Consider the following 72,089-nt stretch of genomic DNA (forward strand, 5'->3'; position numbering starts at 1 on the left):
TTAGATTCAAATATAATACAAAAAACTTACAACAGACCTACGATGATGTCATTATTGCCAGAGCAGACCCAAGAAACTTAAGAAACACGACAGGGTGCCTCATCTGGTAGTGGCCCTCACTAGCCACACAAACACCTATCTATTGCGCTGACAACGGTACGACGCAAGTGGCAGATTCATCGCCCGAGTGATGGATGCCACAACGACGACCATTCTCATGCGCAATGACGATCATTCTGCATATCGCGTATGTAATGACACTTTTAAGGTATGCTGCCTTAAAAATGTCACTACATACGCGATACTATGGTCGCAAGAGCTGTACTCAGGATCGTGAAGATCGATGTAATAATAAAAAAAAAACAATCGTGAGTGATACAGGTATCGGATCATGTCTTAGCTTTTCTAGGCAGTCTAAGGACTGCAGGCATGAAGTTCTAATGTAATGAATAATAATATGTTGTAAAATAAAAACAAAATAATAAAAATAAAACATAAAAAACTTGCCGCAGTTTTGTGACTTACATGTTTAATCACAATCATTGTAGCAAAAATTCTATTTACAATCACTCGGGCTTGTAATATTACGATTCAGCCTTTTATATCCCACTGCTGGGCATAGAACCCTTTCTCCGTGTAGAAGAAGGGTCAACGCTAAATCCTCCATGTTACTCCAATGTGGATTGGCGGATATGTATATTCCCTATATAAGTAGCGATCGTTATCAGGTGTCTGGGGTCGACTGCTTAACGTGCTCTCCGCGGCACGGTGGGGAAACCCACAAAGACGAAGAAAATTTGCATTGTTTTTCTGCGTAACTTTTAAAGATAAAGTTGTTTGGGGTTTATTATACAACTACATCACTTACCCAATTTCGATAATAAGATTCCTTTTTAAATCTGGGTTGTTTCGAAGAAATGGCTAATTAGCCGTCTTGTCTAACTAGACCGGAAAGAAATATTGCACATACATCTGTATGTTTTTATGTCTGTATATATGGATATCTATCCATTCTAAATGGCAATCGAACCTGCAATCGCCGGCGTGTGAGCGCATGCATATTGCACGCACCACTAACCAAAGCGACGTCACGAACAGCTTGTATATATTTATAATATATTAATAATAATAAATATAATTTTACATTAATTTTACTCTTTAATTGTAAAATAGGTTTAGAAACAGTAAAGATATAAAAAAAAAAAACTTAACATTTTAGTAATTAAGTAGGTTGTTTCTTGAATTTGTAAATGTTATACTAAATTTATCCGACTTTTGGATGTTGTTCTTTCTTTATTATAGAAAGTTTTCACTGAGAAAACAATCAACTAAATTGTATTCAAATTAAAATATAATTTACTTAGCTTCAATAAAGTTAAATGAGGTCGCGACTAAAACAAGCTGTATCTAAAATTTCAACTCACTTTGTTATTTCGAAATATCAATTTGTTGAAAAGCAATTAAAGATAACAAAGCTCCTAATAAATCTACAATAGTAGTAAAATGTAAGCTACATACAAGCTAGAAAAAAATCCAGTTAAACGCATATTTTCGACAATAATACATAACTAGCGACCCGCTCCGGCTTCGCATGATTGCAATGCTAAATATAAAATATAAAATAAATTTGGCAATGTAAGCGCAAAAAATAAGTTTATTTACGACATCACATAAGAAATCTCTAAAACTATCAGTGTTCCTCTTCTATATTATGCATGAATGCTATTTTACTTAAGAAAACCCCATTAAAATCCGTTGCGTAGTTTTAAAGATTTTAGCATACAGACAGCGGGAAGCGACTTTGTTTTATACTATGTAATGATGAACATCACATATAAACTTTTGACGTTTATAGTAAAACTATAAATTTTTACCTAAAAATGAAAAATATTACGAAATGTAAACTTCTGCATGAACAGACCGCATTTATTGATAAAAACTATAACCGTTCTAGCAAAAACTTCTAAGTATCTATAATAAGTACTATATATGTGAAGACGAGTTGGTGCTATGATTACAGCAGCTTACTGGCGTTGCACCTTAGCGTCCGTGGTTCCCAATTGTGTTAAATTGTACGAGATGTACAAAGTTTATGTTTGTGTGATGTTACTTTCCTGATTCTTGACCCAGGATTATATTCTACCACTACTACTACTTTAGCCTATCGCGGTCAGTAAAAAAAAAATATTCTGGTGAATAGAAAAGTGGATTACTTAAAAAAAAACAATAGACGTTGCTATGAATTCTAAATGGAATACTACTAATATTTATTTATATACTCGTAGTAATAATAATTAAATAAGTAGCACTGTAGCTATATATTTTCCATTTGTAGTGAATCTAGTGTTCAGTAATTATTGAGCAGGTAAGCAAGTTGCAACTCTAGCTTGATAGTTAAGCTAGAACTTCGTTTCGGATAATTTATCGTAGCGTTACTCTCAAGCTTGGATGTTGAGTTACAAATTAAGACACACAAAATATTGCTCAAAATACATACATGTAACATATTTATGTAATTTGAAGTATTTAATTATTACTTAGCTTATTATTTGTTTGTTGAACTGGCAGTGGGCTAGTCACCTGTGTCGTAGGACATTTCATTCAACAAACGTCTATATCACATCATCATATCATCACATCAGCCTTTCGCAGTCCACTACTGGACTTCGGCCTCCAAAAGTTCACGCCAAAAATGGGGTGAACTCGTGTTTTGCCCATAGTCACCACGCTGAGCTGGTGGGTTGGTGACCGCAGGGCTGGCTTTGTCGCACCGAAAACGCTGCTGCCCGTCTTTGGCCTGTGTATTTCAAAGCTAGCAGTTGAATGGTTATCCCGACATCGGTCGGCTTTTTAAGTTCCAAGGTAGTAGGGGAACTGTGTTAACCCTTAGTCGCCTCTTACGACATCTGTGGGAAGAGAGGGGGTGGCTATATTCTTTAGTGCCGTAACCACACAGCACAACAAATGTATATAAGTAACTGTCAATCCAGCCTATTATCGGTCTAAAAAAGTTGATCACATTTGAAAATATACGTAAATATTTAAAATGTTTTTACTTCAATATTTATCATTAAAAAAAAATAATTACCCTAAGACATTTTAATGAAAAATATATGATAGATGTGTTTTATTAAAAAAAAAAACACGGAAGGTGTCATTCGGGAAAATTTTATTAAATTAGAGCATTCCATAGCTGAAATGGATTAAACTATATATAAAACAACCCAAGGTACAATTTGATGTAGTGCTATCAAGAACTACATACACAAGACAATGTACCAGACAACACACTCGCTTTATAACGAAGCATACTCGAGAATATTGCATAGCCGACTATCGCACAGGCTTTTAGCTATCCATTAAGAAAGATATGAATAATAATATTTTGCTATTCAGATAAAAGAGAACTTTAAACGTATATCTGAGTCAACAACAACTTTTTTTTACTTTAGTATTTTAATTACTTATAAAATAAGATTAGTAAAGTTCTTTAGGATTCTGGTGAGGTGTGTAGAAAATTAAAACCAACCGATTTATTACAATATTTTAAATCCACATTGTATTTGGTGATGAAAACATTTTAAAAATAAGTAGATAGTTCTAACAAAAATCAAATATTTGTTCATTGAACACTTACAGTGAAGCGCAGGCCTAAACCTATAAAGATATAGGTATAAAGATGTTTTCATAATGTAGACATCAGGGCTGCGGGTTCCAAGTAGTTTTAATATTATAATTAAATTTTCCTGTTTCATATATGCAAGATAGACAAAATAGCATTAGAATATATATAGCAAAGTATACAGTCTAAAACATAAAATAATACCAAATTCTAAATTTGTTGATTATAATAATAAAATTTCAAATATTTAGTAAAATTTCATTCGCATAAAGTCTGAAATGACGACGAGAATTTGCATGGCTGATTGCCGTCCGTTGCTCAATCAAGGATATTTAACAAAATTAACTAATTGAGTGAACGTTCCACCGTCCTCCGCTAACTTGCCAGCGGTAAATTGACTCAACAACAGAGGTACGTGTATTGGCGAAATCTAATAAGCTATAATAAGGTAATTTCGTGGGGTCGCTCGTTTTAATTTACTTTGTTTAGACGTAAATTATAAAGATAAATAAAAACTTTGGGTCCGATAAGAATATTAATTGTGCTTGACTTTTGGGGTTAAACATAAGACTAAATATTGAGTCGAAAAAGTTTTTACAGTTCATTTTCATTTATAGCTATATATTCCTCTTCCCTATCCTTTAGTCCCCTTGATCTTGTGGAAGCCTATGTCCAGCAGTGGACTGCAATAGGCTGAAATGATGATGATGATGATGATGAATATCGTACAGTAGCTTTTGCAATATCACTAGCGTATTTGACTTTCTAAAAAAATTAGTGAATTAGTTACTTTAAAATGTTATGTAATTGTTTCGTCAATTTCGCTTTTATTAAAGCCTTTTTTTTATTTAAACGCCTTGAAGTAGACTTTGTAACCTCAATAGCTTATTATTTTTTCTAGGATATTTTTTTTTCGAATTGTGAAAATAAATAAGTATGTAGAAAAAAAATGATTGGAAATCGTTTCTTTAGTTTGAAAATGTATAGTGCTCATAATACCGCGTTAATAATATGATTGGTTCTAATTGAATTCTACTTCCAGACAATTTTTTACTTTTAATATGATTAATTTATTAGTAATTAATATTTATAATGAGATATGACATAAGATCTCAACATATTTTATAAACAACGTTTTCGTGTGGTAAATAATATTATGAATTCCACAGCAATTGTTTTATATCACAAAGAGGATTTATGTAATTTCATTACCATATGTAATTATCCGATAAATGAAAATCATATTAGAGGATCTATATTAATTAGCTTTTAATAATACCATAATAACAATAGAATTATATAATGGAAGGAAAGGAATTTGTAACGTGATCGCTTAATTAGCAACTCCAAATCTTAGGGTAAAGAAACTCATATTTTATTTTATTTCATTCGGTATTTTATACATAAAGCCCCAAAATTTTAAAAATATTTTGATAAATGATGAATATTTATATACAAAATTATCAAAATTAATCATTAAATAGTAAATTCGTGTAAAAATAGGTCATATAGTCACATAAAATGTTTGAAAAAATAGCCAAACGTAACTCACATCTATAATTATCCTGGATTCCTTATCATGGTACCACGCTTAGGATATCTCCTTTCTAACAAAATAATAATTATCAAAATCGGTTCATAAACGACGAAGTTATTCCCGAACATACATAAATATATATACGGTCGAATTGAGTAACCTCCTCCTTTTTTGGAGTCGGTTAAATGATAATCGGTGACTTTATTAATATTTTATATTATATAATATATCTTATCTTATACTATTAAACGAGCAATTCTTGTATATATATATATATATATAGAATCTGGATCTCGGAAACGGCTCCAACGATTTTCATAAAATTTAGTATATAGGGGGTTTTGGGGGAGATAAATCTATCTAGCTAGGATTCATTTTCAGAAAATGTCGTTTTATCCCTGTTTTTAGGGAGTGAAAAAAATATCGTTAGAATGCGAAAGTAAATTTCACATTTGTCAAGTTAGTTGCAATAGCTCGGTGGGAAATCGGTCGGTCGGGACCAACCGAGAAGATCATGGTTCAAATCCCCATGTCCCTGGTCAATTATTTTTTCTTTTTCTTTTTCTAATTGCACTGGTTATTTTTTATTTAAATAGGCTGTTCCTACTTTTTTATTTATTATGTCGGTAAAATCGAAAAATATTATTCATATTTTATTAATATGTAATTCGTATTTATACTTTATGATTTCCAAAAAACACGATTTACTAAAAATACCGAGCTTAGCTCGGTCACCCGGGTACTAATATTTTATACAGGATTTATTAATATTTATTAGCATTTAGGTGTATAATTTAATTTATTATATATGATAGCGTAGGGATACGATGGGTTTGACATGCCAGATGGTAAAAAAAAACCTTAAAAATAAATATTAAAAATGTAATATAATAAAAACTTTAATTGAAATTAATTAAAGATAAATACGAAGTAAAATAGTGTACAATTTAGAATTTCAAATAAATTTAATTAACTGCGCAGTGAAAGTGTTGAACCGGTGTAATTCTGTTGCAACGTAAAATCCTTTGAGACCTGAATAAAACGTCGTTTCGCAAATACAAACATGAACCCCTATTTACTTAACACTGTTCGAAAAAGAATAAACAATTTTATTATTAATAAAGAGTCCATATTTTTATAAAAGATTTTTACATTATTAGAATTGAAATTGTTAAAAAAACGCATTTCATTAATCAGTATGAATAGAATTAAATTCATCACCATCATCATCATCATCATTCCAGTCTATTGCAGTCCACTGCTGGACATAGGCCTCCACAAGTTCGCGTCAAAAATGCGTGAACTCATGTGTGTTGCCCATAGTCACCACGCTGGGCAGGCGGGTTGGTGACCGCAAGGCTGGCTTTGTCGCACCTAAGACGCTGCTGCCCGTCTTCGGCCTGTGTGTTTCAAAGCTAGCGGTTAGATGGTTATCCCGCCATCGGTCGGCTTCTTAAGTTCCAAGGTGGTAGTGGAACCTTGTTATCCCTTAGTCGCCTCTTACGACACTCACGGGAAGAGAGGGGGTGGCTATATTCTTTGGTGCCGTAGCCACACAGCACTAAAATTGCCAAAATATATTGCGCGCAAAAACGATTTAAAAAATTGAATAGTCGTTTATTTTCACGTATATTGACAAGTTTTGTGTAAAAAAATAATACATACGACATTACATTAAAAATTAGTTTCTAAATGAATCTTTAGCTATACCAAGTGGCTAAATAAAAACACAACGTTCCATTCCAGAGAAAATTATTAAAAATTTACTTAATCTGTCCACACAATACTATTAAGTCCTAATGATAACGAGAGTGGCCGTAACAAGGCAATTTGCAGATCTTGACCTATCGTTCTAAGAACGAACAAAATTTTAGAAATGTCTTCAATTGCGGTAAATATTTTACAAAAAATATTTTTATGACAAATGTTATATACCTACCTACAAATAAAATGCTACACTTTATGAAGACGAGTAAGTTCTCCAATAATTCTATTTGATTTTTTTTTTCTGAAGTAAAACTTCTTTACGCACGCTTGACTCAGGGAGTAAGGTAGTGAATGCGTGTCGAGAGAGTTACGAAAAGTTTGATCGAGCGAGGCGGACGGGAGGAGATATAAGTTAGCGAAGATAGAAAGAGTGAGAGTTACGTTTCGTATATTGCTGTAGGGGCAAGAGAGAGAGAGGTGATCACACATTTTCTTTGTCTTTCTCTCATATATACATACATATAGGTAGAACTAAAGAAGGTTTACATCTGTCGTATGGTTTAAAGCACACTCAGATTTTTTCTCTTTTTATGATTTTTACCTGGTATATCTAAAAGCTATCACGTATAAAAGAAATATTACATTCATAGTATACAACCCTATACGTTTATTTAAAAAAATAAACTAATAGGTACATCTTTCGAAATTTCTTTTCGCAGTATTAAATGTTGCTAAATATTTATAAACATTAACCGAGAAAAATAAAAAATAACATTTGAATGAATTAATGAAGTTTGCCTATATATCGACCTAGGCGGCGACTTTAAATCTCTTCTAAAATTTAAATAGTATACCAATTTCTTATTAAAAAAAAATATTATTTTCAATTAAATCACAGCTCGAACTTACTAATTGTGAATATATTTCCAGTATAACACTTGCCATTTCTGCTTCCTTTTTGATCTGAACTATCCCGAGTATGTCAGACCGTTATTGATAGAGCCTTGATGACAGCCTCTTTTTGTAGCCCCACTTGACCCTTTGCACAAAAAGAAGAACCCCAACTCGACCTTTGTGGATACTAAAGATTTATTTCCCTGATGACCTCTATGTTTGAGATAAATATATTGAATTCATTGTGTGTTACACATAGCCAGTAGATCGCTGCATCAGCGTGCTTGCCTATTGCACACAGCACCTACGACCTACATAGGCTCCACGTTTTACAAGCGCAGCAACTACAAGCAGCATTGACGTCAATGATTGACGTCAATCGAAGATTTCCTTTCAAGCCTGAAATGTAGAAGCGACACTCTTGGTACAAACATCGACCAATTGTCAGTAATTTAATTTAGTCATAGTTTCTTTTTGTAGAAACAGTTAATAAACTAATTTTAAATTTAATTTGCATTTTTTTGGATCCTCCGGCTGCACCCAACGTAATTTGTGTCAAAATAAAATCATTGTTTTTGTTATTTAATTTTATTCTATTTGTTATATTTTTATTGTATTTTAATTTTAGTATAATTTTTCCAAGTTAGTTAAATCCTATTATAAATCAATATTACATTATGATTGAACAATATTTGTTAATTCAGTTATTAGTTAGCTTGTTATATTTCTATAGAAGCTGACGCGTAAATTGAAAGGACAAATTTAAATACAAAATATATTTTGATATTTATTTATATAAAAAATTTCTGGTTTCAATTAATGAATCTCTCTAATATTTGAGAAATTAAATTAATTAATGGGAGTACTTCAAAGAAATGCCAGTTATTACGCAGTAGTCGACTAAGTATTGTTGACACGAGCTTTGAATCCGGCCGAAATTAGGCGCGTAATTATGAACCACTAAGCTCTACAAACCTCTAACGACTTCCATTTCATTTCAACTATTAACACAAATTTTGGGTATAAATGAGTTTCTACTTCCAAGAAAATTAAACAATTATATGTTATGTAATTTATTCTGAAGAGATGGTGCTGTAAATAATAATGTTCATTAACAATAATATACACCATATAAGAACACCCAAAGCTTTGCTTATAGCTCAAGCTCATACTGCGGAATTTTCATGAAGTAAAACTGTCTTGATTTTTGAAAAACGATCGGATGAAGTTCATAACAGACACAAAATACTTTAGATGAATTTAATAGGCTTCAAGCCTCTTCTACCATTGAAGATTGATGTCAATCTCATGTGCTATGAGGCCGACATTATTTACTGATCATACTTTACTGCAGCCATTATATCTACTATGGCTATAGCCGTGACTAAAGAATGGTCGGGTTAATCAAACAATTTGACTTACCGTATTTTTTTATACATAACTAGGTCGTCAAACAAGCGTATGGCTCACCTGATGGTAACCAATTATCGTAGCTTATAGACGCCTGCAACACTAGAAGCATCGCAAGCGCGTTTACAGTCTTATCCCCAATTCCCCCAGGATCTCTGGTAACCTTACTCACCAGCAGAAACAGAACACTGCTTGAAAACAATATTATTTAGCTGTGATCTTCTATAAGGTCGAGGTATTACCCCAGTTGGGCTGCTCCATATTTTGAGCAGGAAATTTCCTGCTGTGCCCTACCTCAGTAATTGTTTCAAGTTGGATTTTGTTAATACTTTATAGCTATTGCCCGTGGTTTTAATAATATGTATATACATCCGATAATAAATACATGAGAAAAATATTTACATTTTTTCTTTACAACTACTATGAATTTAATTGAACTAAATCGGTCTGTAAACATCTTACTGCCTATAGGCCTCTTCTGCGTATTAAAGAAGCTTAATCTAGCCACGCTGCTTCGCTGTTGGCTAGCGGATAACTACTTCTCTACCATAACAAACTATCGCTATTAAATGATTGTGATAACACCTAGGACCAATGTCTTTACGTAATTTCCGAGAAAGCAGACCTAAAAAACAATATTTATATAAACAAAATATTTCTTAAAAGCGGGAGATATTTAGGAAAACGAATAACATGCGTCTTTGTGATAGAATAAGTATTTTTGGTTCATTATTTCAAAGTTTTACAGTTTTGGTAATGTAACTTAAAAACAGTTCTTAGGTTAGGTTTAATAGAGAATGGAGTTATTACTCTTGCAGAAATCGTAGTGAAGTCGTAATGAAATAATTTTGTAAATCATTATAATAATGTTTTCTCTTATATCAAGTGGTATTGTCCTTATATAGAATATAGAAGTCGCCGCGACGATAGTGACGCCGCGTTGGCGCAACGGTCACAGCCATGGATTGTGCATGTTGCGCTGGCGGTTTCGGGTTCGATTCCCGCACATGACAAACATTTTTATTGGCCATACAGGTGTTTGCCGTGGTCTGGGTGTTTGTACAGTCCTTGTGGGTCTCCCCACCGTGCCTCGGAGAGCACGTTAAGCCGTTGGTCCCGGTTGTTATCATGTACACCTGATAGCGATCGTAACTCATAGTAAGGAATATATCCGCCAACCCGCATTGGAGCAGCGTGGTGGATTAAGCTCTGATCCTTCTCCTAAATGGGGAAAGAGGCCTATGCCCAACAGTGGGATGTTACAGGCTAAAGCATAGCATTAAAATATAGAAGTCAAATAAATTTTAAAAATATTTGCCTACTACATCAAACTATAACCAAACACGAATTCAACAAAACTTAGTGCGTTCATTCGTACATTGTATGTAGATTAAATCTAATCTAAAATAAACTAATTCAATGTTCCACACGTCTGAAGTCGCAGGCACAAGCTAGTTTTTTTATGAAAAAATATAAAATATAAAATTAACTCATCAATATAAAAATTCCTTCAATTTCTCGAAGTTCTAGACATTTCATTTTTGAAAATTATTTACTCCTGTATAGTTTCATTCAATATTAGAGAAGGGAAGAAAGTTTTATTATATTATACTGGCCATTGATTATTAATTAGTACAATAAAAAAATTAATTATCATGCTACTTACCTCTATAAAATCTGATGCAGCACGACTGGGGAAGTACCTCGACCTTACGAAAGATTATTGCTAAATATTAATATTATTATTATGTTGTCTTCGTGTCATATGTTAGATGACCAGAGCTCCAGATGGGATTAGATTTAGGGGTCGGCGATGCTTCTGATGTTGCAGTCTACAGTAATCGCTTACCATCAGGTGAGCTGTACGCTTCTTTACTGACTTGTGACTGTTACTTTGTAGTTGTATAAAATAACATAATAAAGTCGTATATATAGTAGTATATAACACTAATAAAATAGTATAAGCAAAATTAATATACTAGTATTATAAGTTAAGACTTAATTAATTACCCTTATATCTATAAGAAATCCATTGTGTGCTTAAATAAACTCTATAGGACTTAAACATTCACGAACGGATGTGGTTTATCTTGTTCCACTAAACAATTTGCCAAACTACAAACAAATCGACTCTCGAAACGCCTTTTAAAAGATCGATAGTGCTGTATCCAATAGTTCGCAAATTATCTCAGCCACGCTGCCTGGAATCTCAATAAAAGCATTGACTGACGTCCTGTTGTGTACTTATTTTACACGTTTGTAATGTCCCTGCAATTGGTTAGTTCAGTATTCTGGTACATCCACAATGATCTCAACAATAAAAAAGCAACAGTACCAAGTGTACAAAGAGAATAGAGTTATGATAAAAATTTATAATATCAAAGAAAGATAATTCAGACCGAGTTTTTTTGTAAACGTTTTAATTTACCATTGTATGTCGGTAACATATCACCATCACAATTATGTTTTCGTATGTATGACATATTTTTACTTTTGTTTTTTAGGTTTGCTAGCGAGTTTACATAGAGAACATACATATTTCATTAATAGTTCTTAATAGAATATGATACTATGAAAAATATTTTAAAAGCAAACACCAAACAAACATATTAGTTACATTTAAGAATGTAACTGAATTTAATTCCTTTGAATTCATTATAAACATTGAAGTAGGTTTCTATTTTAATTATTCTTAATATACAATTACGAATTTATTTATGTAACATGTTTAATTTATTTCATTATATTTAATTTAAAAGTTAATTAAATATAATGAAATAAATGATAATTTTATAAACTGTCCACATTGTAGACAACCGTTATTCCGGAAACCGTTTTATTTGCTCTACTAAGCATTTGATGACATATTTTCTGTTCGTTTTAATGTGTTTCTCATTCGAAAGCATTCCAATCATAGCAATATTCGATAGAAGTTCGATTCATTCAATAAAATCGTTTTCTATAATTCCATTTCGCTTGCTTAAATATAACGAAGTGAAAGGCAATTTACATACGTTAATATTCTGATTGATATTTCGTATTTATCCCACTTTATGATAAGCACGAAAATGATGATATTGTTATAATTAACGAAGTAATTATATTGTTATGTTCATAAACTTTGTAATAAGACTGGAATATAAAGTGACTATTTAATAACAAATTTACTTTTTCATCAAATTACGTTCTCTTAAAATTAATTAATGAAGCTAATAACTGTACATTAATTTATTTAAGTATTGCAATGTAAAATTATTATTTAAGCGCTTACATTAACTAAATAAAAATGTATAAAGTGAATAATAATGTAAAGTGGTATGCTATTGTGTAAAAATTCCCATTTATCATTTGAATGACGTTTCATGTTAAAATCTATATAAATAAAAATTAATGTTGCTAAGCGCATAACTCGAGAATGGCTCGACCAATTCGGCTAATTTATTTTTTTCTGTGCCTTAAGGCCCAAGGAAGGCTTTGAAAAAAATTAAAAACATAAATTGCTTTATTTAACTTTTACTATTAACTTTTGACAGAACTAAATCTGTCCGGGCAGCTTGTATGAAAATAAAGCTGACGAGATTATATTTCTTTCGTTTTCTGGCAACAAAAGCATGCAAGTCTAAATGTAATTTATAATAAATACACAAGGAACACTAATTAAGATCGCGACATTAACAGCGCGAAACAAAGCACATGACGCAAACCGTAATAAGCGCTTAAGTTATATAATTTAAGCGCTTACTAAGTTCTTCAAAGCAAATGTACTGAATAGGAATAATGTAGAATACTCAACGGGCCATACCCTTGGAAATGAGTGCTTATTTCTGTTTTTATATTTCATTATTGGCCCTCTCGACTCATATTGCACTCCATTCGGATTCATAGAGGCCGCCATAAAAGATTGAAACGTGAGAGGGCATTTCAATAGAGTAATTGCAAGTGCACTTTTTTTTAATTCAATTCCTGTCGGCTTTGGTAAAGCCGGAATGCACTTCATTGATATCGCTATAAAGTAATGAGTTTTTTTTTTTCAATTGTGTGCAACTTATAATATTAGTTCATTTTTCTTTGCATCGTAATTCTATGGAGGAGAATGTTACTATTTTGTCTAGCAACATTTCCCTGTAAAGCTTTATTGGTTAGCCTGCACTGGTTCTGCTTTTAAATTTTAAGCAGTTTATATAGTCTGCTTGTTTTATTTTTTCGTTTACATTCAATAATTTATCTGTTTTAAACTTTTTTCGTGTCTACTTTAGAATATATTATAAAATTGTATCATACAATAAAGTAAAACAAATTCTTGTTAATTAACTTATTATTTTTAACGTTAAGAACTTCTCTGTAAAAAATGTATTTGACACAACAAGATAGCTTAAAAATTACGTTACGAACTAAAATAAAAAAATATATAAAAATATTGTGAATACAATGGCATTTTTTTAAATAAATATAGGGAATTTCATTAAATTTATAAGCATATTTAGTCTAAGCTAATTTACTAAGATAAAAACTAAAGCAAAACTTTTACATTTAGCGAAGTATAATGTCTGACTATAAAATCTGAATACTTCTTGTACACTGTTAGGTTGTAGTTTGTTTTTTTTTTTTAGGAGATGGGGAGGAAAATGAGCAATTACACGCCGGCGGTAGCTCGACTCTGACTAATGAAATTTAGATTATAGCTAATGGAAACTGAAATGACTAGAGACATCCATTTTAATTAGTTTAATAAAAATAAAGTTAAAATACATTATTTCTTATAAGAATAATTTTATCCTAAGGTTAGATATCTCATTAAAAACTTTACTAAAATAATTTACATTGTTTAAATTAGTTTCACAAGAATCGTTTAATTTTAATGTTATTTTATTTTAACTGAAACATATTTTTTTTCTTTTTTATTTCATTTAAGAAGAGAAATAGAGAAAATATAAGTATACTTCTAACATAATTTCTATAAATATGAGAAAACATTCATCGGTGGATTGCAAGTCATAAATTTAAATTGTAGCCATTCTACGATTTTTCACAACGCCACATCTCCGTCCCGTCAACTGTGTCTAGGATTCAGACACTCGGAAAATTATTCTCGAATACAATTAAAGTCTATATCTATTTATTTTAATTTCTACGCCAGTCTCTGGCGGTGTAATTAGATCTCTAGTTACTACGTTTAGTAAATTTAACTTAAAACTAACTTGCTCTTGTAGATTTATTTTATTTAATGTAAAATAAAATATAATAATGTAAGCTATGCAAAAAGTACTTTATTCCTACATATCGGTATATTTTTAAACTGTGATTGAATGTTAAAAACAAATAAAATTTATAGTTAAAAATGCAAAGGTTTTATTGAAATTCAATGCAGTATTTTTCATTTTTCTCTATAAAGCGGGCAGATTGTCCCAGACTAAAATAATTCACAATAGCTATGAAATTAGATGCAATCACGAAATTTTATTTCAAACGTTTATGCGTTTGATTGTAATTAAAATAAATAAAAAATCAATTTCAGGTCGATTATCGGTTTGATAAACTACTACGAATTGACAAAGTAATAAATTGACACCGTCATTGAATTAAGCAGACCATAATTTTCAATTTAAACTTAACTGTGGTCCTTTCAAAATTAATGAATATCTCAATACTCGCACACAAATATTAAATGACGAATTGGCTCAAATGAATTTAGCGACCCTCACAGTTGTGGCGATCAATCATCTGCCTCGCAGTTAACACATCTATCGTATAGTTTTGAGTAACTTAAGCTACAGATTAAATAAATTTTAAACAATAATCTAATATACTGGGTATACAGAGTTACTTTTTAAAAACATGTAAGATAGTCTGTGGCTGATGACGATTCGTTTCAGTACGACATCCAACCCAGTCACAATTTGAAACAATCTGCAAGAGATGAAGGGTTATAATTAATTATTTCCTACCTTTAATAACACATCAAGCTTAGCTCACTAATGTCAGTCCAAAACTGCTTTACATGTAATAAAGTTTTCTACAATAAAAAATATTTGTAACAGCTACTTTGTATTGTGTCACTTAAAGAGAACAGCATTATTTCGAAGAACTAAAAACTGTAAAATACTAAGTTGTAACTGATAGCAGTACTTTAATAAACAAAATAACTATACGCTTCGTTTTAAGTTATATAGTTATTGTAGTAAATAAATGCCCTTCGTTTCACACTAATGCCTTATACTGTGTCAGCATAAAAAATTACCAACATTACCGTTTAGAAATGTTTACTATTATAGTGCATTTACAAAAACACGACCAATTATAATATTGAGAGACTGATGTATTCAATTAGATGAGAGATTTCATACATAACTTAGCCAGGTCAACGGCGACCGACGACGAATTAAGGGATGTCGTTATTAATATTTAAGCTAACAACAAATTAAGAAATTGCGGGTTAACATCGCAGGGAAAATAGGCTTATAATGCGGCGTTACCCAGCAAGAATTTCATTACGATGACAATGTTGGGAACTTCAATTTTCTTGTGAGATAACGAACGTGGCTGAGATTGTTTCAAGATCCCGTCTTGAGGCCACTTTGACCCGCGGCCCGTAAACAACGCAAACATTCTCATTAAAGTCCGTCCAGAAAACGCTAATATTTATGGGCGTAATTGAATATATATAATATTATGACATAGTTTTCCATTGATATTAAAAATATTGAGATTTTCTTTATCTAAGTTACAATATTGATATATTTTCGCTTTTTTCTTCTCGTACTAGCTACCCGCACGTAAGTTTAGTAAATTTTTATTCAGCGACCGACATCCAATTTGATATAGCGGTACCTTAAAGAACGGCAATCTCGAATTCGATTCCCACTCGTTGCAGATATTTGTAATGAGACAAATATTTGTTTCTTGTCTTTGTGCACGTCCTTATGAGTCTTCCCATCTTGCCCCGGAAAGAGCTGAAAGCCTTTGGTGTTGGTTGTGAAACTAATGAAATCGGAATAAAATGACTTTTTTTGAATAAAACGTGGGTTTGTTAAAAATGATATGTAACTTTCTTAATATTTTCTCAATTTGTTGGGCAGAAATGTCTTATGATTTAATGGTGACATTGGACTCTGCGGTAACCTTATACGTAATAAACCATTTCCTAATTAATAATTCAGTCATTGTTATCCATTCCAGTATCAGGACGCGTTAAACCGTGGTCTACAAATTGACTTAAAAGCGCAATCGTTGAAAATTGAACTGTGCATAGTAATGCGAATTATGTTGGTGCCTATGAATTGTCCAGAAGACCAATATTGGAAAAGCACTCGACTATGCGCTAACGAGATGCGGGTCTAATGAACTTGAAATCCTGCGCTTCCATTTTGTATAATGGATAATAACGTGGAACGATGAAAAACTTTATGACTTCTACGATCTCGTATAAAATATTTGACAAAAACTACTACCAAACTTCATATTGAACTTACAGTAATTATTTGAACAATGAGTCATCATGACATTAATATGATAAAAAAAATCTAAAACAATACAACTGATCATTTGACAATACGTGACAATTGCTTACTAAAGTACAACAACAGTATCTAATACTGTAAACGACCAAAATATATGAGAAATTACTATGTCACGCGTTGGCGCAACGGTTACAGCCATGGATTGTACCTATTGCGCTGGCGGTTGCGGGTTCGATCCCCGCACATGACAAACATTTGTATTGGCCATACAGGTGTTTGCCGTGGTCTGGGTGTTTGTGCAGTCCTTGTGGGTCTCCCCACCGTACCTCGGGGAGCATGTTAAGCCGTCGGTCCCGGTTGTTATCATGTACACCTGATAGCGATCGTTACTCATAGTATCCGCTAACCCGCATTGGAGCAGCGTGGTGGGTTAAGCTCTGATCCTTCTCTTACATGGGGAAAGAGGCCTATGCCCAGTAGTGGTATATTACCACTACTGGGCATAGACCTTATATTTATTGTTGTTTTCTTTTTTGTCAACGATATCTCCACAATTTGTTAACTTTAGGGAAACCTGTTATTGGCTTGATTTTTTGTAATATGCTTTATGATATGAATAGTATATAAGAAGCTGTTGGTTTTCTGAATAAATAAATAAATAAATAAATAAATAAATAAATTACAGGCTGAAGCGTACTATTGCACTAAATAAAGGGCTCTTTATAATGAAAACTGATATAAACTCTATTTATACAGAAATTGCAACACAAATGTCAGACATTAATTTCCGAAGTAATTTCTCTATCCGTTCTTACTAATAATATGCGATGTGACACTAATTGTCATGTTACAATAAAAGTCATCATCCGAGACACTCCTTTTTTAACTACCGATTCAAAAATGAGTACTATTACAAGTTTTTCTAAAGAAGTGTTCGATTTTGATGCATTTTTTTATTTAAAAGCGAGTCTCTAGCAGCGGTGCTAACAATTAGCTTTATTTGATTAAAATCGATCCAACAATTTAAAGAATATCAGCTCTTTTTCAAAACGATGATAAGCTTTTCAGCGTAAAATTGAATTATTTTTAGATTATGGTTCACAATATTCACCATGTGCTGTTACAATTATTTAAATCATTAATATTTCATTTTGACCTGACTACGTATTAGACATTTTATACATTTATCTAAACATAATTTTTCACTTTTTATAAGTATTAGTAATTAAAAGCCGTATTATTTTTTTAATAGCTTCATGTTTCATCAATTGTGATGACGCAGAGTTGGTGTGCTTTTCGTAACAACATAATCCGTGTATGTATTTGTGGGTAACAGTAGGTATTTGTTAATCGGATTAAGTGGATAAATATCTGCCGCCGGCCGTTGACTTGTACGCCAATATTTTATGAGTTTGTCCGTTGGACAAAACTGAGTATGACATTTTCTATACATTGTGGACAGTTAAAATAATTTACTTAATTTAAAACATTTTACTTCGTATATTTTATATACGATACGAGTATATAAATAATAACAAATATCTACTATTAAAACTTAACTGTTCTTAATAAAAATAATTAACGTTGTAAATATTTAAGTATAATTGTCTAAAATTGACCGCAAAAGCTCAAATATATCCCTAATAAATTAGTCGTCCATTCATTTCCATTCAGAGTGTCATCTCGCTCAAGATTACGTGACGTTTTAATAGGTCACCATTAGCATATGAACGGTCGGGTCATGCTGAAGGATTACGTGTTAATGGTATCTAAGATGTTAATATCTCATGAAGAGTTAAGCCTATGTGTCAGTAATGGATTATTCAAGACGTGGAAGAGGTACAAATCGGTCTCGAGTCTCGGCACGTTCTAATTGAATTTTGATAGCTATGTAGGTTTAGTTACCGCTCGGCTATTTCAGCGCTCTTCGAAGTCGCCTCAATCATTGCGGTCTAATTATTTTGTATGGAGGGGAATAGGCTAAACGAAAAATATCAGGCGAACTAGTCAGTCTGTAGTGCTATGGAATATGATTTTTAGGCTATGTATTCAATTCAATTTTAAAATCGGACCACACTAAATTTCGTTTTACTTTCCAGCAAATTATAGATTTACTGAAACTAAAAGTAACTTAGAAATAAATTTCTTTATTTACTCCTTTAATTTAATTGTCTGTTCATCTTCTTATCATGAATTATCTAACGTTTTTATTTAATGTAGGTACTATTAATTTTTTTTTGTGTATTTTTTTTTGTTGTTTGTTTGTTTTATCTTTTTATCATTAAATTAGGTCGTACTTTCTTATTTAATACTCAAATTACGTCGTACACTTTTCAGGACAAAATACGATGATTGTAACGTAATATAATAATGTATCGACATGCGCACGTTAGCTACGAAATCATGTTTACTCATTCACACATCCATTCGTTGATTTATTCTTTCGTTCCTTTTACGTATTGGTGAATTAATTCACTACATACGGTAACATATACTCATAATTTCATTTCGACTGAATTGATGAGACTGATTGAAAGTGACTTCGAATTCGTCATTAATTTGTATTGATGTAGGGCACAGCAACAAAAACCTTGCTCAAAATTTGGAGCAGCCTGACTGGGGAGGTACCTCAACCTTACCGAAGATCACTGCTAAATAACACCGCTCTAAAGTAGTATTGTGTTTCTGTGGCGATCGGGGGAGGATCGAGGATTGGTTGGCAATCCGCTTGTAATGCTTCTAATGTTGCAGGGGTCCATAAGCTATGGTCATCCGCTTGCCGTCAGTCCGTTTACCACCTTCACAGTATAAAAAAATTAACATACTTTCACTCATATCTGTTTTCTATTCTATTGTGGTCAGATAAGTGAATTCAGGTTACAGATGATGCAGCATCAGACACAACTAAATGCCACAAATAAATGCCACATAAAACCAACCAGATCTGTAAATGGTGATCACATGCTTTGCCGCATAGCTGATTATCTTCAAATATTTGTACTAATGAATTTTTACCTTTCAAAAAACAAAAACCAAATGAAAATCCCATATTATGTTTTGACACTACGAAATAACAGACAGGTAATAATAATTTACTAGATTTTTTTTTTAATTTTCTTATGTATTCAAATGTAAACAAAATACTATTATGAATAACCACTGTTTTTATATATTTGTTATGAAAAAGCGTTTGGATGTTGCGAAAAGAACTTATTATTAATTCCAAGCGGTACCTATTTGGTATTGACACTGAAATTTGAAACTTCTATACATAAAATTAAACGTTATAGTCTAAAATAAGAACTAGACGTGGTCTTCACCAATCTGCTTCATAGATAAACATTAAATAATTATCTTCAGTATTTTAAAGATAAATCACGAAAAAGCTGGCTGGAGAATTCCTGGCCAGGCTATTTTATATTCGGCAACCGCCATTCAAACCATACTTTTAGCAGACAACCTTGTCATCATCGCGCTCATTTTGATGTAAGATTTATATAGGTATTACGCATGTGGTTAAAAGTAATTAGAATAATATATATTAACTAGCTGTGTCCGCGACTTCATCCGCGTGTAATTAAATAAAAATATTCTTCAGTTCACAAACTTACAAAATAAGCAGAGCTATAAAATAAATAAATTTCTAAAATTAAAGTAGCTTAAGTTACTCCTTATTACATCAGCTATTTGCTAGTTAAAGTCCTGTCATAATCGGTCCTGCCGTTTCAGAGATTAGCCGAAACAAACAGGCAGACAAACGGACAAAAATTGTAAATAATGTTATTTATGTATACGTACCGTGTACATATATATTATGCATTTAGTAAATAAAAAGCGCTTATGTTAATATTATAAAGAAACACTCCAATTTAATTATTTGTATAGATATACAATGTATGATGTGTGACTGTGTAGTGAGTCTGACACAAGTTAACTAGCCAAGAGCCCTCCAAAGAATGATGTTGCAACGTGTTCGGTGCGTTGCCGTCAACCTGAGGCCTGCTGCATGCATCGCCTGATAATCGCGTGATGTTGTGACGTAGAAAACATGTCGCAACATGCACAGGTACATGCCGATCGCTTCATCCCCTTCTAACTTGAAGGTTGAGTCACTTCTTCTAACACCTGTTTATACCTGCCATCCAGTAGTTATGCCAGGAAAATAATAGTCAACTCAACGCTTGCATTTTCTACATGTTTCGTACTTTCGGTAGGTATTAAATGGAGTGGAAAAGGTATTAATTAAATTCGTAGGTGCATTTTTAAATAAAAATATTGTTTTTAAATTTTTATTAAATATCTATAGCCTAGCAAGAAATTTTTCAACCAACGGGATCGGGATTCGGGTTCGGAGGTTTTTTTCCTAATATACGAAATTAATTTAAAATAAATTTTCATCCATTGAGTGAAGCTCGTCTGTAGTTCAGATATCCTACTATTACTCAATATCTACAATATACATCCACTTTAACCTGTAATATCCCACTGCTGGGCAAAGGCCTGCACAAACACCCAGACAACGGCAAACATCTGTATGGACAATAGAAATGTTTGCCAAGTGTGGGGATAGAACCCGCAACCACCAGCGCAACAGTCACAAACCAGTGCTGTGACCGTTGTGCCAACGCGTCCTCAAACAATATACATATTTAATTAAAAATAATTACCATATTAGTAAAATTATTCAAATTGATTAATAAATAAAATATAGTTCACTATACAGGCTTTGCTATTAAAAACGTTTCACCCCGAAGCTATGTAGGTATTAAATATATTCGGGCACTAAAGTCGCCCCTGGAAGGATTTCGATGACCCTTCAGTGCGACGAACTCCATCGCTCGTTCACTTTTACGACCTACAGGCTTGAATGCTGTCTGCACCGATACAACGGTTCAAACCGTATACTGTACAGTTTAAAAACTGATCGAACATTCTAGATATACTCATATTTATATAATCCTGTACGACAAGGCGTTGAAGAGCTCCTAATATAAATTACAATGAAAAGGTCGAACGACCAAAGGGTCTTCCGTTATTGGTAGAACGTACAGCAATTTTCATATTTTGCCTATGGAGCGGTTTTTCGCTTACAATGAAAATGGTTTTCCCATAGCGCTAGTAAACTAGAATAATTTGAGAGGTTATTTACCCAAGAAAATGTATATGCGATACGGTAGAATTGTTTTTCAGTTATCGTTAAATGTCTACATTATAGATAATCGCAAGGGTTCTTACTATTTTTGCGTAACTGTATTATTATAGTTATCTTAAGTTTCAAGATATATTAAATTTACCTTAATATACACAACCATTTTCTCGACAACCTCATAACAATATTGTAATATAGCATTCTCTTAGTTTCATTTATTTTTAGCGAGTTCAAATGAATACACAAACTGTTGAGATGGCCTTAGTCATCATGTGAGTAATTGAACTGTCTGAATTTGATACATTATTTAGAACTAATGAAAAGAACCCAAAATGAAAATTTTATTCAGAATTAAATAAAAAATAACATATATAAGTGTACCTTAACTAAATATCCTGTTATGTTCTATAAATTCTATAGTACTGATCTGGTCAATTTGAAAACGTTAGGTTAGACTCACTTCAGCCATTCGCAGTCCACTACCGGACATAGGCCTCCCCAAGTTCGCAAAAAACATCCCGGTTTTCCGCAATCCTCATCCAGCTACCACCGGTAATCTTACATAGATCGTTGATCCAGCGGGTTGGAAGGTGTCTCACACTGCGCATAGACTAGAATTCTTCAGTTTCAAACATTATTAGTTTTCTTCATTATTAATATTACTAATTTTACGTACAAGAAAGACTTGTCCCTTACGGAGAAATATTCTCTAATTGCTTCTGTTGTGCTTTGCCCCAAAATGAACATGTAATATAAAATGTTCTCGACTTTTTAAAGGGCTATTTTGAAGCTCTAAATGACTTTTCATTCAATGCCCAGTAGTAAGAGGCTGAATGGGTAAATCTCACGAAATGGTCCAAGTTAATTATTTAATCAAGGTTTCACGAACACAAAAAGTTATATAAATCTATAACAAAGCAAAATTTGTAGTTGAAATCTAAGTAAAATATACAATAAAATTAGACATATAATAAACGTTAAAATAAATTCATATAACAATATTGTTTTGATTTCATAAAAATATTTTATAAAAATAAATAAATTTATATAATATTTTATAAAAAAAGCTATCAATTTTCATAAAGTTTTTTAATCTTATGAATTGCACCAAATACTTAAATGTTAAGCTGTCGAAGTAGCCGCGGTCAGGCACTCGTGTTGAGACTCGAGAGCGGCATTATGAACCGTCTGCTCGACTCAACCCTTGTTCAAAGCCAAATTGAAATTTAAGAAACGCCCTATACCGAATTACTGTACATTTTCAGCCCTTAAATAGCTGTAAACCATTGTGTACAAAACATTTAGTCTTTGACTACATTCTGTCTCTTGCACTTGTCAGAACAGATTAGTGAAATAATGTGAAAACCACTTTTCGTTATATTTTGAACATTTCTGGAAATAAAAAGGCATCAAAGAGAAATAGATTTAATGGAGAAAATATATAATCAAAAGATTCATACAATTACATTACTATTTAAAAGATAATTATGTTGAACGATTTTGCAACTAAAATTCTAAAAAACGTAGCAATCTTCTTGAGTTAGACAAACTAAGACAGACTAGAGATATTTGTGGTTCCATCACAATATACTTTACAATAATATAATACGTCGAACATATTCTGTGAAGATTAGTTGTGTGTGTAGAAACGTATCTAAATTTGCTCCTGTAAAAATGAAAAATTTACATTAAAAACTCTTTACTGAAAAGTGTATACTCGTATTTCATTCTAAGATACGAAACAGAGATGAAACTGCATGGGATTGACACATCTTACTTTTCATAGGATAGCTAATCATACTTCTATTTAACGACATAATATTGAAAAATATTAAAAAGTACTCGTTACTTTTTAAAATCTTTCAATATTATGTTACTGAAAATATAACTGACAACAACAAGAAATTGAAGGTTAAAACATAAATGGTATAAATTATATTTTAGTCAAATTATAAGTATGTTGCACAGTACGTATAAAAATAACAATGAATCCAGTGTTTTATATTACGAAATGAATGAGCTTACAAAAGCTCATATACGTCGGCGCACGGAATATCGTTTACTCGACCATCGAAATGTTTAATTACGAAATATTCCGAATGTGAATAAATATTTACCTTAACACTATATGCACTTATAAATTTTAATTGTTCGCACAATTTAAAATTTTATAGCAGTTTAAAGTTTTAATTCATATCTTTACTTATTTTTGAGTTATCAAAACGTTTCCTCTCGCAAAATATTATATTTGTTGTATTAACTTCAATTTATTTGTATTCCTTAAGTTTTCGATCATTTAATTTAATATATTATATAATATTTAAAACGAGTACCTTATAGATAATACGTTTATAAATTCTATTAGATATGAGCGAAAACCACAACTTTTGAATATTGAATCTGTCTGTCTCGGTACAAATTATGTGGAAACCTCTATTTGGATTTTAATGAAACATGTCGTTGTGACTGCTTATATAAACGGTTAAATAGAACGGTTTTAGCCTCCTAACGTTTTCAATACGGTAACTGATTAAACACTAAATAGTATTTCAGAGGTTTTTTATCACTTAGGTAAAACGTAACCGCTAGCTTGTCGTATATTCTATTGAATTTAAATTGTTTTTCAATAAAAGTACAAAAAAAACTAATGTTTTTATTTGTGCAAGATGACAGTTCATTCGTTTTTTTTTTTTTTTTTCTAAGAATAATATAATCGTTACTAAACGTCAAATATGGATCATAATATTTAGAGGGCTACTCGAGTGTATTACGAGAAATAAAACATAAATTATTCAACAAAGGCGGCGAGCACACGTTTCATCTTCCACATTGAATAAATATTTGAAGGGAAATACTCGTTTAACCTCGTTTCGTAAATTAACAGCGTAGATTACCCCCGCAGAATATATTTAAAGAAAATAATACTTGTGAAATACTATTTTCATTTCTTTATTTATACGTAATTAATTTTATCGTTATTAACATGATATCTTTTGCACATTTTTTTTATAATATAGAACTCAAGATTGTTTGGAATATTACGTGGCTGAAGTAACATTAATATTTTATCAATTTATCTTCTAAATATTAAATATTACTTTACATATTTAAGCTTGAAAATTACTATAAATCATTTTTATCAAAAGATTAATTACGGTTTATAAATTTATTTTAACGATCACAAAATCGTAAAGTATTAAGATAATTAACGTTATTGATTTGAATTTAACTATTTTAGGATCATTATTTAGTCGTTAATCAAAAAAGTTCTGATTTAGTAATTAACTTTGCAATTCAAATTTTACAGCTAACGCTACAATTATAATATTTATTTAATTTAAAAACTGGTAATACAAAGTTTTAACTGGTAGATAGTTATACAAAAATATATTTAGATATTTATTTATATTGATGACACAACCCCTTAAAAACTACATTAGTTCTCTATTTGTCGTATCATGTAACTTCTCTCTGAAGCTGGCTTAATCTTTTTTTGGCAATCACGAATCCGAATATACAATCAAGTCTACATGTGATTGACGAATTGCGATTTCTTTTTAGACCAAAATAATTCATCAAAGTTCAAATCAATCACATCTCTTCAGCATACTTTCGCATATAGATTCGTATTTTCCAAGTCAAACAACATCTGTAAATATTATCCAGAACCAGATAGCTGTTGACATGACCAGAGTCCACGATGCTAAATCAATTTGATCTAACGAGATACATGGATTTTGTAGGAACGAATTTAAAATTCAGACAGCTATTGCTAAAATGCGATTCTTATACCGATATTTACTGTACTTTTAGACACAATAATTTGTGACAATGAACGTACGAAAGAATATTCACAACTTTTTCTTAACAAAACATATTTTTGTTCATAAAATATTTTATATCAATAAATCTAACAGATTATGAGGGAAGCTGATAGATAGTAAATATAATAGGCCTTAAGTCTAGTAGAGTAAAAAAATACAACATTTTTTTTACTAACGTAGGAAATAAGCTTCTTTACCAAATACTCTTGTGATCTCAATACCATAACCAGAATTTCCATCCTATTGAGCTAAATTACTGTATTTCTTACAGCAACGACCCCAGTAAGTTATATTATATGTATATGCATAAATAAATGAACCGCACTAACCATTAATAACACTAAAGCAACACTGTTTAGTTTAATCAAGACCCCGATTGCCTTTACCGACCTCGTCTGAATAAACTTTAGCACCAATTCAATTAATGCCAGAATATCAACAATAACAGTTTTGGGTAATTATGTTTACACTACGAACTCCACAACGAGCCTTGATCTAATTTACTTGTACTAACTACATAAAATTATATGTGCATAATTTTATTTAATTTATCTTTCTAATATTTAACTCGATTATTAATAACAATTTTTTCCGCAAAAGAAAATAGATCGAGAAATAAGTTTTTTATAAATTCGTATATTTATTTTTTATGTATATATTTTTATATGAAGAAATAAAGCATTTTCTCATGTAATAAATAGTTAATGTTTCTTGTATTGAAATACCAGCGTATTTCATTCGACTTTATTTGTAAATTTTTAATATTTTTAGTGGCTACTTTACTAAAATTCAATTGACTTAACACGACATGTTTTTGCATAAAATTGTCGTCTTAGATTTTATTTTTTATATAAAATTAAACTGAAAGTTTTCCTTGCACAATTTAGCTTTAGCAAAAGCTTTATTCATCGTTTGTGAAAGATTAATATTCAAGCTATTTAGTTTGCTTGTATAAGTTAGCTTGTACAGAGGAAATATCGATACACATTTACAGAACAAATGTAATTTTGAAACAAAACTGTAAAATATAATTTTTTTGGGGATCACCGAATATCGTAATTTTATAAAGAAAAATATTACTTTCATTATGAAACAACCACTCGAGCTAAGACCACGGGGTTCGATTCCCGCTCGGAATGGATATTTTTATTTGCACAAATATTTCTTTCCTGTTTGGATGGAGGTCTGTTCTTGTGGGTCTCCCTACCTAGCCACTGAGATCACGCTAAGTTATTAGTCTCGGTTTTTATCATACACGCCTGATAGCGATCGTTAGTTGTTACTCGTAGTAGAGATATTTTATTCGTAGTGGATCAGCGTGTTGAGTTAAGCTCCCATTTTTCTCCTACATGAAGAAAGAGGCCTATGCCTATCAGTAGGATATTACATACTGAATCGTGAATCGTAATTATGGATTTGATAAAATGGCTATCTAATATTTGTCGTGGAAATGAAATGTTTTAGAAACCTGTGAAAGGTCTGACTAATTTGAATATTTAAACGGAATTGTGGCTTTTATTATTTAAAAATAATCATTATAATATTTTTTTCCATTTGAAATGTAAATCATATTAAAGAAAATGCATTTTGACGTAATTTATTTTTAAAATTAAATGTAAATTTAAAACTTTAATAAAAAGTTCACCACTTTCATCTTCGCTGAAACATGGCTTAATTGGCCGAGCACCTTGGTCGCGTTGCTCGTTCGAGGTCTCTTGTATTGTTATATGTTTTGTTACCAAATTTCATTCATCAACTAGAACGCTATTTTTAAATGAAACTAAATATATTTTAGTGTTTATTCGCGTTATATTATCAAGTATTATACCATAATACTGTGTTCATATTATTATTTTTTATCCAACTATAGATAACATATAAAATTTCATATATTTTTATTACCAAAATATAAAGCCTAATTTATATCAGTTGCATGTATCCAAAAGTACGTAATATCACTTTGAATGTGGGTACAATTACCGGTGTATGATACTAAGTACTGGTATTGTCTGAAGGGTCGTCTGTCTCGGATCAAGTGTCATGTTTTTTATCGCTTATTCGTTTCGTCTCTTCGCATGCAGACTCTTTTACGTTGTATAAGAAAAAAATATAGAGATGGCTTTTGGGGTTGTAATACACTCTCATTCAAAACTTTATACGAAAATATTAATTAATTTATAAAAATGTATAAAAAATATGTCTATGAAAACTCTTATCTCGGTATCTAAGAGCAAAGATCCGTATGTTAATTGCTTGAAGTATTTAACTATATATCAATAATGATGACCATTTTATGTTAAATAATAGGCAATTATGGAGTGTAAAATGTAAATTCTTTTGTACTTGAAAATTACTTTAGTTCTGGTATCGACTAAGAATATTATTATTATGAACAATAAAACTACTAACACTTTCAATGGCGAGCGTTAATAAAAATGTACAAAATTCTTAGCAAGATTTTCTGGAAATAAAATACTTCGCAAAGATTAAAATACTTTACTTAATCTATAGTCTTAGATATCTGATTTTATAAATTATATTAAATTTATAATATAATAAGTATTAATAATAATTTTGTGAGCGTAATAATTGTGTTTGCTATCAAATAAAAAAACTACTTCAATTGACATCAACAAGTAATAAAACGGAAGGTCAATAAAAAATAAGTAATTAAATACGCATTACGTATTAGAGGTAACTCAAAAAGTAATCATTAACCTAATTCAAATCTAAATGGAATCACATGACAAGCACCAAGCCTTTAATTAAAAAAATCATCATCAAAATCGGTTTGTGCAATCACCAAAATGCAGTCGAATTGAAAACATTCTAATATTTTGAAGCTGGTTAAAAAAGTAATATCGGTGCAGATATGTAATGGAAAATTAAGTTTAATTTTCTTAAAAACATGGGGGATGAATATGCACGACAACCGCGGCCATGTTGATTTCAAAAAGTATTGTTTCGCCAGGGCGTTCCCGCCCTTTTCTAAAATATGGCGGCATAGATTAACAAGACAACTACAGTACATTTCTAATACACATACTTCGTTTTTAAACCAAAAGTAAAAAAATACTATTTTTTTTTTAAATTCCAATAGACTACTTACCAATACATTAAAGACAAACCATTTAATTTATTTTCATACGAATGTTAAACAATATTTGACTAAAAAATTTACAAAATTTATTTAAACTGTTTTCGTTTAAAACTTTCATAAATTAACTTACTCCTCCCTATTTTTTGGAATCAATATAAAATAAAAACAAAACTTTTAACGTTGATGAAAGCGAATGGACTGTACTGAATAAAAGTAAATAAAAAAAAACAAATTCCCGCCGGGTTTTCAGTTGTTAAAGTACTTGTTAAACATGTAATTATTCTTATGACTGAAATAGTAAAAGCTAGTTGGGTAATGTTCTCCCAACGGTAGTTCTAAAGTGTACTAGAGGAAGGCAAGTGTACTCTTAGCCAGTTACGCCTAGACGAGAGTTAGGGTGCGCATTCAACCAATGACGTCATTTTCATGCATTCGAAACGAGTTAGAAGGAAAGGACTTCATCGTCATTCAACTGTTAAATTATTACTTTTTTTACTATGCCTTATTTTCGGGGGTTAATTTTGAATGAGTACAAATAATTACTGTATGTAAAACAGCAAAAAAGGTTTTACTGAGACGTAAACTAGCTTAACTTAAAAACAATTTTACTAGAAAGAAGTATACACAGCAACTGTCAAAAAAAAGGTTGGTAATATTTTTTTGTTATTCCCAGTTACCACTAATTAATTACACAGCTAATATTAAAAAAAAACAAATTAATTGTATTAATTTATTATTTTTTCTTATCCAGCAACTTCACATATTATATTGAAAATAATATTTATGCTACTCTATAGATTTCGGACAGTAGAAAATAGGCGTAATTTATGCCTGGCACTGTTATTGTACGAACTGTATGCCAAACAAAATATATATTCGAAGGATAAATTTACTTCACAAAGTATATTACGAGAACGGTTGTTTTGTTTCATTTTGACTAATTTTTTGCTTTCGACTAAAAATTTTCTATCCTTCGTTTATTAATACTGGTTCTAGTTCTAACTTAACCTAACCTAACTTATAAAACCAATGAACTAATTATAATGATTTAGCTTTTAAATTAAAAAAAAAATGCCTTTTTTTGCCAAATAAATATTCAACAACACAAAAATTCAGGTATTGTATTTTGAATTATCATAAAAGTAATCATATTTCAAATTAAATTATAAAAAATAGCATATTAAAGTACCTTGCAACCATTTACTTTGCAATCAACAAGCTGTGGTAACTTTTTTAAGTAGATTCATGACAGAGTGTTTTTTCAAGTACAATCATGAAAAGCTATGCCCGTTTAGAATCAAGGCAAGTACGGAATCGATTAAAGACTATGTTTTCAAACAACCCGACATCCACGTGGATGCAAAATTATTTAAATATTTTAGATTAGAGAAGTTATATCGTACATCTTGACATAGTAGCGTTAGAATAAAAGCTCTTTACTTTTAATCGTATCTCTGCAGTAGTACTAGTTAAGTGAAGGCTTGAAATTATTTATCATTTTTAAATAATGAATGAAGCTTACTCTTTTATTTATTTTTTATCTATTACATTTTTTGATTATTACTACGATCATGGAAGTAATTGGATTATATATCTATGTAAAACAAATAGTACCAATATTGACGTAACTAAAACCGCATACTATAATAATTATATCTTTTACAACTAAATTTCGTTTATTTTTTCTGCCATTTACTTCTATTCATATTCATTATTACTTTGATGAGTATAGGGTTAAGACATTTGGTTACGAATTATGTATAAACTACTTCATAATTGTATTAGTATGTTAACGCAACTTTAATTACCTTAAGCAACTTTTACAACTTATATTTAATAATAATAATAATAAATAATAATAAATATTTACACAATACACACACGGTCGTCTGTCCCTAAAGTAAGCAACTTAATACTTGTGTTATAGGTTACAGCCGACTGGTATATAGCTACATATTTTTTTTTCGATAAACATACTTATAAATAATACATATATAAATATATAAATAAATATTTATATTACACCCAGACTCGGGGTGGGAATCGAACACACAACCCTCGGAGCAGAAAGCAGGGTCACTACAAACTGCGCCAACGGGCTAGTCAAAATAAATATTTGCCAAATATTTGCCAAAAACGTTAAGAAGTAAATGAAATTTTATTATTATATATAGATATTTTTTTTAGATCTGTAACTAACATTATTTTGACTTTCGTTAAGTGTGTATATCACCTTATGACGAAATAAATGTTTTCATTTCATTTAATCAGTATAGAAATAATAAAATATACAACACTATAAAATGGTTTAATTAAACTATATACTCAATCAGTCAGTTCAACCTATTGCAGTTCACTGCTGGACACAGGCTATAAAATGTATACTATTTAGTAAACATTAACCGTGTTATATACTATTAATGTCCTAAAATCTAGCACAAAAATGCTGTTTGACATTGTATTGAAATTTGAATGTATTTCTTATTTAGGTTAGGGACAATAACTAATATTTATTATCATGACCAGGTGTCGAAATCACTACTTAAGATAAAACCAGTTTCATCAAATAGTGAAACATACGCCAGTTTTTAAGTTAGACCTCCAGCAATATTACTGCGAAGACAGTATTTTATTTTTGTTAAAAATTATTATTTCATTCAGTAGTTTTTTTCCATAATGACTAGCCCGTTGGCGCAGTTTGTAGTGACCCTGCTTTCTGCTTCGGGGGTTGTGGGTTCGATTCCCACCCCGAGTCTGGGTGTAATATATATTTATTTATATATGTATTAATTATATGTAAGCTTATAAAAATAATAAATATAAAAATATGTAGCTATATACCAGTCGGCTGTTACCTATTATAACACAAGCATTAAGTTGCTTACATTAGGCACAGATGACTGTCTGTGTGTGTGTTGTAAATATTTATTTATTTATTTCTAATGAGCAGACCAAAACACAGACACAAAAATTCTAACAAAAATATTTTCGGCTTCTTTTGACTCAGTGTACAAACATAAACCATTTACAGTTTTATTGTAGATTAATATTCAAATTTTCTTTTTCTTTTTGGCACGTACACAATGTTTCTGTATTATATAATGTACTTTAACACCTCAAATTTTCAAAAGTATTTTCCTTTCTCTTGTTATGCAACATAAATATTATGTTTCAAAAATAATTACCAAACCGTTTTTCGTAAGTATTATGTTTACACGACGTTTTGTTTACCTAAGTTCATAGGTCTTTAGTCTATATATTTATTTCATATATAAGTAATTCCTATTTTACCTTATCTTTTCCTATTTACATATTTGATTTAAATTTAAAAACATGAAATGGGTTTAATACTGTGTCAATACAAAGCTGACTGAATCCAGTAACAATACCTCCAATTATAATTTTATCGTAAATGGTGTAGCGGTGTCAACATTCATTAGTTTATTTGCATATCAATTGATTCCAATTTGTACGTTTCCAACGACATTGTTATGTCCGTATCGAATTTTTCAACTCTTTCCACTGAAACAATTTTCATTTATATCCAGTTTCTGTAGAATATAATGGTACAGCCTCAATGTATTTGGTTGAATATTTCATCTCCCAATGTGCGCTTGAATACATAATGGTAAGTAACCGCTTGCTGCTTAAAATAATTAATATTTAGTTACAATCGGCTCAATAACTATTACTATTTTGTGTCATAGATACAAAGACCTAATACTATCCCTATATTTTTTTATTTCTGTAAAATATTTGAATATATAGTAAAATTTGAACAAAAAGTATTAAAAACTTTAATATATAAATGTCCTGGAAAATCTAGAGGTAATTAAGACTTTGATATCCAATTTTTTCAAATTATAGAATCGAAACGTTTAGCCCTATATACATACCATAGCGCGACCATGGACCAGTAACTACGCTTGAACTACGGCCAACTTTAGCTTCTTGGGGCTGAGGAATGGTCCCATTATGCTGTGACTGATTTGTTATTTATTAACCACTCGTGGCTTCTCGTGACTTCACATGTACTCCGTTGTTATATATCATGTAATCTTGAATATGTTTATTACGTGGACATACTGACACAAGTAACTAAACTAAATGTATTATCTTGTGTCTTGGTGAAGCAAATTGCGATACAAAGTACAAGATATAAGTGGATGAATATTGTTTGCAGTGTGTATTTGAATAACAGTTACGTATATCATTGATGAAACGAACGCGTCCTTTGCGTTTACTTCGCTCATAATTACACCAAAGCTTAGTTCTTAGTTAATATTGCGTTTACGAAGCTTTGTAAAATTTCTAGTTCTATGTAACTATTTCGTAGATGTGACAAGAAATTTACGAAAAATATACATGTTTGTATAGTGCTATCGCCAACAATAAACAAATTCGAGAATTCCTTTTTGTTTTTTAAAATCCCATAACAACATTGTTAAAAAAATTAAGAAAAATTTCGTCCGTAATTTTGTCATAAATTTCTATTTTCTTCCTCTTTTTTAACTAAATTTGCTTAATTTTAAGATGTGTTTTGCAGACATTTTTTTTATGACAATCCCTTCGGTTTTAGAACAAATTGTCTATCTGAATACCATCGATATACCAATACTTTGGTATAAAATCATTAAGTTCATTGGATTTAAATATTGATGTCAGCGATATAATAACTCTCCACCACTCAAAAGACTCAACTTAAAAAACAAAATTAAATATATAGTATAGAGAATAATGAATCAGTTGAGTTAAAAATCAAAGCCCGAGTTTAGTTCAAACACCACTGTACAGATTTTGATGCAACTGTGGCAAAATAATTTTTACATTAATTACTAATATTTCTCCAGAGCTCGCAAATAAGAGCATTAAAGTAGTAATTTGCATAGGAAGGGATATATCATAATTAATTTTGACGCAACAACCGTTCTTTCTCGAATTTAGCTAAAGGCAAGAGTGCAAAAGTCTATAACGAATTTTCCTCGCGTGGTCTTTGGACGCAGGTGTGACCGACCACAGTATTCTTGGTAAATATCAGGAAATGATAGGACGTACGACACACGTTGGCGCAACGGTTACAGCCATGGATTGTACCTGTTGCGCTGGCGGTTGCGGGCTCGATCCCCGCACATGACAAACATATGTATTGGCCATACAGGTGTTAGCCGTGGTCTGGGTGTTTGTGCAGTCCTTGTGGGTCTCCCCACCGTGCCTCGCAGAGCACGTTAAGCCGTCGGTCCCGGTTGTTATCATGTACACCTGATAGCGATCGTTACTCATAGTAGGGAATATATCCGCCAACCCGCATTGGAGCAGCGTGGTGGATTAAGCTCTGATCCTTCTCCTACATGGGGAAAGAGGCTTATGCCCAGTAGTGGGATATTACAGGCTGAAGCGTGCGATAGGACGTAAAGTGCTAATGATTTGCCACCACAATGGTTCGTAGCAAAATACTGCCTAGAATATGATAGAGGCGAGTTCAGCTTTGTAGAAAGAATGCCAAATCCTACGCTTCAACCATCGACTAACCTCGACCAGAACGTCCCTCTGCAAACATTTCTCTCAACTATAATCCACAGGAAGGAGTATTGTACGCATTTAAATGTATCGGTTAACACTAACATAGTATTTTAGTAAATCTGTTAAAGAAAAAAAATTAAAACAAAAATATTTCAACTTGTCAAGAATTTAAACTTGAGGTACATTATTTGTTTTGCAACTGTATCCCAAAGTGCTGAATAAATAGCCATCTAAGTTAATTCTCCCTATCAAATGAAGAAACGACTTTAAAAAAGTCGCATGAGTCGGTCAGTTCTGGCAACGTAGGACTGCTTTTATTGGAAAACCTTAAACTATGTTCTGCTATGGAGACTTTCCAGATGACGTTAATGATGCCGTTTTTTTTTACAATTCAAATGTGTTGTTATAAAGAGAACAATGCTATGTTTTCAATAAGGTAAAATAAAAAGCCTTTGTATTTAACCTGTGAAAATATTGAAGTCACAATACTTAAAAGATATTATCAAAATTTATACAATTCTCATAAAATGTTCCCGATATTTTCAATACTTTTACAAAGGCTGCTTAACGAATAGTTTTCATTGGCGATATTGCTTTTGTGCACTGACACGGACCGATTACCCATATTGTTCCCAGCTTAAATTCAAAAGTCATATACATTTCATCACATTTTCAGAAAAGGCAATCAAATTAATTTCGAAACGAATGCTGACATTTTATTATATTTTTTGTTTTATAAAAAACTCAGCAAAACACAACTGAGTTTCTCTAAGTTTAATAAATACTTTAAATAGCTTTGAGTAGTTATTCAAAGTTATTTAAATTATTTATAAGATGATTTACATTTTACATAACAACATTTCTATATTTGTCTTTTTTAATAAATAACCTATAATAAGCAGTTGTTGTGTATCATTATAAACGTTCGCATAAACATATTTTACATAACAATCAATTATTAAAAATAAAACAATTACATTTAATTGTTTCCAGTATGAAATTAATATTTTCAATTCAATAAAGAAAAATATATTCTAATCATACGAACGAATCCATTAAAACGCTTCAATGATTCTAGACCCTTTGCATATAATCCAAGTATAATCAAAATCTTAAGCCGATATAGTGTCTATTACACCTACCTAAACTCTAAAATAGCTCGCTTGGATTCTATTCAATATTACCTTTCGAAAGTGACCTAGCCGGATATTTGCATTATCTAGATTTGGACAGCTCGCTTTCATCTCACGTTTTGGATATTTCAAATACAATTTGCGAAGGAAGATTTTGTTGGATTTTTCTGTATGCGGTTTCGTTTGCATTACGTAAATTCACGATGAGATTTTCGGAGCGTGAATTCTGTTTCAATTTTTAATAACTATAAACCACTGCAACATGTTATTACGTTTTCCCAACAGAACGGGTAAAAAGATTTCTGAGATATGTGTATTACGTTCTTTAGACGTTAGAAAAATATTAACTTAATAAATATTAAAGAGATAAGGGACATTATTTAGGTTGTACATATATTTTTATACCGTACTTTAATAAACTGAACATTACGAAAATAATAACGTCTATTTTATTTATCACCATATTCGGGTAAAACAGATAAGAACATAAATTAAAATGATAGTTTTTCAAATAACTTAAAAGTTCTGTGTAATTTATAAAGTATAAATGAATAGAACATCGCCTAACTGTTTTTTGTGTAAAATAATTATTTTGTAGACGGTGATATTAAGTTTAAGCTTAAAAAAATAGCTTGAAAGCAATTCCATTTCTGAATTTGGCGTGTAAATACAGGTCTTAGAATTCCTTGGCTGCGCAGGTTTTTCTGTAAAATTTCCTTCATCCACGGACTATAAATTGTTAAGTAAGCTTTTGGCTAAGCCACATACCTAAAGAAAAGTACATTGAACAACAAAAGAAGCTTTCTTGTACTAATAAAATTTTATGAAGTTGTGTTAAAGCCAATGATGGTATAAAGAAAGAATTTTTATTAGATCTGAAAAAATATTCTCTAAAGAAAATTTCTACCTAAATTAGAGTATAGTAAATTTTCTTCTAATCGTGATTTCAAATAAGATCTCGAAGCCTGTTATGGTGACAAATACCTCACTTCATTATTAAGAGGCGTGACAGGACTGTGAAAAATGTTCTTTTGGCAGGCTTAGTGTTATAGCAGTTAATTGGGTTCTTGTTTAGTAGCCAATTAGTTTTGTTTTCGTTATATATAGTAGGGACTTCGAGAACTAACATAATAAAGTTTTCGACTGACGTCTTTGTGGACTTCCATACTCGTCCATATATATTATATAAGAAACGAGAGAGACCTTAACTTTCGCATTTCTATATTAATAGAAGATTTTATTCAAACGTTTTTTTTTTTTTTCTAAAATGAGCAGTGTTAATATCAAATGTCAGAATAAATATTATTTTAGTTACATCACGTGTATTATATCTGATATACTTAGGTATGTGTTTCATCGTTTACACAAAATATGTTTTTACTCAAAAAAATCTTTAAAAATCTATTCTTTATATTAAACGAGGGCAAAAATACACCTGATGCTCATACGAGCGTAAATTATTTAAAAGGTTGTTGATCCAGAGGATACCATTAATAACGCAGACTCTAGATCAGGACATTTTAATGTTTTGCACGGAACCGTACTACGTGTTAATGGTTTTTGAAAAAAAAATAGGTATTTATAGGTTAAAGATATTACACCATTATAAAAAGCTTGGAGCTTACTGTTAATATATTACTCCTACTCTGCAAGTAAAAATAAAAAAAAACTTCTAAATATGTAATATTTTAAAATATTGAATTTTAAGATGTGTAGTCATTGTTTTCTTGTTTATTTGTACTTGAATATATTTGTAATATGTGTGAATGTAAAAAAAAATATTGTTTGAATTCTCAGCCACAGAAGTCAACTCTACTAGAAGACAAAATCACCCAATCCATCAGTATTTATTCAAACAAAGTAATTCTTAATTAAAAATACAGCTCTATGAACAATTTTCATATTTCTTATTATAACAATAACTACTCTTATGACGCACTACGAGTACTACTCGCCCAATTTATTGGTGTACTTTGTAGAACAAATAGAGCGTTCTCCCAAAGCGCTGTGTTACGCTATTTTAGTGTCGATTTTACGATAAATTCTGCCATTCCTGCGCAACCATTATGGCTTGACGACGCATAGAATGGCCACTTAAGATTTTGCGACTATCTCGGATAAACTGCAGTTCCGTAGCGGTTCCCGTTGTTTCAGTGATATATACGAAAACACAAATCGATTTTAGAGTAACTTTACACTGTGTAATTTATTGTAGGCATTAAATTAATGTTACATTAATTGCGTACTGAAATTGCGTATTATGTCCAGATAAATCTAAGCATTTATTTTAATTACTACGTTACAATAATGACTATAAAACTCAATACGTAACTAAAATATAAGAATATTATAATATTTATTTATAATCTTATTTTAAAATGATTACTTAAATATAAAAAGGGGTTAAAATCGTAGAAAAATAACAATGCTGTCACAGATAGTATGTAACCATTCTTAGTGTTACAGTTTCGGAATATTGCAGTATCAGCTGCAAGTTTATCTTGCACAATAACAGGTAAAGGCTAGACATTTAGAATATTTCATATTTATCTAGTTGGTTATTGTTTTTGAAAATGGTACGTGTGTTGACCATAAAACGTAGTACACATGAGCAATTCCTATAAATATTTATTCGATATTTTGTAAACAATGAAATCAACCAACCGTGTATTTTTCTTTATTTTGTAAGTATATTTGGACCAAACTTAGCAAAAATAAAATATATTTATCCTATCTTATAATCATATGTATAATAATTGTGTTATCGCAATCGAAAAAAAAAAACGACTTCAATTATATCGACAAGTAATACAACGTATGTAAACGAAATAAATTAACAAACGCACTAGTCGTTACTACGATATTCGAGGGTTTCCCTCGATTTCTCTAGGATTTCATCATCAGATCCTGGTTTCCTTATCATGGTACCACATTTAGGATATCTCCTTTCTAACAAAAAAGAATTATCAAAATCGGTTCATAAACGATTTTGATTTTTTTTTTGTTTTTATACGAGATATATATTAACTTCGATTTTGCCATCGTCAGCAGAGAGTGAAGTGAGCATTGTTCAACGTGTCTTCTTTTTCAATTTATGTGTTGGCGCGCAACGAAATACGAGTAAGTATATCAGTTTTCTTTGAATATTTGTTACAATAACGTTTACAAATATTTAAAATTTCATTGGCTGTAAATATTGAAAAAATAATTTTATGAGATTTAATGATATGTGAGAATCTAAATTTAAGAAGAGCTTCCTCAATTAACAATTTACAAAATAAAGATAATATTTTTGTTTTAACTATGAATAGCAAAAGAAACCGTTCTAGTAAATTACATTATATTACTGAACGCTACCAACTGTACTGGACGTCATTTTTTTGTTGAGAAAATTGTGCCCTATCTTTGAATAAAATATAAAACCTATCCTTTACCAGGAAATACCTGCTGGTATTATTACACCTTAATAATAAAAGTCATATTTTAAAAAGTAAAACATAAAAACTCATTTCCGGTTTTACCTTATAAATTCACACCCTCATCTGAATTAGGACAAAGGGTCACGAATTTCGAATAAAAGGTCGTGCTAATCGTCTATAATAACTACCCAGCTTCGGACCGACAGGATATAGAGTGATTTGAGTTCAGTAAATCGTTGGCACTAAATTGGTTCCAATTTATTCGTGTCGCCTTTATCACGCTTTTCTGTGTTAATTGAGACATTTGCACAGAAATTACCTACTGTTATAGCGCAAATGAAAGGCTAGAAATACGATAGTTATTCATGCCGAAGAATAAAAAAATTTAGTCGCTCCACGAATCGTGTAATTTCGATGTTGTGCAACGTTCGCTTGACATGAAATTTTTATTGACTTAACTACGGTTTACCTAAAAAAATAAGTTATTTGTATATATAGCTAATGTAGTGTTAATTTTTAATTGACTTACATGTACATTTGTTGGAACAGATAATGTAAATATTAAACCTTAGAATAATTAGATTTAACGCTTTACACAAGAAGGTCATTGGCAAGGAAAGTGAATAGTATAATAATAATAAAAACTCTTTATTGTAAACCAAGAGTGAGCAAAAATACAAAAATAAAAATAGGAGTTAAGTACAAAAGGCGGCCTTATCGCTAATAAGCGATCTCTTCCAGGCAACCTTTGGGTAAAGGAAATAGTATATATGTAGACAGTTTAGGTGTACAGTTTTACCTAAACATATACAATATATTAAGACAAATAAATAATGTAAAAAAATTAAAATAAAGTATATGTACATGGCATATATAAATGGAAAGTTGTAATAGACATAAATAGACGTATATAAAGTTAATGAATTATTATGATAAGATTCAAAGTGAGGACAGGAGATAATATGTGACTAGATAGAAGGATTAAAATATTTATTATTATTTATTATTATTATATTTATTTTTTATTACCCGACTTCAAAAAAGGAGGAGGTTACTCAATTCGACCGTATATTTTTTTATGTATGTTCGAGGATAACTTCGTCCTTTAGGAACCGATTTTGATAGTTATTTTTTTTTTTTGTTAGAAAGGCGATATCCCAAAAGTGGTATAATTATAAGGAGACCAGGATCTGATGATGGAATCCTAGAAAAATCGAGGGGAACCCTCAAAAATCGTAGTGACGACTAGTGCGTTTGTAAATTTTTTTCGTCTACTTACGCTGTATTACTTGTCGATGTAATTGAAGTCAGTTTTTATTTGTTTGCTAGCAAAAACAATTATTAAACTATAGTAACAAATCTTTATATTCCTTTTGATTATTTCCCCTACAGTAATGAAGGCAGATAAGTTTATCAAAACGATTGGAATTTCATTTAGATAATATCTTCTTACGTGTAATTTTAAAACCCAATCTAGTGGCAAATAATCATGAGATCTGCTTGATGACATATATTTAATTTAATTTATTTTAATTTATTTTACAGTAATTTTAATTTTGATTTTAATTTTGATTTTGATTTTAATTTTAATTTTGATTTTGATTTGTCTTTGATTTTGATTTAATTTTGATTTTGATTTTAATCTTTCTATTTGGAATTTTTTGATAATTTGATTTGACTTTTGTTATTTCCCTATTCTTAATTACTTAATTAATGATTTTTTCTAATTGAATTAATTAATAATTTGTTTCTAATCGTTATTTTGATTAAATTGTCCAATTGTTTTATTTTATAAATGTATATGATAATAATAGGTTTTTTATCTTTATTTTTGATTTTGATTATTTTGGTTGTGATGATGATGATGGGGTGTCACTCTTTTTTTTTTTGAATATTGTAAGTGTTGAACTATATTAATGTAGGTATATTTAAAGTTCAAATATTTTAATTATTTGTGATTTTTTGTGCTTTTAAACATTGTATTCCAAAATGTTATGTACACTTGTAAGTGACATGCATATCAGATACTTTGTTATTATATATTTGTAATTTTAAAATTTTTATATGTATGTTGTAAGTGTGCTTTTGAAAATAAATAAATAAATAAATAAATAAATAAATGACAAATACATAGTCTCTGTAGCCTATGGACACCTGCCACCCTAAGTACTCTAATGAATATTATCTCATAAATATAAGATATCAAATTTATAGATTTACATTTTGATATCCTTATACTATTCCAAATACAACAAGCATTTGCCATTTCACAATTGATCAATACCGTACCATCCATGAGACCTAAGCTATTAAGTCCCCTCTGACTGTAATTGCTTAGCTCACTCCATCACTTATCATACTAGAACACTGTCATTCCAAGTATAGTTATATGGTTGTAGATTAACTGGAAAACTTACGCAGACAACTTAAAAAATAAAAAATTGCTCTTTTAATGTATCGCATCTCATTTTTATAGTGAATAAATATTGGCTTTATTTTGCACGTCGGTCCAAAGTGAAGGGTCTAAACGATCGTTCAACGTTTATTTTCATTTCGTCCATGCCCTTTTTCACCCTTGTCTTCCCTTGATACATTGTTGCAGGGTAAATGAAATATACCTTTATTTGCTTTTTTTTGTTAAAACAAAGGCTTTATAAAGAACAGGGGGTCAGAGTTAGGAATTTAAATGAAAGGGGAAAATCTTTTAATATTTTGTAAATTTGTTTTACATTAATTGTAAATTTTTATTCCTCGTGAGGATCAAAATAGCTAATGTATAACATGGTCATGCTACAAATTAATGGCTGAAATCGAGATGTGGACGCACGGCTACGGGCAAAGCTACGGACACGTCTACGCTTTTTTATATTAGGCTCTTCAAGCTGACAAACATTAGGACATAATTTGTTACAAACTCGATTAACGAGACACTATACGCCTTGTTACTATTTTAATTTAATTTGCTTTTGGTTATACTACCATACATAATTTTGTCTTAATACCAGAAAAACAGTAAAATAACATACGAGTATCAAATGCTTAATCTATTATTAAACATATACGTAGTCTGACAATTCGTACTAGTAGCCGTTGATGATAACATAAAAAAAAAAACTTAGTCTACAAACAAAGAATAAAAGACGCGATCGAATATATTTTTTTTAAATTCACTAAACTATATATCATATGTAGTATTAAAAAAAATGTTATTCTCAATAAATAAATAATACTATATTTTATATTTCCCATATATTATTTACATATAGAAATGTAACATGTAAAACGTACGTTAGAGAGTATTTGTAATAAAAGCGCAAAGCAATTCAACAAATTGCCGCTGAAATTTATCATTCGAATGTACGATAGTGTAAATACGATGGCATCCAACTGAATACAGTATCAAAACATTTTCCATTGCGACTTCAGTTCGACTTAAATACATCTCAGCACTGCAGAGGGATTCAATTTAAATCCTCCTAGAAATCCTATTATTACAGTACACATTGGAGCAGACATTCGACTTACGTTGCGATTATTTTGACGCAAGTTGTTGTAGGAAAATTCGTTCGTTTTAATTTGTATTGTAAAAGATAATTTAAGTAATTTACTAAAAGTACGCAAAAATAAAAATAAAATTTGCTATAGCATTTTAAATTACAGATGTAGAAAAAGAAGAAAAATAACTAATTAAAACGTCGCGTAGTATATTTAATACAACCCAAGTTTTTCAACTTACTCGTTAACACGACACACAATATGAACGTGAATGAACTTTAAGCGTCACAATAACATTTAAAGATAGTATTGACTACAGTCTACGCTCATCGTAAGGTGTCGAGAGCTAAGTAACCGTAGCATCTCGCAATGCCTCCAGACAGAGCAATAAATTAGACAAATCCGATTTGCACGTGCGAAGGGAAACATCTCGTTACCCCGTTTTGGTGATCGCGTTTGTTTAGACAAAAGACGACATTTGTCTCGGTAATTCGCAATTCTAAATTGAATCCAATAAATATCTGAAGTCATTTGGCGAAACAATACTAAATACTAATAATTAATCAAATAATTAAACAATCAGTTCAAATTCGTTGTATAATCTTTGCAATTTTACACGAAAATTGTATTATTCAAAACTGTAGTTAATATTAATAATATAGCAGAATATATAATAGATATGGCAGCATGCCATAAATATTTAATTATTAGTTTAAATTGTTTTAAAAACGTATTTTTTTTTTCATGTCAACTATTTTGTTAAGTAAATATTACATTATTCGTTACCGTTATTGGTTTTGTATTTTTGTTAAAATATTTTTTTTTTTTATTGATGAGTAATACTCTTAATAAATAACCATGACTGGTGCAGTTCATTAAAAGAGCGCTGATTTTGTCCGTACGTTAAAACAAACGGTGGTAACTAAATAAAAATATAAAAAGGAAAAATAAAAGGGAAAGCTTAGGTACACTGAACACGTACGTTAGAGTCGGCGGATTCTGCGTCACGTACGCAGAAAGAGAGCCTTTATTACTTCCGAGAGGCGTAATTGTTATGGAGAACCATCTCTTATTTCTGAACTTTGCCATTAGCTAAGTAACATTAATGAAGCATTAACTGTTTATATTAATTTTCCGAGTAAGTTTAATGGCCTAGAAAATGATTTTGTGCAGCAACAGTTGGTAACGTCATGGTAAGTCTAAAACTCATTTCTAATGGAATACGTGTATATATAAACATAACAAAACAAATTTAATATTTTAATAAATAAAGTATTATAAATAAATGTACGTAAATTAGAAACTAGGTAAATACAATGTCGTGATTAAAAATACAAAATTGGTCTTAATAAGAAAGAAAAGGAGTTTAAAAATTTAATCGTCTATAAACATTCAAGTAATGAAAAGGTAATAGATCAATAATTTTCCGCTGACTAGTCATTATGTGGTTTACGGTGTAAGTCACGCTTGACCTCTCTCTGATTGAGCAATTTGCCTCGACAACTACTCTTTATGCGATAACTTAGTTAGATTAACACGTCACAACATGACCACTGAAACCAAGCATGCACGTCCTCTTTAAACATGACTTATACCTTCCGTTTTACAACTATATTTTACATTAATTTAAAATTAATACACTTTTTTAATTTTAATTTGAATACCATTAAACAGCGTACACAAATGAAAATATATGGATAAAATTAAAATTAAAAATCTATTTAGAACATATTATGTTAATACATAGGCTTAGGTCCCCATATTAGAAAAGTTCTCATGGTGATTAATATTTTTTTTAATGTAAGCTAAATATAAAATAAAGACTTCTTAAACCGTAAAATTCGATCTATTCAATAGAAAAATGTTTCTTATTCAAAATCCCGTGGGTACTTCGGATTTTTTTCCTTCGGTTGAAAAAGTAACTCTATACAATATTTAAGTTCACTAGAGAAAACGCGTAGTTTAAAACTGCTTTCATACTTAATCTACTTAATGTGAAATAGTTACTACGTATTTAAATCGATCTTGAGCTAAAAACGATTTTACTTATTGCAAGCATTATAATTATATCAAAACAAATATTATTATTTAATTATACTTAACTTAGAAGAAAAAACAATAAAACATATAATATAATATTTACTTCAAATTCAATAACACAAAGCAATTTATATCAAAGATAACCCTCAAAGCTAACCAAGAGAATTTGTGATTTGCCTTCAGCTACAAGACCCTAAACTATGCTCTTTATAGGTAAACTTTTATACGGAATCCAATCACATGCAGTTTGGTGAAGTATAGCGTTCAATACCACGACGGCAAACTTACGGAACTCAAACGTATAGTCAGCAAAAGAAGGTATTCTTCAATCTTGAAATCCCGTCCTAATTCGTAAGGAAATAAGACCTCTAGTCATCGCAGATGAAAGCTTGAGAGGTTTACTGTATTCGCATTTGTACTATTCTATTCCCTCTGCGGATAACAGAATTTCCGATCAGAGATGCTTCTTTCGACATCTGCTTACTTGTTATCTTCATTACTTCGGTACATTTTATAGAGATAAGCACACGAACAGTTTTTACCTTTTTAAATTCCTACATAAAACAGCGAAGTCTTAAGAGATTGCAGGAAAAAATATATTTTTATCTTTTTATGACTTTCTTTCAGAAACACAACGAGAAGTCTAAAACAAGTATGACGTACTTCCATATTTTCTTGTAAGTCTATTTTTGATCCAAAAAATTTCTGAATGCCTCGCAACTGTGCAAAAGATGTCGTATTTTATTTTTACTCTTATAAAACAAAGATTTCAGTAGCGAGAGAGTCATATTCCGAATGTAAGGTTTACAGGATATACTTACGAAGCCATAAGTTAGAGTTATCGTAATGAAAACTTTTAGTAATTTTTGCTACTTTAGATTAAAAAAATATAGACTGCAGCACTAAATCTGTGAGCACAAAAAATGACTTCTGTGTCTTACAAAGTTATAATTTAAAGTAACTTTTTATATGTATAAGCGAGTTGCTATCCTCTCGACCTCGTTAGTTAGTACGCTTGGAATTCAGATTCAGTTTTCGAGTATTCCCTTTCATTACTCGATATAAAACTGTCCCATACACAGAAGCAGAGTAGATGTTGTCATTTTACTTATATTCGTTTAAATGTAGGAATTCGTTCGTTTTTTAGAAACAAGTTTATAGTAAAAAAAATGATAACATCAACATTCGTCGTGGTTTCAGTTTCAACCTTAGTTGGCTTTAACACCTGGCTAATGTAGGTTACTCACACATTACAGCCTATACAGTCCACTGCTGGACATAGGCCTCCACAAGTTCACGCCAAAAATAATGTGAACTCATGTGTTTTGCCCATAGTCACCATGCTGGGCAGGCGGGTTGGTGACCGCAGTACTGGCTTTGTCGCACCGAAGACGCTGCTGCCCGTCTTCGGCCTGTGTATTTCAAAGCCAACAGTTGGATGGTTACCCCGCCACCGGTCGGCTTCTTAAGTTCCAAGGTGGTTGTGGAACCTTGTTATCCCTTAGTCGCCTCTTACGACACCCACGGGAGGAGAGGGGGTGGCTAAATTCTTTAGTGCCGTAGCCACACAGCACTCCACATAGGTTACTCACCAACAAGAAAATATAATTACAAATATCTCTGAAAATTTTAGACATTTATATACATCATAGGTAAAATCTACATATTACTACACTTAATTTACTTTTATCGGATTTTATGAGATTATCATCATATGGGGCTATACTAATATGGCAAATCATAACCATTTATGAAGCCTGGCGTTAGCTTATACGTGATTTATCAGCCATGTATCAAAGATAACATGTTGAAGACCAAGTCTTTATCTGTATAACCTGGCTACTTATTAACGTTTGTATCGTCCCATAACTTTTGGTTTTATTTAAAAACTTTCTGACAAAAACAAGTTAAAAAATTTGCAAGAATATTATCATAATTATTCCTTCAATGCATTGCACTCAACACCGAGGTGCAGCAGGCTCTTCAGACGATTCGGGAGCGAAAAAAGTCACAAAAAGTCACAAACTCACATCACGTCGCTTTCGTACCCATCTCACACTACGAACATACGTACATATTCATATGTAACAATTACATCTACACTGTAAACACGTTATTAATATGTTGACATTATTTAATTGATAATCTTACTTAAACTTTAAAAATAATGAAAGTACTTCATGTGCCACTTTCAATTGAGTGGATTAATATTCATTTTAGAACTATATAATTTTTATTTTCAAAGAAAAGTTTCTTTACAACCTATTAAATAATGTGTTTTTGTTTAACTAGATTTTATTAATTGGCTCCATTCTTACTTTCATGATCGTATGTAATACACTCGAGCTGGTATCAAACTCTCTTCACAAAGTCATCTCAGTGCTGGTGATTTATCTCCTCTTCTTTTCGTTATATTTATTAACTCTGTAACTGACCTTCCTATTACTTCTCAATTACGTGACAATGTCTCAAAAAAATTCAATAAACATTACAAATGTCGAAAATTCTAATTCTTCCTTTTTCATGAGTTTATTAAAAATTTTATTGCTAAAAAACTAATTATACCCGTTTTTATATAATTATTAGCTTCAGAGAAAATTACTGTTGAAAACTTTAGCACTTTGGAAATTTACAAAAAGCCTGTTACTCCAAATAAATTAAATTAAAGATGACAAAACACGCGAGTTCACGCCATTTTTGGCGCGAACTTGTGTGTGTCCAGCAGTGGATTGCAATAAGCTGAAATGATGATGGTGGTGATGATGATTTAAAGATGAATGGCTTTGAGTTTCACTTAAAGTTGATAATTAATTATTACTTTATGATAATATTTCACATAATAAATACTAACATAGAATGTAAACTGCGCAACGTCAGTACAAAGTTAGAGTTGTTTTAATTTTAGTTCTTAAACGAACTTGTACTCTTGTACGAAAGTGATAAGAAAACAACAATACCCAGTGGGTTCCATATATGGTCGATAGTCAACAAATTCACTCATAACGCTTAACATTTATATCACGAGTCACTAAGGTCTATAACAGCATATCAGCAAACGTATTTTCAGTTACTTATAACCTTTCAGTTGAGATAGCTTCAAAAGAGGAGTGAACAGGTCTTTTTATGTAAGCGAGCTCTAATCTAGATCTCATCTTTTTTTAATCAAACCGAATTATCATCAAGTACAAGCCTATTACGTAAAGAAAAATATATATTTCGAATCAAAGATATGAACAAGTTTTCGTTACGAAATCAGTGTATAAATGTTGGTGTCAATCTTGATGTGAGATCATATTGTAGCCATAAAGAAATATCACGTAATACGTAATATTACGTATACACGTACAATACGTATCACGTAAAACTTTATATTCTAGATCAGATAAAAATATCTTTAAGCTATGCAAATTGAAGATAACACAATTGATATCGAAATTATATAAATTTACCCCACAGCACCAGATAGTAGAAAACGCCGTTAGATTTTGACACCTAAAGATAAAGTTCTCAGTCGATAGCGACGCGAAATCTGAATATTTTATAAGATATCTTCACCTCGGAGTTATTGAATAACTAAAATATGAAAACGTAACTTATATGAGAAATATTAAGAAATCTTATTTTTATTTATTACAAACTTAGACTAACGAGCTCTGTCTGGGTATAAACAACCTTCACAGGAGAATAGAGACATTTAACTACTGTATCATTTCTATTACTTTAATCTAATATTCTACGGCCTAGGCCTCTCTCTTTCTCTATTTAAGATAAGGGTCGTTGCTTAATCCTCCACGGTGGTCCACTGCGGTTTGGCGATTTCTAAAAATAGAACTTTTCTCCTATCTATACTATCTTTATTGATCTATAATATTTGGATATAGTTTATATGTTTTTTTTTTCATACTAAAATTAAAAATTTCAAAGTTTTATTGAGTGCTTTCTAAAAATAGAACTTTTCTCCTATCTATACTATCTTTATTGATCTATAATATTTGGATATAGTTTATATGTTTTTTTTTTCATACTAAAATTAAAAATTTCAAAGTTTTATTAAATTCACAAATGATTTGATCTCAATCGTTCACATTATTTCAAAAATAACCTTTACGGTTCTAGTTCAAAGATATATGAATTGGGTCATTTCGATCATAAAGAATCCTCTTAAGTCATCGTAGGGTTTCTGATCTCGATTTTTGCCTATTTAATAATCGATTATTGCCGAAGGGTAGCCGGATTACCATATCAAAAGAACGCATGATCCCGTGTTCAACGTCAATTTAGTAAAACATTCACTCGGCTCAAAAAGACTAGGCATAAGGATGGTGTAAGGCTTTTTATTACATCGGGAATTTCTTAGAAACAATTTTCTCTTTTTTATATTGATATTTAGGAACTGATGGGCATTGATTGGTATTAGCATATTTATACTGTACCGAACGCTATAAAATTGTGGTATAGGTCTATGTCAGTCTCGTTTTTCTATATTTTATTGGAATTTTTTTTGACACATGTAATTTGACAAACAAATTATATTGCTTACGACTCAGGCTTACGATTACGACAGGCGACGATTTTAAAATACTATTATATCTACACTATATATTCCTAAAAAATACTGTAAGGGATATTTATCAAAATTGTTTCTTTTCTGTAATAATTTTTGTTCATGATGATTTTAGAGTATCGACAAATGATTTGAAATAAATAAGTGTGTTTTAGTTAGACATCTAAAATTTTTTTTTGTGTAAGTATTTCTCTGTGTTTTTCTGGCGTCTCGGCTGAGAACTATAACTACCATAACATGAACTCAGATGGTGGATATACTCTGCGGTAGTCGAATATTACGCATTGTTGAATATGGAGATAGAGCAAGGCAAGCGAGCCAAAAATCAAGCAGAACAGAAGAACACTACAATGATAAAATATTTATCATATATCCATATCACAGTGTACGACGTTAATAACCCTGGTCGGTAATACGAATTCTCTCTACTGTAATAATCTGAGAGGATTAGATGTGTAGCATGTTCGTGTAATACTTAGAGGTTGACGCATCCGGCCACGGGAACCTATAAAATCTTGTTCATACTGTAACTGAATTTCAATAGACACACTTATCTATGATATTAGAATTATGCTTAAGGATGCTTTGCAAGATAAATAAAATCTACCTAGGTCATGTTTTTTGAATCTAAGTTAACAAGTACTTTTTAATTTTTTATTCCAACGAAGTCGTTTTGCAAAGATTACAATATGCCACAGATCTGCCTGCATCTTTATAATCCCAGTGGGTAGATAATGACTATTTTTAGCTAAATTTACCATCGCTGCTATTGCTGAGAATACAAAAAATAATATTGAAAATTACTATAAATATACTTTTCAATGTTTTAACCAGATTTTGTACAAGAAAATGCAACTATATAAAAACATGAAATTTAAATTAACGCCTCAGCCTGTAATATCCCACTACTGGGCATAGGCCTCTTTCCCCACGTAGGAGAAGGATCCAGAGCTTAACCCACCACGCTGCTCCAATGCGGATTAGCGGATATATTCCCTACTATGAGTAACGATCGCTATCAGGTGTACATGATAACAACCGGGACCGACGGCTTAACGTGCTCTCCGAGGCACGGTTGGGAGACCCACTAGGACTGCACAAACACCCAGACCACGGCAAACACCTGTATGGCCAATACAAATATTTGTCATGTGCGGGGATCGAACCCGCAACCGCCAGCACAACAGATACAATCCATGGCTGTAACCGTTGCGCCAACGTGGCGTCGATTTAAAACGGCGAAATTTAAATTAGGTGGAAGAAAATTTTAAAAAATTTGATAAATTCAAAATCGCACGCCTCCACGCACTCTTGGTGGGTTCCCTTTAAAACCTGTGTGGTTACGGCTGTAAATAATATAGCCACAGCGCCTTTCTATTATGTCATCGGCTAATATAACAAATTATTTAACCTTAAAGGGCTAATGTTGGCCGAGAGGAAACAGGCAGAAGCAAAAAAATTACAGTACCCTTTTCCAAATTAAAGGTGAAATGACCAGATCAAACACGATACAGCCAATTGTATGTGCCGAAATCACCATATGCAACCTGCTTACCTAATTTGGAACCATATGTAATAACTGAATGGGGTGGGGAGACATGGAACTATATCTTATGACAGAGACACCTTGGATATAGTGATAGCCTGTTCAAGCCACATTCAATCCCATGCCTTTTCGTCGTTAAGGTAATAATAATCTTTGCAGTAGTCAACCATATAAAAATACTTATTAACTGATATAAAAACAAAAATGTTTTCAAATATTATTTATTTAATATTATATTTACGATGTTACAAAAATCACGAGTATGTACATAGCCTTAGGCTCTCGCATCCGGCCGCATCGCCCTGTAGACGGCTTACAGCCAAATTTTCAACGCACAAAGGATGTGGGTAACCCTTTCGGAGGCAAATACACAAATATTTATATACTAGCTGTGCCCGCGGCTTCGCCCGCGTTGAAATCAGTGTGACACAAAGTTTTTCCGGCAAACTTCCAGTGAAACTCTCATCATAATCGGCTTAGCCGTTCCATAAGCCTTCCTCTTGAAGCCCTCTCTCCATTGATGAAACCGCATGAAAATCCGTTTCGTAGATTTTGAGGGAATCGATCACATACACTTTTGGGGACTTTGTTTTATAATACACTAACTGTTGCCCGCGACTACGTGCGCGTGAAGCGCGCGTCGCGTTTAACAAAATGGTTCGTTGAATTCATCAGAATTGTGGTATGAAATAATGTAGTAATAATATAGTATTGTAGTGTAAATATGTTTAAATATACTGCATGCAATTCAGTTTTTAATATGGTTCTACGTAACTATATGTCACAGAATAGCGTAACGCACGCTCCTCCGTGACTCCGTGAAGACAGAGGTAAATAAAAAGTATTCTAGTAACGTAAAGGTTGGATACTGTAAAAAATATATTTTTTTGTACTACTTATAAGTGATCAATATAAATGTTTCTTGAACACATAGGGTTGCAACGCGGTTATTTTGCTTTAAACCGACCCTGCTGTATAAGTTTCATACAAACTATCAACCCCAATTAAACCCCCTTAGCGGTGGAATATCGCAAAATCCGTTCTTAGCGGACGTCTATTAATTATAATCTACCTCCCTGCCAAATTTTATCTTTGTCCATCCTGGATGAATGGACCATCCAGCAGTTTTTGAGTTCTCGTGATGAGTGAGTCAGTGATCTTTCTCTTTTATATATATTGATTACGATGCATTATTTGAACACTTTCTCACCATGTATAGAGCATACATTTTAAATTTCAAGTCTCTTACTTCAAAAACATAGGACTTTTATATAAACTTCCAAGACCCATTTTACCCTTTTAAGGGTCGAGTTTCGTAAAATTAGTTCTTAGCAGATGTCTACGCCTTATAAGAAACCTACCTGACAAATTTTAAGTTTATAACTGTTATAGTTTCGGAGATTTCGTGATGAGTGAGTCAACCTACCATCCCCCGTTTTAACCCCAAAAAGGAGTTGATTTCTAAAGATAAATTATTTAGATACCTTTTTACTATCTATACATACATTTTAAATTTCAAATCTCTTACTTCAAAAACATAGGACTTTCATACAAACTTTCAACCCCCGTTTTACCCCTTTAAGGGTCGAGTTACATTAAATCAGTTCTTAGCATATGACTACGCTTTATATGGAACCTACCTGCCAAATGTCAAATTTGTAGCTGTTATAGTTTCGGAGATTTCGTGATGAGTGGGTCAACGTAACATCCCCCGTTTTAACCCCAAAAGGGAGTTGATTTCTAAGAAACATTATTTGGACACCTTGTTACCATCTATAGAGAATACATTTTAAATTTCAAGTCTCTTACTTCAAAAACATGGGACTTTCATACAACTTCCAACCCCCGTTTTACCCCCTTAGGGGTCGAGTTTCGTCAAATCCATTCTTAGCAATAGTTTACGCCCTATAAGGAGCCTACCTGCTAAATTTCAAGTTTGTAAGTATTATAGTTTCGGAGATTTCGTGATTAGTGAGTCAACGTAACATCCCCCGTTTTAACCCCAAAAGGGAGTTGATTTCTAAAGATACATTATTTGAACACCTTGTTACCATCTATAGAGCATACATTTAAATTTCAAGTCTCTTACGTCAAAAACATGGGACTCTCATACAAACTTCCAACCCCCATTTTACCCCCTTAGGGGTTGAGTTTCGTAAAATCCGTTCTTAGCGAAAGTCTACTTCCTATAAGGAGCCTACCTGCCAAATTTCAAGTTTGTAGGTGTTATAGTTTCGGAGATTTCGTGATGAATGACCTTTCGCGTTTATATATATTAATAGATAACTTTGCATATTATAATATAATATGTATGATACTTAAATTTTAAATTAAAATAAAATACATTAAAATATGACTATATTATTTTAAAGACCATTTCAAATAAGAGCATTAATTAGCTGTTTTTTAAAGTCAAATTAGAAGTAGTTGTAGCTTTTTAATGGACTTTAAAAAAAGGAGGTTACTTAATTCGACCATATATATATATATATATATATATATATATATATATATATATATATATACATTTTTTTTTGTTGGAAAGGAGATATCCCAAGTGGTGTACTATGATAAGGAAACCAAGATCTGATGATGGGATCCCAGAAAAATCGAGGGAAACCCTCGAAAATCGTAGTGACGACTAGTGCGTTTCGTCGATGTAATTTAGTCGGTGTTTTTCGTTTGCGAACAAACACAATTATATTAGGTATAGATAGTACATATGAAAATTGATTAACAATAAATTACCCTTTTGATAACTAGTAGATACTTGAACATAAAATAGGTGGAAAATATCCCGCTTGTGAAACGAGTTCCTAGAGGAGCGAGGATGTCTCTAGCTAAATCTCTATCATCTGTGATTAAAAAATGCATTTCGGACACTGATTCGGCCTGGTAATCTGTTCTTTTTTGTTTTCCTACAAATTTTTACATGTTGATATAACCAAAAATGGTTATTTATCAACCAAATAAAACAGAATAGCTTGTTAGACATTCCGATTATCAATCCTAAAAACCCACGATCTTTATATTCTGATTCTAGTAACATTATTGAAAATAAAGCAATGGATGGAGATCTTAAGAATGCAGCTCGCATTCTTTTCTTTAGTGATACCCTCGCACTTTTTGATAATAAAACGCTAGAAGCCTTACGCGAAAAGAATCCCTTACCGAATCCGGCGTCTTTGCTCCCAAGTCCACCTATTTTCAATAATGTTTTACAAGTTAAAGATGAAGACATCTATGCTGCAATTATGTCGTTCACAAGTGTCTCTGCTAGCGGCATAGACGGCATCACACCACAATATCTTAAAGATCTTGTGAGTATCTCAGCCGGTGACGCTGACAGGGCTCTCTTGAATGACATAAGCAATATTTGTAATTTCATGTTATCACGAAGCAATTGTGTTTGCAGGCAAACGAAAAAAAATAGAGTTCAATTACATCGACAAGTAATACAACGTAGGTACACGAAAAAAATAGTCAAGAAATACGCATTATCAAAGATTTCTCCAAAAGTTGTAATCAGATCTCGATGAAATATGACCACATGATAAACATCGGCTTTCGATTAAGTTAAAAATCATCAAAATCGGTACACCCAGTAAAAAGTTATGCGGATTTTCGAGGGTTTTCCTCGATTTCCGGCCGAATTGAGTAACCTCCTCTTTTTTTGAAGTCGGTTAAGCGAATCATTTTAACTCTCTTTTCTTTTGATTTACTAAAAATACCGAGCTGAGCTCGGTCACCCAGCTACTGAAATTATAATACAAGCATCGACTTTCGATGAAAACAAAAAATAGTCAAGTAAATACGCATTATTAGATATATCTCGAAGAGTATTTATCAGATCTCGATTAAATTTAAATGGTCCATATTACAAGCACCACTATCGATAAAAAAAAATCATCGAAAACGGTCGATTAAAAACGATATAACACAAACATCACTTTTTGAGCTAAATTGTTATTACCATCAGTATTACAATATTATTCTAAACAGGACTAACTACTACACATATAGATTAAGTGACCATATTGTTAGTAAAAGTTTAAAAAATTATACTGCTATTTTCACAAATTGTTATTTTTGTTTCAAATTTATATTCGATTAATTTTTAAAGCATTTATGCTACTGAGATTTATTTGAACATGTACTACACACACACAACACAGCACCAAGTTCGTTTTGATGATTTCTTAAAAGTTATCTTCAAACAAAGTTTCAAAATATTTTTTTTCAAATCGCAGTACCTTTTGTATATACAAAATTGTAAAGATATACCTGCGAAACGCTTCCATGTAAATTCTGTATTTCACAGGCATCTCGTTAGGATGTCTGTAAAAACTATTATTATGTAAGTGTATTTTAATAGTAAAATGACCCAAGGGTACGTTCGTAAAAAGATTTCAAAGTATTTCTTTTAACTTAAAGTGACATCTTTATTTTTAACATGGCATCATCATTACGCATAATTTGAATCTCACTTCAAGGCTCAAGATTGCCCAAACAAAAATGAACGACTATTTATCTTAAGACGAAGCAATTATGTTGTCTTCAAGATGGCTCATTCTTACCGTCCTTTCGTCCATCGAAGTGACTTTGAATAGCGGGTACTTGAAGTATGTCATTCGCTAAGAAATTATTTGATCCTTAGTTAAAGAAATGAATAATTTAAAATGTCTTTATTCAAACAGCAAAGGCGGTTTTACTGTAACTTAGATAAGCAATATAATGAGTATTGTTGAAGGTTCAGAACGCTTTGACTCGCTACGGACCGCATCACAATGAAATTTCTTTCCTATTAAAATTCTTTGCTTAACTTGAGAGAATTTAATCGGATATCACGTACAGAAACCACGATCTAATATTCCCAGGATCGAAAATGTGGTTAGGCATTAAATGTTTCAGTTCACATAATTTATATTCTGGTTCTTCTTTATATAAGTTTTAACAGGTATGAATTATTTTTTGAGTTAAGTAAGACGAATGGATATAAAGTAACTTTTATAAAAGGTTATGGGTTTAAAATAGTACCGCTAATATGTAAGAGTTGAGTCAGTTTATAAAAATTACATTTGTACGATAGTATTAAAACGCATGTATCGGCGTATTTAAGACGAAAACAGATCATAGTACCTCATCCGCCAATAAGAAGTGGAGTAGCAAGACGGAATAAATTTAAATATTCCTCTGAATATTAACGGGTTGTTAAAATGCAGTATATGATTTAATATTTTAGTACCAACTTTGTTTTGAACTTGAAAAAAGTTCTTGAAAAAATAAAAACCTTTATAAATGACTATTCTAGTACAAAAATAAAACTTTACTATAGTGGTAAATTCGATTAATTTACTAATTTGACCATTTTTACACCTATGACTTTGTCTATATAAAAGCATTGAACTCAACTTACAAGAAAATTTATATTCATAAGACGAATAAGACATTGTAGGGAACTGTGTTTGGCATATTATCAGGGCCGCTCCCTCTCAGGTAATCGACTGACAAATGTCTCAAATATTTTACCAACTTCATTTTGTGGATGGCGCGGTAATAGAGAAACACTTTTTTACTTTTAAAGAAATATTTTGTGCGAAATAAAAACAAATTGGACACTATTACTTTAGAACATTGTATAATTTTGCACTCATAAATCTAGTAAGTAGTAGTCTAGTTAAGATATTTGTTGTTTTTTTTAACTATTTTAAGTACTTAGTTACGTAAGGCGCCTTATATTTGAAATGATCGTTTTTTAATTACAATTTTAAGTGTTTAAGCATTACGCACATTAATTATAACACTTAACAAAAAGTAGTCTGCTTTATTCAAGCCTCATTCTCTTATATTGTGTGACTACGATTGTACGATCTACGAGCGAAAGAACGTACGTACGAAGTAAATTGTGTTGATAAAAATTTTAAACCTAGAAATTAAATGTTAAAAAGCAACACCATAGGCTTAAAGTAGTAATTCAATTAATTCTCTGTTGTCTTGGAAATCTGTTTCGTTGGACGGTAATATAGTTAAGTAAAACACCTTCTCATTTTTAATTACACTGTAATTCAATGTTGTAATCAAAACCGTGTGACCTATTTTTCTGAGTTTTTTTTTTTGTTTGTACTAACCTATATATAATTTTGCTTTACGGTTTAGTTCAAATTATTATAACCTTAAATGGTGTCAAGAGGCTTAAGACTACGTGTAAATAACTGTAGATTTAAGATATGAAGGTGTTTATAAACTGTGTATTTCTAATAATAATCAATACGTATAATAAAAATGTAACGTATCGCTGACTGTACATGGAAGATATATGAGAAAAAATATTATTGGGACCCTTAGCAACGCAAATAGCACCCAAAACAATGATTGTTAGATTTTTTTGTCTGTTTGTCTGTGTGTTTTTGCGTGCTAATCTCAGAAATGGCACATCCAATTTAAATATGCTTTCACTAATACATTGTGGTAAGCTTCACTTAACATTAAGTGTTTGTGTCATGTCAATCGGTTTATAAATAAAAAAGTTATGCCAGCTTAAGAATCACGCTGAACATGTAAATACCCAAACCGCGGACGAAGTTGCAGGCACATCTAGTAAATATGTTTGTTATTATTGCTAACGATACACAAGACGTGTATCGATCACAATCGGCATAATATGTAGGCATAATCTTGCGAAGACAAATATATAATTTGACTAAAGGCTCTACCTACGCAGGACAACTGAATCTCAAAAATTCGTAATACTTCAAACACCTTTTATCAATTTCCAATAAAAATATATACTAACAAATTGTAAATGAAAAATAAGTAATAAAACCTAATCGATACCGCGGAACATCAGCCAAGAACATAATATTTTAAAAATTGATCAACGAAGTATTTATTTAAACGAACTTCTCGTGTCAAGTTAGATCATTATTTTACGAATTGTTCATTACAGGATATAAGTAACTGCTCTCCTGAAATTAAACTTTAACAATATTCTATAAAGAAATGGGTATTAAACGTAATGCCGACGTAAATTAAGAACACGATAGCATAGTGCCATAATAACTGGTGAAACGCTAACAGGTTCGATTGATGCAATGTCTATAAGCCATACAGATATTTGTCGTGGTTTAAGTGCATACAATTATTTTGTGTGCATATTTCTGGGCCCCAGATGAAGGACTAACGTTCTACTCGGGGCCTCTCAGTGTTAAGCGTTTAGTTTTTTTATTATTATCTACTATATATTATACGATTAAATTGAAAATATACATGAAAAGCTATCAGAAAGTAAAGTTTTTTTTTTGACAGAAAAAATGATTTCATTTAAATATACGACGTCTTTATAATATAAAATAGTATATTTTGAATCTAAAAACCCGATAGTGAAAGAAATTTTGTTCAGAAATTTATTTAAATCATACATAATTTATCAACGTGATGTTATGTACTCATTCCTTTCAGAAATATAGTAATAATTTACTCAATTTTATTTGTATTACTCTAGTAATTTAATCTTATATGTATGTACTTATAAAACTCGACAATCGAATAACCTATAAACAGTTAGATTTAATTAGCAAGTCTATATAATATGTACATTATTCTGCAACTCATAGAAATAGAGTACTAGCTCCGAAAAAATCAAAGCAAATGTAAGCACACGTCATTTAACATTACTATAAACAAGGATTATATATTTAAAATTTTACATCTCGCAAAATATATATAATTAAAATTAATACAATCATTATCATTTATTTAATAAAACAAGTTATCAAGTTCATTGACCAGTACATTCATTCATTTTCATTCCTTCAAAGGCTCCATCTGAAACTCAAACCACGAAGGTATGGTCCCATAAAAAAATCCAATTTTCTTACCGTTCAGACAATAAGGTGCGAAATTAGGAGACGAATTAGACTCCCCAGACGCGAAACGTGCTCTGAATCGACAGACGTGTTCAAGGGAATAAATATATATCCTAAAATACTCTTAAAGTATATTCAATTATGACTTATGGGTTCAAGTATAATAATTTTATTATTAATCTTATCTTACAATTTAAATATATGTAAACTGGCTGTTCTCCGCGGTTTCACCTGCGTTAATTTGAAAAAAAAAACGTATTCAATATTTTTAAACCATTACTTTAAGATTTCCAGCCTTGTGTATGATGTATTTTTCATTCTTAAGGATTTATATGCCTACCTAACCTTTCTTTTTTTAAAACTTTTTGAATGGCGATTAATTCCGTCTTACATAATTTTTGCGTAGCTGTAATCGTTTACGCAGCGCACGCAACAGAAGCTCTAAAAAAGTATATTTTTCCGTTTTTTTAATAATATTTCCTATTAATGCTTAGTCCTATGGGTCAAGACGTGATATTACATAGCCTATGGTATTATTACACAAATCATTTTTTCAATTTGAACCATTAATTCCTGAGATTAACGCGTTCACACAAACAAACAAACCAACTCGTCACCTTCAAAGTATTAGTATAGACTAATGTAAATTACAAGTAACTAACATTAACTTTTAACAAGTAATCACATACTTATCAGCAATTGTGTAGTACATGAAAAAAAAATCATTTGATAGAAAATTTAAAAGCTTTTCCTCATTATTACATACCTTAAATACGATAAAATATGTAAATAGTTATAAATTTTTTCATAAAAAGTACTAATTACTGTAGGTACTGTAAATGCTTGATTACAGTAAAACATATAAAAAAAAACAATTTTAAAAAATCATTGTTTGTAATAAGTATTTTATAAATTGGAAAATTCTATATAGACTTATTAAATCTATATTAACTAATACAATACTTTTTTTCATAAGCAATCAATATAAAATATTTTAACTTAAAGTACAACTGTAAAATAACGCATATAAACGAACTCAAAGCGATGCATAATAATAATGTTAAAAGCAATAACATTATATAAGATACCACCAAATATAAGAAAGCTTCGTGTAACAAAAACATTTTTCCTACTGTAACCTCGTGTTTACTGGCAAGTGTTTACCATCCGAGCCCCAGATGTTATTCTCCATAAGCCTCTCTTATTAGGGATTCTGTATGTTTAACCGCATGAACGGAGCATTTTTGTTTTAGCGACGTTATTAATAATTTTGGCTTCTGTTTTAGCTATTTAGGATTTCTCTTCATATTCTTATATAGACATACTGTAATATGATTTATATATATTATATATATATATATATATAAATACATATATATATATATACATATATATATAATGAAATAAAGTCTAAGAATAGTATATATAGTATTGACGAATAATCTATAACATTGTGAGTAAATATTTAAAAGCACTGCTGAGAGACTTTTTTTATTTGTTTTTCTGTTTCTGTCGTAAAATAAATAATTTTGATCGCAGTTTGAATTTATTTACGTTTGTGTTTCCGTGTATTTATACGAATATGTTACATTTAGCTTAATCGAATCTAAAATAGAATAAACATGTTAAGTAATGTGCCGTTTCAAAGGCAAGATCTGAAACGTAGCTCTACTCTTGTTTACATATTCTTATTATGTCCTTCAAGTGTATCCAAGCAATTAAATTTAACAGTACAGTCGAGTAGAACCATGAATAATTTAACTTACTAATGCCGTCAGTGATACATAACTATTAACTACTTAGCACAAAGCGTTGTCTAGGTAAAGGATGGCTTAGGCGAAGTCTATATTCTGGGACTGAGACACAATAGCGTTACAGAATCGCATAGCACACGGATTATTAGAACTAATTCCTCTCTAGTTATATATACAAATTGTACTTGATATACCGATATTGATAATTCAATCATTTCAGCGTATGGTAGTCCACTGCTGCACTTAGGCCTCCATAAGTTCGTGCTAAAAATGGCGTGAAATCATGTGTTTTGCCCATAGTCACCACGCTGGGAAGGTGTTTTGGTGACCGCAGATCTTGCTTTGTCGCACCGAAGACGCTGGTGCCCGTCTCCCCCCCCCCTCGCCATTGGTCGGCTTTTTAAGTTCCAAGGTGGTAGTGGAACAGTGTTATCCCTAAGTCGCCTCTTAAGACACCCACGGGAAGAGAGGCGGGCTTAGCGTAATAATTTAATAGAGATTTTTAATATTAAAAAATCCAGTATGTTCTACTACTTTTTTCCCCTTATTATATTACCACACTTATGGACTTAGAGGATTAATAGAATTTAATTTAAAGGATAAATAAATCTTTACGATTATATGTACCACATATGTACGCTTCATACCATGATAAGAAAATATTATTTTATTCCGAATTCTCTCGATCTGATATTAAAATCATATGTATATGATGCACGCTCCCGGTAGGAAAAAATTGAGAATATATTTTACATCCGGTCAGGTGTCGTGAAAATCCTGGGGGAAATCTAACTTTCCCGGAGGCGCAGACAGCAATCGATTCTATTCAAATTTATGACAGAGAATAACGGTTTGAGTATATCGTATAGAGCTGTCAGCGTGAGTTATTTTAATATCTTACACAATCTATACAAATGTCATGTTTATGTAAAGATTTATTTTGATCTCAAAGAATACGTATTAATTACATGCATGTCTAAGTATTCGCAATATTCATATATTATATTGACAATCCTTCGTCTGCTAGCAGTCGTGAGTTCGATTACTATCCGGAATAAATATTTGCATTAGTACGCTTCAGTCTGTAATATCCCACTACTGGGTATAGGCCTCTTTCCCCATGTAGGAAAATGATCAGAGCTTAATCCACCACGCTGCTCCAATGCGGGTTGGCGGATATATTCCCTACTATGAGTAACGATCGCTATCAGGTGTACATGATAACAACCGAGACCGACGCCTTAACGTGCTCTCCGAGGCACGGTGGGGAGACCCACAATGACTGCACAAACACCCAGACCACGGCAAACACCTGTATGGCCAATACAAATGCTTGTCATATGCGAGGATTAAACCCGCAACCGCCAAGCGCAATAGGTACAATCCATGGCTGTAACCGTTGCGCCAACGCGGCGTCTTTGCATTAGTACAATTTTTTTTTCTGGTAACCGTGCTCTGACACACGAGCTCTTAGCTTAGCCGTCAGTCCCGGTTGTTATCATAGAAACCTTTTCGTCGAATCGTTCCTCATATGAAGTGTAGCAGTACGGTTAATTAAGCTCCAACCCTTCTTCCATATGAAGATGAAACCTTTGCCTAGCAATGGGATATTTACAGACTAATTCATTTGCAATTTATATACAGCTTGTATATATTTATATAATCTATAATATAAAAATGAGTCGCTGAATGTGTTGCTAAGCGCAAAACTCGAGAACGGTTGGACCGATTTCGCTAATTCTTTTTTTTAAATATTCCTTGAAGTACGAGGATGGTTCTTACGGAGAAAAAAATTTAAAAAAAAATTAAATTTCCTGAAAAAGTCTAAAAACAACACTTTTCTATACTCCCATACAAAAGATTTGTGATAATACTTAAAAGTCACTGTTAGGCGATACGAAGTTCGCCGGGTCAGCTAGTATATTATATATATTTAAGATAATTGTTATTATACCAGGTCGTCGTGGTTGTTTGATGATGCTGGTTTTAATGTGCCTACGAGGTGACTTTGTTCCTGATTTTTTAAGAGAACAGCGAACCATACGATAGTTTTTGTTGAAATTTAGACCGCTAATAACAGTATACTTAGTAATTTGTTTTGAATAATCCCTGAAGATATAATCAATTTCATTTTGTAGGAATCATGCGGAGTAATTCACGTCCATTTATTACATTTGTTCATTTTGAAATATAAATTAAATACTGATAGGTGGTGCTCCATAAGAAATTCCACTAATTTCTGTCCGTTGCGGCTTCTTTTTCTATGTCCGAATTTGCCAAGGATAATCCGCAGCTTTTTTGTCTAACACTTACTATTGCATTAAAATATCCCATTAATATAATTTACTGTACAGGCAATATCAATTTTTCAGTTGATGCATAGGCTGGTATAATAAAATGATTTTTTTGTAACCTAACAGTGTTGTATTTAGTATGGCCAATTTATTTATTTATTTATAAGTATCTATTAGATGTTCCTGTCAAATCTTGTATATATTTCTCTAGATACAGTTTTATCAAAAATCCTACTCCTACCTGCAAGCTCTCCTTTTTGATAAAGTATATAGTTGTCATGTTCTTCTATTTTATTACCTAATCTTCGCACTTTACTTATTACTAAAATGTCATATTTTATATATTTTTTAACCACATCTTTTAGTTGGTGGGCGGTGCAATTTTATTATTTTATCATGTAATAAAAATGTAATGTCAGCTCTATATATTTGAACTTCACCGAACCCTATCAATAGCCGTCTGCAACTGGCAGGTTAGGCGTCGACTTCTCAGAATATTCGCGCCCTTATTTTATTGCCTCTGTCCGAGATTAAACTTTGCTCCTTGGCTTTAGAAGCCTTTCGAACTCTACAGATCCTTAAACAGTTCCTTTATATTATCTTAAATATTTTTGTAGCTTAACAAAAACAAGAATGAGAAAAATAATATTATTGAAATGTTTCTTTTTATTATTATTTAATGGAAATCGTTTTACGAGAATACATAGAGATATTAGGTTTGTAAAAGAACATATAAAATAATATATGAAATGAAACAAACTTATAAAATAATAGAAACAGTAAATATGTGGTTGGCAAAAAAAATATTTGTTTAAAGGTATACTCAGTTACATAATTATAAATTTTAGAAGACATTTTCGTCGAGTTCAACTTTTGTCATTAAACCATTGATCTTAACTCGTAAAATTTTCTCATTTGTAAACCGTGGTACTTTTTAATAAAAGAAAACTTTACAAATTTTAACAACCGCAATTTCAACTTGAGATACGACTCAATATTATTTAAGAAGAAACTGAATAAATTTTCTAAGAGGGTAACTAACGTAAAGAAAGAAGTATGGAAGGAGCCGCGGGCAACAAATCTCCATTTTACAGGATTAAAGCACCTCGCTGTTTTATATAATAGAGCCGGTATGAAGAAACCTGAATATTTTAACAGGTACGTTAAGGTCCGAGCACACTGAAAACTTTGACCACTTTCTTTTTTTTTATGTCACTAGGTCGGCAAACAAGCTCACCTGATGGTAAGCGATTACTGTAGCTCATAGACGCCTGCAACACCAGAGGCATCGCAAGCGCGTTGCCGACCCAATCCCCAACCCCCCCAGGAGCTCTGGTCACTTTACTCACCAACAGGAACCCAATACTGCTTGAAAACAGTATTATTTTGCTGTGATCTTCTGTAAGGTCGAGGTACTACCCCAGTCGGGCTGCTCCATATTTTGAGCAGGAAATTCCTGCTGTGCCCTACCTCAGTTAAATACTTTACTACTACCTCAGTTCTATACTTTACGATTTAAAGTTAAATAACACTGGTAATTAAAGTATTAGAATTTAAATTTCTTGATTTAGTAATCAGTTAGTATTCTAGATAGAGATTATATTTATAAATAAAATGTCTGTGATTAGAAATATCAGGTCATTCATGTTTATACGTAAATATTTTTAAGGTATATTTGGATGTAATTTTTTTTATCTTACCAATTTAGTACCTTATATTATTTTGCATCGGTTAAAAATTATTAATGTTTTATAATTTCAGTTGATCTGCTGTGGTTACGGAAGTAAAAAATATAGCCTCCCCCTCTCTTCCCGTGGATATCCAAAAAGGCGAATAAGGGATAACTCAGTTACACTACCACCTTGGAACTTAAAAAGCCGACCGAAAGCGGGATAACCATTCAACTGCTGGCTTTGAAATACACAGGCCGAAGACAGACAGCAGCGTCTTCGATGCGACAAAGCCAGCCCTGCGGTCACCAAACCGCCTGCCCAGCGTGGTGACTATGGGCAACACACATGAGTTCACGCCATTTTTGCCGCGATCTTGTGGAGACCTATATCCAGCAGTGGACTGCGATAGGCTGAAGTGAATATTTTCAGTTGATAGATATTTACCATACACATGTTTGCATTAGACATTCATCGCTGTATCAAATTGATTTTTTTTATTACTAAGAGTAACTTTTTTCTTTACTTGCAGTAGGTAACCTTCAATGAATTTATAAATATAAACTATTATATAAACTAATAATAAAATTTAAAAAATAATAATATCTAGGTATTAAAAGATGGTCTCTTTCTCTTTTACTGTATCGACATCCTAACTAAAGCATTACTTTAGGATAAAACTTCCTATATCAGTCGACTACCCGATCGGTTTTAAAGATATTATGAAATTTTACAACAAAGTTGGTAAAAATATTTATTAAACTCTCCGTTCTGAAATATTTCTTCAATCTTATTAAAACGCTGGTCAAGGGAAAATGACCAAAACTCTCATCGTATAAAATTCATCGTATAAAATTTAGTTAAAACAATTTCGTAATTAAAATTTGAATATCAGGTCTTTGAAAATCTTTAATAATAATAATATACTTTATTATATCATTTCTATCTTCAAAGATTAGACACTGAATTTGACTAGCCCATTGAAGCAATTCGTAGTGGCCCTGTGGCTCCGGGAATTATGGGTTCAATTCCCGCCTGAGTCTGGGAAGGGAATAGAAAGAATATTTGTTTTTATTTATATCCTAGTAGTTGTTCGTGACTTCGTTAACGTAAAAATTGATAATATTTACAAAGAGTCACTGAAATCGTGTGTAACGATTATAAACAATTTAGGACCTTTTTGTATACGACATTTTTGGTTGGAGATTAAAAGCCTAAGGAAAAAGCTTCAAGCTTCTAACTCCAGAAATGACGGACCACTATGCAGAAATACGTATTTATTTATTTTTAATCAGTAGTCCAAAACATAAGTTTTATGCTTCTTCTTCTTCTTTATTTAAAAAATGACGGACTTATCATACAAACTTTCAAGACCTTTTTTTTTTTTTTTTTTTTTTTTTTTTTACGTGGGGAAAATCCATCATGGATACCCTCCAGCGCGGGGGCGCCAGAGGGTTATGTCAGACTCCTACTGACTAAAAACCACCACGTGTTAGCAGTCATCCGCCTGGGTGGGGCGAGAGGGGTCGCGCTAGCATTCGCCACCTCGCCTCAGCGGTAGGCCCGGACAAAGCTTCCGGGCCCCGGAATGATGGTGGGGTGGCCTCGCTCACAACAAGGCCACCCCCAGACGTATGGGGTCGTGTCGTCCGGCCGGCCGAAGTCCCCCGACTATCGGCCGCCGACCCCACTATTACGAGGGGGGGAGGAGGTGGGCAAACCGCCTTCTCCTTGCCCCCGTACGTCTGCGCCGGAGTGGGCCAGCAGAGGCGTCTTCCTCTCTGGCCCGCTCCGCGGTCTCCTTCTGCGTCATTACCTCTTCGCAGAAGGAGACCACCGCCTGCCACGATCTCTCGCTGTCAAGCATGGCCTTTACGACACTCGGCAGCGAGAGATCCCGTCCGATAACCGCTGAAAGCGTGCGCCGCTGCGGTTCCCAAGTGGCGCACGCCTCCAGCGTGTGGAGCGCCGTATCTTCTGGCGCTCCACACTCGTGGCAGGCTGGAGTCGCCTCCCGTCTCGCGATTTGGTGCAGGTACTTACCGAAGCACCCATGTCCGGAAAGCACCTGCACCAGACGGAAGGTCAGCGGCCCGAACCGCCGCCTCACCCACTTCCGGAGGACCGGCTTCACTGCGTCCACAGTCCACTGCCCGGGGACTGGCGAAGCCAAGTCCTCCGTCCACCGCCGCAACAGGGTGTCCTGCGCCAGCCTCTGCATGCGTGCGAGCTCCTCCCACGTAGGAGACTCCCCCCGGGATCTCCTCGCCGCCACAAAATGATATGTTTCGGCGAGGATCTCCGCCTGCAGTTCCCAGGGGGGATCGCCGGCCAGCACGCACGCCGCCGTCCAGGACACCGTCCGGTAACCGCGTATCGCCCTCGTCGCGATGACCCGCTGCGGCCGTCGCAGCTGGATTTTGTTGGCGCGACCGAGGGCCTCCGCCCAGATGGGTGCCCCGTACATGGCCATACTCCGGATGACCCCGGAGTACAGCCGACGGCAATGGGCACTCGGACCACCCACGTTCGGCAGCAGCCTTCCCAGTGAGGCGGCGGCTTTCACGACTCTTGGGGCTAGCTCTGCAAAATGAGCCCCAAAAGCCCACCTCCCGTCCAGGGTGAGACCCAGGTACCTCATCTGGGTCCCCACCCGAACCGAAACCCCATCAACAGTCACCCGCGTACCTGGACGGGGTCCCCCTCGAGGCCCATGGAACAGTAGGGCCTCGGTCTTCGTCAGGGCGACTTCCAGCCCCAGGGCTCGTATACGGCCGACCACAAGTGTTGCGCCAGCCGTGGCCAACCGCATTACCTCCGCGAGGTCTCTTCCTTTTGCCACGACTAGGGTGTCGTCGGCGTAGCACGAGACCCGCACACTTGCGGGCAACGTGCCTCGAAGCACCCAGTCGTAGCCGATGTTCCACAGGAGCGGTCCCAGCACTGACCCCTGTGGAACTCCGCACGAGACACGACGTCGCCGCAGACCGTCGCGCCCTGGCAATAGGACCTCGCGACCCTGGAGGTAGTCGCCCAGCAGCGTCCGCAGATACAGAGGCACCCGGTGGTAGCGGAGTGCCTCCAGTATCGTCGCGTGTGGTAGGCTGTTAAAGGCGTTAGCGATGTCAAGCGAGACAGCCAACGCCTTCTCCCCGTCGCGGACCGCCGCCTGCGTCCATCTTTTAAGCCAGAGCAGGGCGTCTAATGTGGACCGCCCCGCTCTGAACCCGTACTGGGCCTCGGATAACCCGGGCTCAGTTACCTCCAGGTGCCGGACGACACGGGAAGCCACAACTCTCTCCAGGAGTTTGCCCGCGTCATCCAGCAGGACGATGGGCCTGTATGCGGAGGGCGAGTCGACGGGTCGCCCCTCCTTCCGCAACAGGCACAGCCGTCCCTTCTTCCACGGCTTCGGGAATCGCCCAGAGGCGAGGCAAGCGCTGAACAACTCCCGAAGCCGATCACCCATCTCCTGGAGGGCGATTCCCAGCACCCGGCCCGGGATGCCGTCCGGGCCGGGCGCAGTCCTCTTTCCATGCAGGCGGCGGACTGCAACCTCCATTTCCGCCTCCGACACAGGCGGGATGGAGCCCTCGTCTAGTTCCTCGACGAGAGGGGAAACGTCCATGAGCGGGGGGGTGTGGTTGGGGTCTCTTGCGGGGAAAAGCCCGCCCAACACCCTGTTCAGGACCACGGGGTCCAACGACTCGGCGACCGGGGGCGTCTGATGCCGGAAGTTTTTCCGGGCAGCCTTGTACGGACGCCCCCATGGATCCCTGTCGAGGCTCGCCAGGGCTTCGTTGAAGGCTTGTGACTTGGCCTTGACGATGGCCAGCTGTAGTTTGCGCTTGGCGTCGCGGTACGCCTCGTATAGCTGGCGCTCGACCTCCAACTCCACGGCTGGCATCTGCTCGTCTGTCCGGCCGTGGCGTCGCCTCCTACAGTGTCCGTAGGGTCGCCTTGCCGCTGTGCAGGCGGCTCGGAGTTCCGCGATCTCCGAGCTCCACCAATAGACCCCGCGGCGTTCGGGACGGTGCCGGCACCTCGGCATGGCCGCGTCGCACACGACCGTCACCGCATCGCGGAAGTGATCCGCCGCAATGTCTACCTCCGGGTGCATAGGAGTAGCGGACCACAATTGGACGATCGCCGCTTCCTTCGCCAACTCCACGTCGAGGCGGGTGATGGCCCAGCGCGGAAATTGCAACGACGCGTGCCGAGGCGCACCTCGGCTGTGGGAGGTGGAAACCTCGAACCTCACGTACTTGTGATCCGAGAGAGTCTCCACCTCCGACAGCACTCTCCAAGTTTGCACACGTGCGGCGATGGACGGGGAAGCGAACGATACGTCCACCACGGACCCCCCGTTGTGTCGCACGCACGTGTGGGCCGACCCCGTGTTTAACAGGGTCAAGCCCGCAGTGACTGCCCACTCCCTGACTACTTCCCCGCGAGAGTCAGTGAAGGGGTTGCCCCAGTCCCGGGCCTTGACGTTCAGGTCGCCGAGGAGGACGACCTGACGTGGTGCCTGTCTTCCAACCGCAGCGACTAGGAGGTCTAAGAAGGCCTCCAGCTCCGCTACGGTTTTGTTGGGGGAGAAGTATGCGCCCACCACAGCATACTCTCCCCACTTGGCCACCACGTACCCGGGTCCCCTCTCTTCGACTGAGAAGGGGAGGCTGCCGTCATTGGATCGACTCACAATGGCAACGGTGCCGTTCAGGTCCGCAGCCCAACAAGGGTGTGAGCTAGGAACGAAGTACGGCTCCGCCGCCACTGCCACGTCTATGCGCCACTGCGCCAAGGCCTGCATGAGCAGATCTTGGGCCCGGGCGCAGTGGTTTAGGTTCGCCTGGAGGAAGTTGTGATGTCTGATCTGGTCCATACTATTCAGACATCACAACCTCCTCACCGTCCGCCACCGAAGGGACGACCCCCTCCTTGCCGATCTGGCTCGCAGCCGCTGGGGTGGCCCGGGCCCCTGCGGATCTACACTTTATCTTCGCAGGCTTGCACCTACGACCGCCCATCCTGTGGTCGGAGGGCTTGCCGGACTCCACGCAAATAGCGCAGCGCGGGGTGACCTCTTCACACGCAGCTGCCTTGTGGCCTGCACGTCCGCATCGGAAGCACAGGTCACCCCTGTCCACCGACGCTGGACACTGAGGGCGCGTGTGGCCCAGTCCCATGCACTTGAAGCAGCGCATGGGCAGTGCCTCCAGAGCCGTCACGCGTGCTGAACTCCATCCGATCAGTAGCCTGCCCTTTTCGGTCAGCGTTTTCGCTGCCGAAATCGGGCAGGAGACCACGATGGAGCTCGTGCCATAGAAGCCGGAGCGTAATGCTCCGGCCTTTACGAGCCCGACGTCAATTCCCGTTGCTTTGGCGACCACCGCTGCCACTCCCTCCTTAGTGGCCGTTTCGTCCAGGCCCGAAATCCGCACCTCCGCAGATTTGACGGGCCTGACGATATTCGCCACCCCAGACAGGGCTCCACGAAGCGATTCCGCGAGCCTGTCCGCCTTCGCATTCCTTTCAGAGCCAGAGATCTCCAGCATTCTCGCCCCCGTGGCCGTCTGCCGGGAACGGATTTGGTCGATACCCAGCTCTTGACGGAGCTGTACGTCAGCCCCCTTTCCACGGCCTCCGGCTGCAGCTGAAGAACGACTGCCGCGGTCTTCGGCGTCTTTAACTTCGGCTTGGCAGTCGCTTTCGCAGCCGGCTTTCCGGACGGCATGGCGGTTGACTTCGCGGACGTCTTCGCGGTCGACTTGGCGGCCTGCTTTGCAGACGATGCAGTGGTCGGCTTGGCGGCTGACTTCGTCGCAGGTGCAGGGGCAGGGGTGGAGGACTTTCCCTTCCCCTTGCCCTTTCCTTTCTTAACTACTGTTGCCCAGGTTTCCTCCTGGGCGGCAGTGGACGGGGCCACCGAGGGAGTGGCTGTCGTCTCGGGACCACGAGGTGCAGGTGACGTCTTAGGTGGTGTGGATGCCACTACCTTTGCCCTTGGTGTAGGACACGAGGTCTGGGCCGGCAGCAGACGGGCCTCGATCCCCGCTAGCCGAGTATTAAGCCTGTCACCGAGTGAGCAGGTCAAGGATCTTATTTCCTCGACCAGCTCTAAACCCAGCGAGGGCGTAGACGGCGTTCGCGCTCCGGCATCAGTAGCGGTGGCAGCGGTGGTAGTAGCCGCAACCGCATCAGTCCTGGCCTCGGTGACGCCGCGCCGCCACGCTTTGACCTCTACCTTCAAGGCCTCCACTTCCAGTTTGAGGCGGCGATTTTCGGTTCTCAACCGCCTCGACTCCTCGGCTTCGCTTCGGCTCGAGAGCGCGTCAACCACCTCGGTAAGGGTCTTGGCGGACCTCTTCAGTCGGGCCACAAACTCCCCCTTGAGGTTGCCGGACTTTTTGGCAACCTCTATAATGCAGGCAAGGCCCTCACCTGCGCGCGCACGCAGCTCCTGCGCATTTAATGCGCTGGTATCCAACGCCGCTAGGTAATCGGACTCGTTTCCAGAGGAAATCGGAGTCGTCCCTTCCGTAGCGCTACCTGGCCTGTACTGCCTGCCACGCAGTACAGCCTCCAGATCATCGAAAACAGTCGCTGGAGCAGATTTTAAAAATTTTGCCCTTGAACTCGAGCCTGCTTTCGAGCCCAACGGCCTCCCACGCCTGGCAGTGATAGTTTTCGAGACTTCCGTCTCCTCCGTCTCCGTGTCCGAACCCACGAAGAAAACGGAGGAGGACGATCGCTTCTTCGCCTCGGTACGGCCCTGAGAAGAGCCCTTAATAGATACGTCCATTTCGAGGTCAGACTCGACGTTAGACTCGTCCAAACGACGGTCGGCCTCAGCTTGGCCCTGAGAAGGGCCTTGGGGTTGGCCCTGAGAAGGGCCTTGGGGTTGGCCCTGAGAAGGGCCGTTGGGTTGGCCCTGAGAAGGGCCGTTGGGTTGGCCCTGAGAAGGGCCGTTGGGTTGGCCCTGAGAAGGGCCGTCGGCTTGGCCCTGAGAAGGGCCTTTGGTACGGGATCGCAACAGCATCGCGTCAAAATATTCGTGAAGCGCACACAACAATCGATCACCAAGTATAGTTTGCAAGGTTCAGTCACCCGCCTGCCACCTGCGTTACCGGGGTCAGGACGGGGTCCAGGGGAGACGACGAGGACGTACTTATCAAACACTTGGGGACTCCCCCAAACTTTCAAGACCTATTTCATCCCTTAGAGGTAAAATTTTATAAGGTTTAAATTTCAAAATCTGTTCAAGGATGCCAATTAACTATAAACTTGTAATGTTTGTAGCACATGTTCCATACAAAGTTGCGAGAGCCCTTAGACCACCTTAATCCGGTCCTGACACAAAATCAATTCTTAGCGAACGTTTACTTATCATAAAGTAACTCTGTGTAAAATTTCAAGGTTGTATCACTAAAAACTTAAGGACTTTTATATAATCTTTCAAGAACCGTTAGACCTTTATTACAAACTAGTTGCCTGGACAAACTTCGTTCTATCAAAAGTTAAATTTCATTTTCTATTTTTTTTTTTTTTTTATTTATTATTTAAAACCTTTCGTGGACCTTAAAGAACATACATACGTTCATTTTTATTCATATAAAGATTACTTTCATTTATATGCGTCTAGTGGTTTTCGAGATTTCGCGATGAGTGACTGACTCAACGTTTTTATAGATATAGATGTATTCTTTCTATGTAAACATTTGAAAAAAAAGTTAAGTTGCTCATCGTAGGAACAGACGTCCGAATGTATGTTATAAAAAAAATAATCAAAGCAAAACGTCGATACCCTAATGCCTACGGCCTATGTAATAACGTTATTTGCACACGAATCCATAAATCCAAAATTTGTAAGATTTTACAAAACGAACGCTAAATATTACATAATTGCCATTCTTTCTCATACAATAATTGTAATATTGCGTATTCTTTTACATTTCAAGTACATTTTACTTTATATTTTATCTGGGCACTGTTGCCTGAAATGTCAAGAAGTTATTTACCAATTCTTTTCCTTTTCAAATGTGACAGAATCACCATCCTTTCATTTTTACCAATTTTAATTTTTTCT

Source organism: Melitaea cinxia, chromosome 16 (genome assembly GCF_905220565.1).
Source record: "Melitaea cinxia chromosome 16, ilMelCinx1.1, whole genome shotgun sequence".
Classification (NCBI taxonomy): domain Eukaryota; kingdom Metazoa; phylum Arthropoda; class Insecta; order Lepidoptera; family Nymphalidae; genus Melitaea; species Melitaea cinxia.